At 39.4% G+C, this 72089-nt stretch overlaps 3 protein-coding genes across 4 annotated transcripts in view; all 3 read right to left on the bottom strand.

Annotated features, from left to right (window-relative positions):
• LOC146633961 (dynein axonemal assembly factor 8) overlaps window positions 1-12 on the bottom strand; it is a 7487-nt gene extending 7475 nt beyond the window's left edge. Inside the window, exon 1 of the mRNA XM_085351735.1 lies at window positions 1-12. This exon is cut by the window's left edge and continues 91 nt beyond it. The gene's annotated coding sequence lies outside the window, so the exon portion shown is untranslated.
• Window positions 13-1973: 1961 nt separating this feature from the next.
• Window positions 1974-4402, bottom strand: igfals (insulin-like growth factor binding protein, acid labile subunit). Its single transcript, XM_085351734.1, has 2 exons — window positions 4339-4402; window positions 1974-4201 (listed from the first exon to the last, which is right to left on the bottom strand). Exons 1-2 carry the CDS (start codon window positions 4355-4357, stop codon window positions 2460-2462), a joined length of 1761 nt encoding a protein of 586 aa, XP_085207860.1. The 5' UTR covers window positions 4358-4402; the 3' UTR covers window positions 1974-2459.
• Window positions 4403-33950: 29548 nt separating this feature from the next.
• On the bottom strand, window positions 33951-51323 carry shisa9b (shisa family member 9b). Of its 2 annotated transcripts, none has more exons than XM_085352663.1 (4): window positions 50815-51323; window positions 48530-48636; window positions 35937-36068; window positions 33951-34330 (listed from the first exon to the last, which is right to left on the bottom strand). In XM_085352663.1, exons 1-4 carry the CDS (start codon window positions 51321-51323, stop codon window positions 33951-33953), a joined length of 1128 nt encoding a protein of 375 aa, XP_085208789.1. The 2 variants fall into 2 exon arrangements, with proteins under 2 accessions (XP_085208789.1, XP_085208791.1); XM_085352665.1 differs by having other exon boundaries at window positions 35937-36064; window positions 48526-48636; window positions 50815-51320.
• Between the last annotated feature and the right edge of the window lie 20766 nt (window positions 51324-72089).

The following is a 72089-nucleotide window of genomic DNA, read 5'->3' as shown; positions in this document are numbered from 1 at the left end:
CTGGTCAAGGCTCTGAATGTAAGTTTTTAGAGAATATTTACTTGCATTGTTTATAACTGCTTTCATATGATGTTTTTCTACTCTTCAAACTTACAGCAAGTGAGAGAACAGGGCAACCATCATAGGATTTCACATTTTCCAGGTCTGGTTTTAAAGAGGCCTTCAGCTTGACTCCTTTATTCAACACCTCAGAATTATCCTCACCAGCACCCGCCTTTAATGATAACAAGAAAACAAAGTACATTTAAAATGCTGTGGCTTTATGGTGCTGTGCTCTAACCAGACCAGTATATCCCACCTCAGCATCATCCACACAGGCTAATGTACTGCTTTCTACAGTTTCACTAACATCCATCGTTTTGCAAATCTCTTCAGATAATGGTTTTGGGAGCTCCTGATTGAGGGAAACGAGACAAATAAAAATAATAAAAATAAGAAATAACAATGATCATTCAGAATCAGAATCACAGAAACAGAGGGAAATTGAGTATTTATTATTATCATTCATGTCATCATAATCAGTCATTCGTTTGCTTGGGTTTCATGATTTTTCTATCATTAAGAATAAAAAAAAAAAATTCACTGACCTCAAATTCAGCATCTACTGAAAAACTGTTGAAGTCCTCAGGAAGCTTCAGGGAAAGAGCAGCTGGTCTTTCATATATGGCGATGATTTCGTCTTTCTCTGGCTATACAACGTTAAAACGGCATTAATTGTGTAAATAAATAGTTATTAGCGGACGTTAGCAAGATTTAAGTTTAAAAACACAACTTACAGGTGAAAGGTCAAAGTCCATGGTAGGAATATTTGGTTTAACTTTCTCCAAAATTGAATTCCAACACGAAGAACGGTTAAAATCCATTTATAACAATGTATAAAAAGAAACTAATTTAAAGTAAGAACGTTTTTTGTGTTGTTGGTGTGTCTTTGAGCTGAATGTGTAATTGCTAGTCCCTGGGTACTTCTTGGTTACCATTGGAAACGAGAAGCTTCACAACAGTGTTGCCTTCAAATGCTGCCAGTAATTCCCATACTGAAACGCGAAAGTTTCGCGAAAATGTGAAAGCAAACAAGTACTAAATTGGCATAGTGTTCCAAAGTTGCGTTGTGTGTGTGTTAGGGCAGGTAAGCTCACCAGGATGTAACTTTTCTAAATATAGGGAAATGTTCTTTTTATGCTGGCTAACACTCTTTTATGACCTTTTAAACAGGAATTTTCCTAGTTTGCTAGCTACCGTGCTAAAATTGCTTAAAGTTATAGTTTTCATACAGCTGAATAAACGTCAAACAGAAAACCGATTAAACAGAAGTCTGAGATGATCGAATATTTACGCCAGTGTCCTGTTATATTTTAGACAGAAAGGAGCAGACGGCTGAGTTTATTTAACTCCACCGAGACATCTGATGACGCAAAACTGAAGGCTAGACCGTCCAATTTCACAGCCGCTCACTTCCGGCCTACCGGGACTTCGGAGGACCCGGCCCACGTAGACCGCGAAGGCCGGGTCCTCAGGTGGATGCAGGCTATGAATTTGGAGACCCCTACAGGTGCTCTGCATAGCCATACTATACCTACTATTTCAAGGCCTTCATACGATTTTACAGGATTGCTTGATGTTTTTTCTAATTTTAACTAACCAATACTCAGACATTTTTGATGCATTTGTTCCAAATTACAGATCCTGTTTCATTTTTGTGGTAAGCCAGGCCAGTGAGAATGCCAGGATTTAATCTGTGAAATGTTTTGAGTTATTCATGTTCAAACATTTCTTCAAATTTCAAAGGCCCATGATGATGATGATGATGATAATTATTAATATTATTATTTTACTTTGCTTGAAATGACTGCAATTAAAGTACTGTCGGGCCTTATCATAATCTTAATACGTTCTGTGCTAAAGTTACGTTATCTGTGTTACAGATCATTTTATAACTATTTTAGCAAAAGTCAATGAACCACATTTGCACATTTGAAATGTTTTATTAAATATCTCAGGCAAACTCATATCCATATGAAGCACTTCAGCAAAGGTATTACAAATTGAGCTCTTCACATTCCATCATGCTCTCTAATACTAACATAAATTGATGTGTCACAAAGCATTGTGAAGTTGCTGCATCACATTTTGTTTTTCCTAGTGTTGACAATCTGCCAACTGTCATCACATTCAACCACAACCACATATTTAACATATCTAATGAAGCAAAAGGAATATTGGTTTTCATGGGATTTCCTTTGAAGAGAATCCAGATATGTTTAGAAACAAATAGCATTTTCTGTAAAAGCATGAGATGGCAGGAGCTTATCTGTTAATAGCTATATAAGAACATGAAACACATTTCAGTATTGCAGTTTTGATGTTCAAATCAAACTTAAGTAATTTACAATGTTGAAATGCTAATGCTGATAGCAGAATTTTAACCAACCAGCTCCATAAAACTGTCTTTGTAGTGCAGCTTAGCAGTTTTGGAAGTGTTCACCGTCCACATCCCGTAAGTCCTGACCTGCTAGGCGAGGTGGGCTGGTGCATGTGATGTTGTTGTATATGGTGATTGTCGTATCAGGCTCTTCACCTTCTGCGTGGGTCTCCACTAGCCGAGGAATCACCTGTGACTTCCTCAACGCGTAGTTTCTAAGTGGGAGGTTGCTGCAGTCACATTTCCACCTGTTTCCAGACAGTAATAGTTTTTCTATATTATCAGAGAAGTCTGGGGCCAAGCTTGTTAAGGCATTATCTCTCAAGTCTAGGTAGCGCAGCCTTGGAAGAATCTGCCTTGTGCCATTTTGCAAAAACTGTCTACACTCATTGTTGGACAACAGCAAGTACTCCAAATTCTTGAGGCCAGAGAATGTATGGGTGGTGAGAGCACCCAGCTTGTTGGAACTCAGATCAAGTCCCGATAAGCCTACCATATCCACAAAACTCTGGTGTTCCACAACAGAAATATTGTTGCGTTGCAGAAATAGCCTCCTTAAACCAGACAGTCCTCTGAAAGCTTGAGTTGTTATCTTAGTTAAGCAGCCTCTGTCCAGATGTAGGCTGTGAAGCCTTGGCAGACCTTTGAACATTTGGTCTGGAAGAGTGCGGAAGCAGCTTCCAGAAAGGTTAATGACAGCCACATGAGAGAGGCCTGTGAAAGCCCCCACGTGTGCTTCCTGCACTTGATTGTGTTCTAGTTCTAGGACCTCTAAATGGCCAAGATCTTCGAAGATCCTATCCCCCAGATTTCTAATCCTGTTGTAACTCAGTCTTAGTTCTTCTAGGTACTGCAGATCACGGAAAGTTCTAGGCCTAATTCCAGTGATAGAGTTGTGAGAAAGGCGAAGTACATGGAGATTGTGCAGGCCAAGGAAGGTGTCATCATGTAGAGAAGTCACTTTATTGTTTGTCAGATCCAGCCATCTAAGTGACTTCATGCCTGCAAAAGCTCTGGGGACCACTGTTAAAATCTGATTCTGTCCCAGGTAAAGCTTTTGCAGTTTAGTTAGTTTAAGAAACACGTTGGCTTTGATCACCTTCAGGTAATTTCCTGTCAAATCTAACTCTTTGAGCTCACCAAGGTTTTGAAAGAGCTGTGGCTGCAAGTAAGCAAGTCTGTTTCCTGCGAGTATCAGCTCTCGCAGACCTTGCAGGTCATGGAAAGCTGTCTCAGGTAAGACCGTTAATGAGTTCCAACCTAGGTTAAGAAGCCACATTTGTGAGAGTCCTGCAAACAGTCTTTCCTCAATGCGACTGAGTTGGTTGTTATGCAGACTAAGTGAAGCAAGGTTGGGTGTATTCTGGAAGACTGTACCTGGTAATACCCGGAGGCGATTCCGCTCAAGGTGCATATGTGCTAGTGACCCAAGGCCCTTGAAAGCCTGAGGGTCAATAGTCGTCAGCTGGCCATTCTGAAGATTTAAAAAGTCCAGGTTGGTCAAATCCCGAAAAGCTGCGGCTGGGAGCGTTGTAAACCGGTTGCCATCCAGCCAGAGAGAATAAGTGGATGGTGGCATGTCAGTTGGTACTTGTGTGAAGTTGTGAAAACTGCAGTACATGTTGAGCTCCGAGATGAAATCATCGTATTGACAGGTGCACACCTTAGAGCAGGGAATGGGATCTTCAGCCACCTTCTCTGTAGCTGCTGTGTCTGACTGTGGAAACACCAGTGATGTTCCCAATATCCAGACTACCATCAGAGCAGTGATTTGCATACTAGCTGTGGAGAGAATATTAACATGTAAATATAAAAATGTAATACATAAATTCATTATAGAATGCAAAATATGGTTAAGAAATAAGAAATAAACATTAAATTATAAAATTGTTAATAGTTAAAGGCCAGAAAAGATTTACCTTGAGTTTCAGAGGTCATGATTTAAGGCAGACAACCTGTGTAATAGTGAATGACTGATCCTTGTGCAACTGTATGTTGAATGAAAAGTCCACCAAGCCCCCAAGCTTCTTTTTTTTTTTTTGGTCAGGTCTACTTTTTCTGCACCATTAACCCATTCATTTCCGTCAGAGTTGTTAGTAAGTACATTTATTCATGTACTTTTTCTTAGAATTTTCAGTTGGGCTTTCTAAACCTTTCTTCCCAGCATCAATACTGATCATTTCAGTGTCATAATAATAGCATAATAATAACAAAGTCTGCAAAATGAGAATATTTTAGACTTTCCATTCCTCTCTGCGGTTTTTGCTGTGCTGAAATTTCTCTTTTTATGTATCTCATTTCTTTGTAAGCTTTCTAAAATATTGTCAGCCCAGGTGGCTGGCAGAGTCATGCCACTGAGTGCATTTACTGTAGATTTTAACTGAGATACAGTGTTAAAGAGATAAGATTACACAGTGCACTGAGCCATTGACTGAATTTATGATGTTTTTCAGTTTTTTTTTGTTTTTTTTCCTGCTTATAGGTAACCCATTATCAAAGGAACATTTGTCTAAGGATAAACTGACTGAACATATATTTCACTTCCAAACTTAAACTTGGAAGCATACATCATATGCATATTAAATATGCAATAACATTTTGTCATCTGTTATTGAACAATACTTTTGGAACAAAGCTGTTATATTTGAAAAAAATTAAGATGTATGTGTTTTGACAAAAGCTGCATGTGACATAGAAACTGACAGCAGTGCCAGAAATGCTTCATTCACAAAGTTCATAATGTAGGATGGGGTCAGTTCCAGAGGTCAATTTCCTTATCAATGGCTGTAATGACTAACTTTGTGTTTGCTCTTTTTCCTCATATCTGAGATCTTTAGAGAACCATGCTAAAGCTCTGAAGGCCAAGCAAATCTAGATAGTACTGTGTGCTTACTCATTCATTTGATTTAATTTAATTGGGTGATTTTCCAACACTGAATTTTTAACAATATGAAGACACATTATATTACATATATAGTGACTATTTGCTAAATATTGTCCACTGCTGCATTCCACAAATAGGCAAAATATTATCTGTTAAGAAGTGTACGTGATGTGCAGCACAGCCTTCTTCAGTTGTTGATAATTACATCTGGCAGATTTATATGTTAATATCAGTGATAGTTATGTTTATTCCAGCATTCATCTAAATCAGATGGAGCTTGGTGTGTGTATTGTAGTCTTATTTTATATTTGATCTAAAATACACATTTTTAAATGATCTTTAATAGACATTTGTATTGATTAATACATGTGGCACAAAGTTAGAGTTTACACATCGTTTTTTAGGTATATAATAATACTTTTATGTCCCACGCTGAAAAGAAATGCACTCCATATTTCTCATATGAAAGGATCATGTGTCCTGACTGAAACCTTTGTCATGCCTGCAACTCTGATAAAGGCTGCAGAGTGTACAGAGATAAACAGCATTAAAACGTTCTCTTGCCAGTAGAGAGCACTGCTGGTTTGCTGTTTTAATCTTGGTCAAACAGCACTGTCTTCATCTGTGGAAGCCTTTCCTATACTAACCAAAATGGTTAATGCTTAATAGAGTATGAGCAGCAGCGATAAGCAGATCTATGGATTTTGCTGTGTCTTTCTAGGCTTCACTAGATCAACCGTGGAAAGCAGCTTTCTCGTTCTGAAGTCAATTTCTTTCTTTTTTTTCTTTTAAATGACATGAAAAGAAAAAAAAACTTGGAGAATGGCTGCTGCAGCGAGCTGTTCTTTGATTTTTGCATCGCTGACAAACACCTCTGATTGGCTCCTTCTGTGGCATACACAGAGGTTTCCAGCTTGGTCGGTTGCTATGAGCTCACTTGGTGGAGGAGAGGCATCTTAATAGTGAGCGGGAAAGCCTGTCGCTGTGGTTGTAGTATTTTGACTGGGCTTTGTCTTGTTTAAGGAAGAATAATTTTCTCAAATAACTCTATATACATTTTTTTAATTGTTTAGCAGCAGATAAATTGGCTAGAAAGCAAGAAGTCAATCTAAATTAAGCAGCTGGATGCTGATCCGAGTTAAAACTAATATTAATTCTGCTACTCTGCCAATAATTGAGATTGCCAGTTAGAGAGATAAAGTATTAGAACACATACACTGTAGCTAATGAACACACAGGCTTATCCTGCTGCAGCTATGTTAGGCCTGTTTAACTTAGACTTTTGTCATTATCTGGATACAGAAATCATACAAGTTTAAACTGAACTGGGTTTTCAGGGATTTTTATTAGGTTTAACTGTTTTGGAAATATATACTATTCTACATTGCCTGTCCATCTATCTGTCTATTGTACATCATTAACAGTAAAACACATATATCTAGTCACTCTCATCCCATCCAATGACCTACACTTTTTCAACATCACAGTAAAAAACAATTAAACATGCCTATTTAGCAAGTGAAGATGAAAATTTGTTGCTGTGCTTGTTAAAGTGATTATGACTCAGACTTTAGTACTTTGTTTTTTCTCTGTGTTTTTTTGTTTAATTGGCTGGTATTCAATTCACAGTCCAAGCTGATTCACCTTTGAAACCACACAACTTATCTTGTTGTCTTTTCAAACATAAAACGCTATGTGACAAGCCAACACTAAAAAGACTGTGTGCGGTATTAACTGCTTCATTTTAGAAAAGCAATGACAGACAAAAACCACCAGAATTCTAAAACGAGTCTAAGAGAAGTACATAAAAACCAGCTGAATGTAGTAACTTCGGTGAAGAAATAGCTCTATCAAAAGAAGAAGAAAAAAACAAGCTGTAAAACCAAAGATTACTCCTCCTGTGCTGCTGTAGTGGGCCTCAGGACATGAATAATGTTGGACCCTCCTGCTGCTCTCATCTGTTGCACATAACACAGTGGAAAACAGCCAAAAGGAGCACTTTCATTTCTGTGCTCTGTTGCTATAACAGGGAAATAACTTTTTACTACTAAAGAAAGGTTAAATAACTGATCTCTTTTCTTATTCTTATAATCTGCTATTAGGGAAGTGGAGAGACTTTAGTGACCCAAATTGTTTGATTTGTCTCTGATTAAAGTTGGAGCGACACATAACGATAAACATATATAAGAGCTTCATATGGAGTGACAGTCAACACTGCCATCCTCTGGTCGATTGTTGCACTCCTCCCTTTACATTTTAAAAACAAATTAATAAAAGAGAAACGTGTTTTATCTGAGTTTAAATCATTGTTCAGTTGCCTTTGGTTCAGTACTGCTCTGAAAGCGCTGCCACCTCACCCTTTGACAGTAAAAAGACCCTCAACACCCCTGCAGTGGCTATTAATAACACCCAGGGCTCACAGTCAACTTGCTGCTTTCAAGGAGGAAAGAGAATTCAATGACTCAGTGTCCACATCTGGAATCTGCTGGAACTGGCCATTTTTTGGTAATTGACTGTGATGATGTGACCAAATCATGCAGCTGAGGACCCAGATTAGATTTCTATTGTAACATTGTAACCGTTGGATGTGTGCTGCCATAGCCAATCGAATGCCTATCTATGCTTTTTTACATGCCGCCTGTTACAAAAATATACTTTGTTCCCATATATTTAGTTTAAGATAACACACTCTGACATATATAAAATTGTATTTTTGCACCAACAAGGTGATTTCTAAAGAGCTATTTGCTGAAAAGTATCAGACCTAAATGAATGTGTACAGCAGATGAACAGTATCTGAAGATTATGTCCATAGAAATAGAAATGATCAAGCAAGAAACCAGACACATGACGTGAGAGATGAATCACAGGCTTTAGCTGATCCATCTAATGTCAAGGGTGGCTGCCAAGAAGCCATCCTTAAGGAAGGGAAATGAAACAAAAGTTTATGTATACCAGATTAGACGAGGCTTAGACTGAAAATCAGGGGTAAGAGGTCTGATAGAGTCATGAATCCAAATGAGGTTTTTGGTTAGAACTGTTGTCAATATGTACAAGATGCGACAAGTATATTTTATCTAACATTATAATGAATGCCTTGCAGTAAACCTTGGCTAGCAGACCTCGAGTACTTAAAGATTTATTGCTGCAAAAGCTTTTATTTAAATGCTTTTTATTTTTATTTAAATGCTTTTTTTTGTTGCTTTTTTTTACACCTGATGCCCTTCTATTTCTATTTATTAAAGAAAGAAAATGTTTTGCAGTGATAGACAAGAATCCTGACAAGGTGAAAAAATAGTTTGGCTACTTCAGGGTTAAATTGATTTATAGTAAACTGCTATCACACATGTCAATTTATATATCATCAAAGAAAAAGCTCTGAATTGAAATGAAACTCCATTGAAACGCTCTCATTTTTTTCCCCTCACTGTCATCCTGCCCATTTAGCTATGCTCAGGGGATCCAGGATGAAACTGAAACAGCTAGACAATGTCAGTTGAAGAAGACAGGTGAAAGAGACACAACCAAACACTAATGTCTGTGTGAATTAGGCAACTGGGAAGAGACCTGGATCTCATTGAGAGGAGGGAAGAAAAGCAGCTCCTGAATCCCTGTAGAAATGCAGATAATCTGAAGCTTCATTTAGGTCTCTCATTCATTTTTTTCTTCATTTATACCTTTTTTTTTTATCTTCACATGAGTAAATGCAACTTCATGTGACCAGCGTAACCCAAAAATGGAAATATAAAGGTATATTAGCTATTTTATATATTACTAATAAAGCTACATATCAAACATTATAAGGACTTTGTAATAACCTCCCTTTCAAATGCATTGGTGAATGCTGTTTGAAGGGTATGGATTTGATTTGCAGTGGGTTCACTTGTATTGTGGTCCAATTTTGGAGGCCTGTGGGCCAGACGCAGGTGGAGCAACATTAATAGTGACATATCATTGATCTCCTTTGTCTAATGTTAGTTGTCGGCTTGTCTGCAATTTCGGCATGCTTCCTAAAAGTTGGCTTTGAAAAGTTGCCGCAGACCCGATCTTGATTGTGTTTTTTTTCCTACATGCTATTATTAATGGAGAGTGTCTTCTGGTAGTTCATGTTCATTTTTTTGAGGAGACATTTCCCTAAAAAATGCCAAAACTTTACCTTTACTCAGCAACTTTAGCAGCATGTTTGTGCATGTCACATCAGTTCTCCAATTGACAGTGAAATTGGCGCCTTTCAAAGCTTTCTGCCAGAATCAAACAATTTCCTGTACTGCATCCTTGAAAAGAATTCTACATTCTTATTGATAGGTTTGTAGCTTGAACCCATCCGCTGGAACGTTGAAGGCAATATAATTACACTGCAAAGCAAGACACAAGTAGGCAAGCTTCTTCATGTTTCTCGTGCACGGGAGAGAACCGGACAGGCACCGTTCCTTCGCTTGACCCCAGTTGCTCTCGTCCGTTCTCCCGTACCACTGTTCTTTTATTGAGGTTACATGAATATGCATAGGTTCATTAACATATGACGTCTACATACACACAAAGAGTACCTTGCCTGTGTGTGTGTGTGTGTGTGTGTGTGTGTGTGTGTGTGTGTGTGTGTGTGGACTGCTGATCAAAGGGTCAAACATCCTTGGTCAGGAAGAGGGTAGCCTCCCCCTCACCCTAGATGGTTCATCCTAGATAACACGGTGAGGAAGTCCTGCAGTTCATCTAAACAAAGAGCACTTAGACTAGAACAGACGCAACTACGTTAATCCTACCATAAAACAATAAGACACGGTATGACCTCTCATGCTCCCAAAGTGCTGTCTAATACACACAAAGTTTGCAGACTATCAAGGATCAAAACCTCTACCAATCTACAACTAATTACAAAACTCTAAGCATATATAAGTAAATATTTCTAAGCATAAATGACAATCAACAATACAAATCTAACACTTATCTTCATACTTCTTAACAACAAAAACTCTTTGCACTGTCTCTCTCGTTCAAGTCCTCATCGCTATTGTGACATTTACTATATCTTTGGACCTGTCACACTACAGTAAGAAACCTTCACGCGTGGCAGTTTCCTTCTTTCAGTTGGTCCTGCAAACTTTCCTGACATGCCTTTTATTTAATCTTCAACAACAATGTTGAGATGCTTCAGTGGTCGTCTTACAGTTTATAAACAATATATATTCCTGAAGTGGTAAAACACGTAAGATGCTTTTCTATCTACTCCTGTCTTTGTACGTAGGTCAAGTCAAAAATGTGTGTCAGGGCAAGACAATAGAACTGGTTTTGTGTTAGCAGTCTGTAGCCCGCAGCTCCTGCTCTACATTTAAGGCAGTAGAGTGTATAAATGTGGATAGAAGTGTAGGTCAATAATAAAAAAAATAACACTGTGCCTATGGGACAATGGAAATATTTTAATAGTTCCTTTTCTTAGACAGCTTATAGCACATAGATATCACTTTGGCTTTATCATACAGCCATGAGAGGGCTTTAAAGGGTAAAAGGCAAGATTCTACATTGTTTGCCAATCCATTGCAGAGCTAAAACAAAGAGAGGGGCAACCAGTTCACACTCACAACAGTGGACAACACCAATCACCAGTTAAACTAACCCCATTAACTGCATACTTTGGGACTGCAGGAAGAGTCTGGAGTACCCAGAGAGAAGCCATGCAGGCACAGTGAAGGCTCCAACAATCCAGTGCATTTGAACAGAAGACCTTCTTGTTGTGATACAGCTGTGCAGCATGCTAATCATTTCAGAGTGAATATACTCACTCTTAGTATGCCCTTCATATAAGGAAACGTAGTATGTCTTTATACTATTAACAAGCCCATAGACCATCCTTGAGGTCTTTCTTGAAACAAAGCAACCAAAACGGCCCATTGATTTGAACTTTTTTTCAGGCCCCAAAATAGTGGCACCTCATCAAATAAAGAGGTTAATTCCAAAACAATCCATTACTACTTTATTTAAAACTTTAATAACTGGGCCTCAGCAGTTGAATTGCCTAATGTCTGGATAAAGAGATGTTATTCTGGGATTACTGGGAAAAACTAAGAGCATCTCAAAGCAGTTTAGATTGGTAAAAACTCGCAACATGCGCTTCTTTTTCTTCAGATTTACTTTACAGTCAGAATTCCTTACAGACAGTGGATAAATGAATTATTCACTAGTCCAACAGTAGTTTCACTGCAGAAGAGCTCGTTTTTGCTGACAACATGGGTTCTGTTTCTGCCTTTTGAATTCTGCCAACTGCTATGCTCCTCTGGAGAAATATAAAGCTGCTTTTTCCCGTCTTGTTTTATTGGGGCTGTAATTTTCTAGCTTTGTTTCTCTCCTGAAAGAGAATTGTTACTGTAATGGGCTGCTGTCACTTATTGTTAATGAGCAGTGTAGGGACGCGGTTTTTCTCCTTCTTATTTCATATGCATGCAGTGAAATATCTTTGTTTTGTTTTCTTTAACTCTTAGAGCGAACTGTAGGGAATTAAAATATAAATTATCATCAAAATAAATTCCCTTTCTAAGTGTGTGGATCAATAGAAGTTGGCTGATATGTTATTTTGTTTGTTTGTTTTTTAATTTTGCTCTAAGGATGGCCTGCTACATTTCAAAATAAAGTCAAGAATTTTATAGTGCTGGGTCTATTATGTGACTTTGCTGCTTAACCATCACAGAGGACTTTTGTGAGGCTGCCAAAGCAAAGGTGAGAAACCTTTCATGGAACGGGTGTGAAAGAAAGAAATGAGATAAAGAGGTGAAGCCTGTCTCCGAGCACAAAAGGACCTAAAAATTATATGCCATGTCTGCAACCCGAATGAACTGCCACCAGTAAATGGAAAAAAGATCAGCTGACACAGAAATGAAGGAAATTAAATTAATACATCATATGACATTTTTAAGTCCATACTATTAAGCTGCAGAGGACTTTGCAGAAATGGGGTACATATCATTGCTAGCTTTGTCAGTGTGTTAAAGTGACGGCAGTATATCAGTTTAGACATAAATGACAAGGGTGGCTTTTGCATTACTGTAACTACCTGCTTCATTTAGGCATTCATTTACATTGTCATTAGATTGAACAGTACATGAAATGGCATTTAATTAATGAGGTTAGATATTTGAGAGGTATGATATTTTGTGAGCAACTCATAAAGACACACAAGATGTCTTTGCAGGTGACAGAAAAGCTTTGTAAGTAGATATATGTTAATGGGCCGCGTGCAATTCAGAATTGAGTTGTGTTGAAGGTAGTATGTCAAATTATTGGAAAGTTTGAATTTTAGTACAAGTGGAAAAGTAAACCATGAAATAAAACACAATAGCATGTAGCCTTGGCTGATTTTACAGAATTCGTGATGGCGTGTACTCCACCTCTTGCTCAGTGTTAGCTAAAAAAAAAGGTTCCAACCCCTCTACAACCCTCGTTGGAATAATGGTTAAGAAAATGGATCGATGAATGCCTTGATTGAGCTTGCAGAATAATTTGGGAGCCGGTTTAATTTTCTTGTGAACCAAAGGGTTCCCAAGCATTCATTTTCAAAGTCACTGATATTATTAAGCTGCAGAGGACTTTGAAATTCATCAGCTTGCTCTCAGTTGTCACTCCCCTCTCTGTGCCATTTCTTGATTAACTAAGCACTCCGCAGAGGATCAGACACATTTTCAAGTGCTCTAAGTTTATGTACATTTACATTTACTCTCATTTTACATAATTGCTAGATTCATAATTTGCAATTTATTATTAAGTATGCAATTAGGGTAGATTGCTTCCAAAGGACTTCATTTTGTTTTTTGTTTTTTAAGTGTCATGGGTACATTCAAGGAGAGATTTCAGAAATAAAATGGTTTCTGTAGATGCTTAAAAATTGCTGTGCTTACAGCTGAAGTACAAGAGGGTATTGTTAGACATGGCTGAACAGAAATAGAGGGACTTTTAAAGTCCAAGCTTCTTTTTGTGTCTCTTTTACCTTTACAGCAATGACTTGGCCCATTTAAAGTGCACCCAAACTGAGGAACAACTCAAGCTCAGAAGTAACAAACTATAAAAAAAATTATATTGTGGCATGCAGAGGAATCTTTACAAAGAAGCTCACAGAGAGAGATTGTTATTCAACCCCAAGCTGGTAGGGGGAGCTCTTTATTACAACACACACTGATGCTACACTGTGCTTCGAGGGTCATCAACAGCACAACAGAACTCACCCATGGTTGCATTCATTCTATAAACAACACTGTAAGTGCCTTTGAACCGCAGTACAAACACAACACTCAAGACAACAGCCAAAAGCAGTGTAACCATAAACAACAAAACAAGAACATTCAAACAGCAGTCCCAAGGCATGATGGGAGAGAACTAGCCGCTCCCCCAACACGCCACACAGCCCCCACCTGAGTGGTTAGCTGTCCCCAGCAACCGGCATGTCCATAGCAAAGTCTCTGAGGTGTTGGGGAAGGCGACGGCTTCGTTGAGGACGTTCCGTGGGTCCCCCAGCCGCCTCCGAGGCCAGGTTGGGGGCCTGCAGTTGAAGCTGGGACCCTGACGTCTCCCTGGACGGACTCAAGGGCTGATAGGGTGCCAGGCGATCGCGATGGAGTACGACCACCCTGTTCCGTTTGACCAGCCGCACCCTGTAGACCACGTCAGACAGCCTCTCAAGAACAGTGCAGGGTCCAACCCACTGGCTCATCAGTTTGGGAGAAAGCCCTTTCTTCCTCTCCGGGCTGTAGACCCACACATGCTGACCGGGCGAAAGTCCTTCCCCCTTGCAGCGGGTATCATAAGCTCGCTTTTGCCGGGAGCCTGCATCTCGGAGAGCCTGCCTGGTCAACTGATGCACCTCTCGGAGCCGGGCGAGGAGGTTGTGGAGGTAGTCCAACCCGGGGTCCCCGCACACTTCCTGCCCGGGGGGAGATCCAAACACCAAGTCCACTGGGGTACGAAGCTCGTGACCGAACATCAAGGCCGCTGGAGTGCACTTAGTAGACTCCTGGACTGCAGAACGGTAGGCCATTAGGACCAGGGGAAGGTGTTGGTCCCAGTCACGCTGCTGGTGGGAGGTCAGGATAGCAAGCTGGGTGGCCAGGGTGCGGTTGAAGCGTTCCACCAACCCATCGCTTTGGGGGTGCAGTGGCGTCGTCCGGGTCTTCCTGATACCCAGCCGCTGACAGACCTCCTTGAACACCGCAGCCTCAAAATTCCGGCCCTGGTCGCTGTGCAGTTCCTCTGGTACCCCGAACCGGCAGAACATCTCATTGACCAGACGCTCAGCAGTGGTAACAGCACTCTGGTCAGGGACTGCATAGGCCTCAGGCCACTTAGTGAAGTAGTCCATGGCAACCAGGACGTAGCGGTTCCCCTGGTCAGTGGTGGGGAAGGGTCCCAGGATGTCCACACCAACCCGCTCCATGGGAGCCCCCACCTGATACTGCTGCAAGGGGGCATGAGAGCGTTGGGAAGGCCCTTTCTGAGCCGTGCAGGCATCACACCGATGGACATAGAGCTCTACGTCCTGGCGACACCCGGGCCAGTAGAACCGAGACCGGAGTCGCCGCAGAGTCTTGGTAACTCCAAAGTGTCCTGCCCCCGCTGCACCATGAACCAGCTGGAGCACCCTGGACCGCAACTGTTGAGGTACCACGAGCTGGAAGACCTCACGGTGACCCCCGGGAGCCTGCCAGCGGCGATAGAGGAGGCCGTTTCGGTTTGTGAGGTTGGCCCATTGGGAGTAGAGAGCCTTGGTCTCGAGGTCCAGTGCAGATACCTCTGGCCATGATGGTCTCTGACCGGCTCCAATCCAACACTGAACCTGGGAAAGGGCAGGGTCCTGGTTCTGGTCGTGTTGCAGCTGTTGGGGATCCATGGCTTCAAGACCCTCAGTATCCCCTGCGGCGGACTGGACCTGAAGACTGCTACAATGCCCACCTGGAACAGAGTCATTCTCAGGGCCGCCCTGTGGTGACGCGATCACTGAAGTCATGCCCTCCCGGTCCTCCAAGCGTTGGCAGTACCTGCACTGTTTTTCCTCACAAGGGCGTCGGGAGAGGGCATCTGCATTGGTGTGGAGACGTCCCGCCCGGTGACGGACCTCAAAGTGGTAATCTTGCAACGTCTCCAACCACCGGGCTAGCTGTCCCTCCGGTTCTTTAAAGCTGAGCAGCCAAGTGAGGGACGCATGGTCTGTGCGCAGGAGGAACTTCTTCCCGTAGAGGTAGGGTCTGAAATGGCGGAGACCCAGGATGATGGCCAGCAGCTCTCGACGGGTGACACAATAGTTCCTCTCCGGTCTGCTGAGGGAATGGCTGTAGTAGGAGATGACCCGCTCCCCCTCAGGGCCTTCCTGCGACAGTACAGCCCCCACCCCTGTGTTGCTGGCATCGGTGTCCACGACAAAAGGGAGCTGCAGGTCTGGGTAGGCTAGCACCGGTGCCTCAACCAGTGCAGATCGGAGCCGATCAAATGCCACGGCACTGTCCTCACTCCAATGGAACTCCCGGCCCTTCTGTGTGAGCCAGTGCAGGGGGCTTGCAATGGTAGCAAAGTCCTTGACGAAACGCCGGTAGTATGATGCCAGGCCAAGGAAACTCCGCAACTCAGCAGTGTTGCCCGGAATGGGCCAGTCTTTCACAGCGGCCACCTTCGCGGGGTCAGTGGAAACCCCGGCTCCGCTCACAACGTGACCCAAGAAGGTCGTCTCCTTTTGGAAGAGATGGCACTTTTTGGGGTGGAGGCGAAGGCCAGCCTGGCGGATAGCATGGAAAACAGCAGTCAGGTTAGCCAAGGCTTTCTCGAAGTCTGTCGCGTGGACGAGGAGGTCATCCAGGTAGACCACACAGCGGTCGCGGGGGATGTCAGCCAGAACCCTCTCCATTAGGCGCTCGAATGTGGCTGGGGCATTGCAGAGGCCGAAGGGCATCACCTTAAACTGCCACAGTCCCTGGCCAATGGAGAAAGCAGTCTTTGGGCGGGCCTCTGGCGTCAGCTCCACCTGCCAGTAGCCACTGCGCAAATCGAGGGAACTGAACCAGCAGGACCCAGCAATGTCGTCGAGGGCATCGTCGATCCGGGGCAATGGGTAGGAGTCCTTGCGTGTGATGCTGTTGAGTAGACGATAGTCGACACAAAACCGCCAGGTACCATCCTTTTTCCGAACCAGTACAGCCGGGGCTGCCCAGGGGCTGTTTGAGGGTTCGATGATGCCCGCCTCTGCCATTTCCCTGATCTTCTGCTCTGCTGCGGCACGCTTGGCAAGGGGAAGGCGACGAGGGCGGAGGCGGATGGGCCGTGCATCCCCAGTGTCAATGTCGTGTTGTACCAGGCTGGTTTGCATGCAGTCCTCATCCTTGGCTGCAAAGATGTCGGCAAACAAGTCTAGTATCTCTTGCAGCTGCCGTCGCTGATCAGCCTGGAGACCCTCGCAGCTCCTCTGGTATAGGTCCTCGACAGCTTGCTTGGTCTCTGCAGACAGTTGCGGTACTGCTGGTGAAGGGGAGGCCCCTTCCCCCGCCAGCGGCGACAGGTCCTCAGGCTTCCTGACGCTGGCTGAAAAAGTGGAGGCAGGCAGCGGGACTTCCGTTGTGGTGTGGAGCTTCACAGCCTCCGTGCCCAGGTAAAGGATTGCTCGGGACACGTCCACTGTGGCCTCCCATTTGGCTAGCAGGTCCAGGCCAATGATGCATTGGTCCTGGATGCTGGCTAGCCAGAACTGGTGGTCCACGGTGCAGTTAGCAACAGTCACCGGGAGGGATCTTTCCCCCTTAACTTTGGCACGCTCCCCCGTGACTGTGGTGATGTGGAGCTGAGTAGGCTGCCAACCCTGCGGTATTGGGCCATCAGAACCAGGGAGGACTCCAGCCTGTACCAAGGAGAGCGTGGACCCAGTGTCTATCAGGGCTCTACAGGTGGTGCCGGCAAGGTCACAGTCCAGATACAGTCCCCGTGTCTGGCCAAGCCGGCCAACCCGCAATTGTGATTCGGAGGACAGAGTGGTGGCAGGGGGCAGTTCCTCCGTTGTGCCACCCCGCCTTAGTTTAACGGCAGCTGGGGTGCCAAGCTTTGTGGGCTTGGTGCTGGACAGTAGCGTGCGATGTGGCCTGGTTCTCCGCACCGATGGCAGTTACCCCTGGATTGGCCTCCTGCTCGCCTATTCCCTCGCCGAGATCGCCAGGGTGGTGTGTTGGTGGTTTGGCGGGCCTCCTCCTCCTGGTCGCTCCTTTCGTAGTCTGTTTGGCGCACTTGGTGACTTATGCCAGGGCTGCGTGCACCTGAGCTGAGCACATGTTCCACTCTTTCGGCCTCAGTTAGAGCTGCCGCCAGGGTTTCTGGTGCATGCAGACGGATGTGCTCTTGTAGTCTTTTTGGCTGGAGACCCCGGACAAAAGCCTGGAGAGCAAGCTCTTCTTGTGCTGCAGCATCAAAAGCAGGGTACCCTCTACGTGCATAAAGACGTAGGTCAGCAGCATAGGCACCCAGACTCTCCTCTTGTCTCCGTGGGCGGCTAGCAAGTTTATCTCGGGCATCATCTGCATGTGTACGGAGGCCAAACCTGCTCTGCATTGCTCTGGCAACAGCAGGCCAACTTAAACGCTCTTCTGGCTGAAGATCTGTGAGGATCTGCAGGGCCCTGCCTTCCAAGGCGAGGGCAACTTGGACAGCTGTCTCCTCTGTTGACCAACCGTTTAGCTGAGCAGCCAGCTGTACCTGGATAAGGTAGGTCTCTGGAGGTGCCTCCCCATTATAGCGTGGCAGCTTCATGCTCCCCCGGACAGGAGCCCCTGATGGCAGTGGCGGCTGCACTTGGTCCTGGAGACAGTTGGCGTTGTCCCCCTCGGCTGCCAACAATGAGGGTGTGCTGCTCCCAGGCATCACCATGAGTGGAGGCTGGCCGGTCGCTCGTGGTCTTGGAGCCTGCAGCATGCCTTGGCGGCTCCGACAGCTCCCCAGTGGGCGGGGGTGTGAGGCTCCATCTGGTAAGCCCCACAGATCTTCCCCTGGCTGGCTTGCTGTTGCCCGGGGCTCTCCCCGCTTCTTCGATTGTGCTCCATTCACTGCTTCCAGGTGAGTGATAAGCTCCTCAATCTTCCTCAGCTCCTCTTCCTCCTTCAGAATAGTGGCCATGCTCTTGGAATCCCACTTCTGACACCAATGTGGCATGCAGAGGAATCTTTACAAAGAAGCTCACAGAGAGAGATTGTTATTCAACCCCAAGCTGGTAGGGGGAGCTCTTTATTACAACACACACTGATGCTACACTGTGCTTCGAGGGTCATCAACAGCACAACAGAACTCACCCATGGTTGCATTCATTCTATAAACAACACTGTAAGTGCCTTTGAACCGCAGTACAAACACAACACTCAAGACAACAGCCAAAAGCAGTGTAACCATAAACAACAAAACAAGAACATTCAAACAGCAGTCCCAAGGCATGATGGGAGAGAACTAGCCGCTCCCCCAACACGCCACAATATGTTCTTTATATTGTAAGGTAGACCCTACAATAAAAGGAATCTGTCTGTAAAAGGATTCCAAAAGGACCTGGAGTGGTTTGGCAGTTCCTGGGTCCAAGGATAAGCAAGGTTTGAAGGACAGGTGGGGAAACAAACGATCAAATATAAATCTTAAAGCTGTAATATTTTTAAACTTACTTTCCTTAGAATTTCATATGTGACTTGGGACCAACACGCAAACAACACAGGAGGTCCAGGTGTACTTATCTCACAGTCACACGTATGCTTTTCTTTGGATTGACTGAAATCTCTTAGTAGATGACAAGCAAGAACATTCACTAAAATACTGGAGTAAAGAAAAAGCAATCTGGTCTTTGAGGATTAAAGAGCTAAAATGGTTCATGTAAGTCTTGTAAGTCTCTGTAGGACAAACGAAGAAGGCTGATAGAAAACTGTATTTAAATCTTCATGAAAGCACAACACAAGTATGCATTTATAATACAGTTAATTCCATATTTAGTGAAATCTTAACTTTTAGGTAAATTAATGAATTTACAATTATTACATTCACACTGATATCATTATGTTATCTTACTTTTATGCACAAAAAACATAAACAGCAGCACTCACCGTTATGATTGAATCAAATCTTCAGTGTGCAGGAATACAACACCCAAAATTTGGTAGAGGAGCTGAAATAAAGCAACTTTCATTAGTAAGGTAAAACACTATGAACCCAAGTTATCACAAACTCCAAAGGTTTTGCATTGCTTCTCTGAGGTAATCAGAGTATCTCAACTGTGCCTATCCCCAAAATAACACAATGACCTTTCTTTTGACTTGAGCTAGAGGAAAGACTTCCCTGTGTCTCTGTCTGCTGTCTAGGCATCTCTCAGAGGAGCTCCACATTCCTAATCTCTGTGTACCTCCCTTCAGAAAGTCTCAGATTGTGCTGTTTCATTTGCTCCACAACAATCTAGGCTAAGTTGCTTTGCAATTGGAAATTTCTTCCTCGTTTAACGTCTAGCTTGGCTGCAGCACAGCTGAATGTGTTGTGATCTTTTCTGGCCTTTCTCAATTAACATAGCTGCCTTTTCATTAGAAATGCTGCATGACTTCTTTGCATTAAGGAATTGTCATGAGAACAATACTCCAGTAAACATCTACTGGTATTGTAATGCTCTTTAAACTGAACCTATAAATACTTAACTATAGTGTAGCATATTTCAAAATGCCTCAGCCCTCCAGGTACATCAAACCAAAGAACACCTTCACTGTATTGCTGTTGCTTAAAAAACACCAATTGTATTCATTTAAATGCCACAAGTGCATTTTTCCTGTAAATACAGAAATCGCCCACATTTCCTCACTTTATGACTCATAAAAGGTAGTTATCAGCTGTTTTTTTTAATAAGCATCAGCTCATATTGAATGCATCTGCAGCAGAATATGCAGCCTGTTCACTTTGTCATGTCAGCGACTATGAAATCTCGACAGCTTGTCATCTGAAGCTTCTCACTGGGCTCCTATTTTTATTGCAGTCACAAGGGAAAAAAACTGGCACAGTTCCTCTCTGTTTACTGTGCGCATAAAAGATATGTATGACTGTATGTATGTCCTCATGCATGTAATTGTTATGGGAACCGATTCTGCAGTCAGAAGTCAAATCAACTGAGTAATTGAATAAGACATGTTAAACTTCCCTTTAGTCCAGCAATGCACATTTCATGAACCCCAAGAATTGTATCACTACTGGTGTGGAAGCAGAGAGGGCTTACACAATCCATTCATTGTATAATTGCATTCTTATAATTGCGTCTTTTGTCTGCTGCTGAAGCCACACAGAGCACCTGAGTAAGTCTGTTTCAAACCATCAGTCAACTGTTCTATTAGCCTGTTGTTGGTGAGCTTGATGATAAGGTTGAAAATTATCACATGAGAAGAGGGTCTTAGTCAAGATTCTGCGAATATGCTAGTGTGACCTTAGATACTAACAGTTACTAATCAGATAGTCTAAAAGTACTTATTCTGAACGTTGCCTGCTGATGTCACTATCCTGAACAGTAATATCGGATAAGCTTTTTTGATGCATTCATTGAGTCGCCACTGACTTTTTTTAGGATACTGGTTAGGTTGTTGTCACGTGCTACACAAAGCTGAAGTTGCACGCATGCATTTGGCCTCATAGTTGTTTTGAGTTAACCCTCAGTAGATATGTAAAAAAAAACATGTGGATGTTAATCTAACCCTAAACAGGTTTTCATTATTTTGGTGATGGATGCTATAAAGTCAAAATGCTGCATGGTCAACATATAGTTTGGGCCATGAGTCTGTTCTTTCCTTTCCTATTAAAAGTGGTAAAAATCTATTTTTTATTACATTGCTGGTGATTTTTGATTAGAAAATCAGATAACAAATATGAAGTGAAACTAATTCAAATAAATATCATTTTATTGGGGGAAAAACAAGATTTTTCTAATGTTAATGTGTTAAGGCCCCTCCTCTACAACACACTGGATACTTGTATTGCCAGCATTATGTTAAAGTGGATTTATAAAGGTTTCACTATACTGTGTGTTTAATGCACAGCCAACTTTTTTTATGCAGGATTATTTTCTTTATGAATTTATTTTTAGTCATTTTATATTCCACTAATACTTTTCTAAAATGTTTTGAGGAAGATCTGTTGAAGCTGTTGAAGCAAAGATTTGTTTTTCAGTGAATGTCTTATAGAGTAGTTAGCCTGCACAGCTGTATTTTAAATTACACAATCAAAGCAAAAAAGAAATCGATATGAACACCAGGGCTTTGGTGATGCTGATGACTTCTCTGAGGACATAGCCCAAAAGATGAAGTTCTGATAGCTGAGTAGTTTTTGTAAAGGACTGAAACATTGTTACCACTCATGTTGAAAATATGCACTCTACTCTGTGTGATTATAGCTAGAAGCTGGTGTACTGTTACTGTTATGAGTAATGATTGATAAAAATGATGGGAATTATTGAGTGAATTATTTTGGTTTCTCAGTTAGAGAATGCCAAAAAATGACTTTAAAATTAAGCAGATATTTAAGAAAAGACCTCTAAAATAAATTGAACTTAATGACATTTGAGTTGTATGTGAGATAATAAGCATTTTGTTTTTCACACCCACTTTTTTCGGTGAAGAAAGCTGAACATTTCTTTTATCTGCATACCACAAGAAAGATAAACCATACGCATCTATTTGTATTTCTGCTTGAGGTTTTATTCAACTCTGTCGCTGCCCAATTTTAATTCTTCCCAACATGTTTTTTTTTTAAAGTAGATATTCTTCCCAACATGTGGGTTTGTGTAAGCAGAACTATAAAACTATGTTATAGTGGTTGACTTATAGATGATTCTCTGAGTTAAAACCTTTGGCATACTTAATTTTTTACTCCAATGCATTTGCCTGTTTGCAAGTTCGAACTGAAACGTACTTTTCTCCCCTGTGGATGGACTGTTGTTGCATTATTTCATGTTTGAAAAAGCATGCAGTTTTTTTTCTTTTTATGTCATTGCTGAAGTTTTTTCTCACCATAGCTGTGCCCTTTTATCTGACTGAATTAGGTTATTGTGCTGATTTAATTTCCAGAGGGAATCACATTGGTGGAAGGAAACATGATTTGCTAATTAACAAATGTCTCCTGGCATTTTCAAGTAAATGACAGAGCTCCCAGAGGCTTGTTAACACTCAAGTTTTGATAGAAATGCAAACTGTAAACAGTAACTTGTGCAGGATGGATTGAATTAAGTGAAAAGAAGAGTGAACAGCAAAAGGATTTACTTTGTGGACTAAAATGCTGGGGCACTTATAATCCAGGAGGGGCCACCTTCTCCTCCTTGAGTTGCTCTGCGTTGTAAACCCAGGTTTAGAGCTCTCCTGCTATTGAGTCAGCAGAACGTTGGTGACTTTTACACAATGTATGCCTCCACACTTTACAACCCCAACTCTGGTCAAGCTGCTGTGGTTCCTAAACACTTCCACTTTGCAATAATACCATTTACAGTTGATCATCAAATATATGACAGTGGGACTGGAAGTCAAAGATTAAGAGGTGTAAGTGTGTACAGGGAGTGCAGAATTATTAGGCAAGTTGTATTTTTGAGGAATAATTTTATTATTGAACAACAACCATGTTCTCAATGAACCCAAAAAACTCATTAATATCAAAGCTGAATGTTTTTGGAAGTAGTTTTTAGTTTGTTTTTAGTTTTAGCTATTTTAGGGGGATATCTGTGTGTGCAGGTGACTATTACTGTGCATAATTATTAGGCAACTTAACAAAAAACAAATACATACCCATTTCAATTATTTATTTTTACCAGTGAAACCAATATAACATCTCCACATTCACAAATATACATTTCTGACATTCAAAAACAAAACAAAAACAAATCAGCTACCAATATAGCCACCTGTCTTTGCAAGGACACTCAAAAGCCTGCCATCCATGGATTCTGTCAGTGTTTTGATCTGTTCACCATCAACATTGCGTGCAGCAGCAACCACAGCCTCCCAGACACTGTTCAGAGAGGTGTACTGTTTTCCCTCCTTGTAAATCTCACATTTGATGATGGACCACAGGTTCTCAATGGGGTTCAGATCAGGTGAACAAGGAGGCCATGTCATTAGTTTTTCTCCTTTTATACCCTTTCTTGCCAGCCACGCTGTGGAGTACTTGGACGCGTGTGATGGAGCATTGTCCTGCATGGAAATCGTGTTTTTCTTGAAGGATGCAGACTTCTTCCTGTACCACTGCTTGAAGAAGGTGTCTTCCAGGAACTGGCAGTAGGACTGGGAGTTGAGCTTGACTCCATCCTCAACCCGATAAGGCCCCACAAGCTCATCTTTGATGATACCAGCCCAAACCAGTACTCCACCTCCACTGGCGTCTGAGTCGGACTGGAGCTCTCTGCCCTTTACCAATCCAGCCACGGGCCCATCCATCTGGCCCATCAAGACTCACTCTCATTTCATCAGTCCATAAAACCTTAGAAAAACCAGTCTTGAGATATTTCTTGGCCCAGTCTTGACGTAGCAGCTTGTGTGTCTTGTTCAGTGGTGGTCGTCTTTCAGCCTTTCTTACCTTGGCCATGTCTCTGAGTATTGCACACCTTGTGCTTTTCGGCACTCCAGTGATGTTGCAGCTCTGAAATATGGCCAAACTGGTGGCAAGTGGCATCTTGGCAGCTGCACGCTTGACTTTTCTCAGTTCATGGGCAGTTATTTTGCGCCTTGGTTTTTTCCACACGCTTCTTGCGACCCTGTTGACTATTTTGAATGAAACGCTTGATTGTTCGATGATCACGCTTCAGAAGCTTTGCAATTTTGAGACTGCTGCATCCCTCTGCAAGATATCTCACTATTTTTGACTTTTCTGAGCCTGTCAAGTCCTTCTTTTGACCCATTTTGCCAAAGGAAAGGACGTTGCCTAATAATTATGCACACCTAGTCAGAAGGAAGAGCGCAGGGCAAGCTAGCGAGACAGAAGTTAAGCTCTCCTTGCAACAAGCAAATTGAACCTCATTCAGATCTGGCGTTTGGAATTATTTTGGTTTTCATGTGACGTATGACCCTGAAGGATTCTGGGAAGTAGCTAGCCGGTCGTCACGGCAAAGCTACGAGAGCGTCTCTCAGCATGGGCCCGAAAAAAGTTCTGTCAGCCGAGGAAGGAGACGATATTAAGAAGTCGCTGGAGTTTATGACAGAGGAGATTTCTACTGTCAAACTGCAGCAGAAAGCCATCCTGGACCTGGTCGAGGAAGTTAAGGCTCTCCGCATCCAGAACGCCGAGAAGGATCGGCGGCTGGCGTACCTGGAGAACAGAGTGGCGGATTTGGAGCAGTATACCCGGATGAACGATGTTATCATCACGGGGCTTCGCATCAAACCCCGGTCATACGCCCGGGCGGTCGCCACTGACAATGTAGGAGGGCCAGGAGAGGAAGATGTCAACTCCACGGAGCATCAAGTGGTTACCTTTCTACGGTCCAAAGGTGTGGAAGTGGATTATAACAACATTGAGGCTTGCCACCCTCTACCCCGAAAAAATGACAGTAACAAACCAGCCATCATTGTGAGATTTGCAAACAGAAAACAGAAAACAGCACTGTTAAAACAAGGAAGGAAACTGAAAGGATCCGATGTCTTCATGAACGAACATCTGATAAAAAGAAATGCGGACATTGCCAGGAAAGCACGTTACTTGAAGAAACAGGGAAAAATTCAAAATACATGGACCACCAACTGCAAAGTATTCATTAAACTCAATGGAACACCGGAACAAGCCAAAGTGTTGGTCATCAGAAATATGGAAGAGCTGGACAAATACTGAGGTCAACTTACTCTGGAGGTATGAATACACATGTGACGTGACACACAACACAACACATGGCACAGTCCAAAAGAACTTCATCTGCATCCGGCAACAATATCAACATGACTCATTGGAATTCTCTTTATGATAATCTGGAACTGAGAACATTTCGATACACAGACCATAATGTTCTAGACTTAGAAAAGGATATAGACCCGGAAAATAATTTCTTCTACAACATCAGCTGTAACTGCTGCTACTTCACTGATGAACAGTTTAAGCACACCATCAACACGGAAAATAAATTATCAATAATCCATTTTAATAGCAGAAGTCTGTATGCCAACTTCAACAATATAAAGGAATATCTAAATGAGTTGACAAATCCATTTGGAATTATTGCCATTTCTGAAACATGGATCAATGCGGAGAAAGGAATGGACTTTGGACTGGAGGGATATGAAGTGAATTTTGTAAATAGAAGGAACAAGAGTGGAGGGGGAGTAGCTGTGTATGTGGATAAAAACCTAAACTACAAGGTGGTAGAAAGTATGACAACTGTAATTGATAATTTACTAGAATGTATAACAATTGAAATTTATAAGGAAAAAGAAAAAAATGTAATAATTAGCTGTATATATAGAACACCTGGCTCTAGTATTCAAGTATTTAATGACTTCATAGAGGAAATATTCTCTAAAACAAATCAAAAAGTTATGTTTATCTGTGGTGATTTTAATATTGACCTGTTGAATCCAAAAAAGCATAAAATGACCGACGAATTCCTAAACACTATGTACAGTTTGAGTTTACATCCTAAAATAACCAGGCCTAGCAGAATTACACCACATTGTGCCACCTTACTTGACAATATTTTCACTAACAATATGGAAAACAACATTGTGAGCGGAATATTAATTAATGACATCAGTGATCACCTACCAGTTTTTGCAGTTTATGACACTAATTATAAGAAAAATCAGCATGAAGAACAACTGAGATACAGACGTGTAAGGACAGAAGAAACTATGACTGCATTTAAGAACGATCTATTAAATCAGGACTGGGACAATGTGTACAAAGAAGCTGATATTGATATTGCATATGGCATATTTTTAAGAATATTCATGGAGTTGTACGATAAAAACTGTCCAACAATAAAATACAACAGAAAGCACAAATATTCAGATAGACCATGGCTCACTAAGGGTTTACAAAATGCATGTAAAAAGAAAAATACACTCTATAGGGAATACCTAAAACAAAGAACAAAAGAAGCTGAAAATAAATATAAAAAATACAAAAATAAGTTGACCAATATTATACGTGTATGTAGAAAGGAGTATTATAGTAAAATATTGAACAACAATAAACATAATATGAAAGGAATATGGGATGTTTTAAACGGTATCATTAAAAATAATTCTGGACAACAAAGTTATCCACAATACTTTATCGATAATGGCAATATTATGGAAAACACTGCTGATAAGGTCAACAGCTTTAATCATTATTTTGTAAATATTGGACCAAAACTGGCAGAACAAATTCCTGAGTCACTGCCATCAGTAGAATGTAGTGAAAACCTGATTGATAGGAACCCTAACTCAATGTTCCTCACATCAGTGGAGGAAAAAGAAATAATTGACATTGTACACATGTGTAAATATAAAACATCCACTGATTGTAATGATATTGACATGAAAATCGTCAAGAAGGTCATTGAAGGAATTGTAGGACCTCTAACATATATTTGCAACTTATCATTTCAGACGGGAAAAGTGCCAAACAAAATGAAAATAGCTAAAGTTGTGCCGCTGTATAAAACCGGGGATAGACGCCACTTCACAAATTACAGGCCTGTTTCTTTACTACCACAATTCTCCAAAATCCTAGAAAACCTGTTTAATAAACGATTAGACAAATTCTTAGATAAATATAAATTACTCTCTGACAGTCAATATGGATTCAGATCAAAAAGATCAACATCTCTGGCATTAATCGAATCAATTGAGGAGATTACGAATGCTATAGATCAGAAACAGTATGCAGCTGGAGTATTTCTGGATCTCAAGAAAGCATTCGACACAATCAATCATGACATATTAATTAATAAACTGGAACGGTATGGGATTAGGGGGGTTGTACTGCAATGGGTGAAAAATTATTTAAGTGACCGGAAACAATTTGTGAAGCTGGGTGTCCATTCCTCATCATGCTTGGACATTGCTTGTGGTGTTCCACAAGGCTCTGTACTGGGTCCAAAATTATTTATTATTTATATAAATGATATTTGTAAGGCATCTGATATATTAAAATTAGTATTATTTGCAGATGACACAAATATTTTTTGTTCTGGGGGGAATCTAAAGGAGCTGCTGGATACAATTACTTCAGAAATGTGCAAAATTAAAAAATGGTTTAACAGGAACAAACTATCGCTAAATCTAAGTAAAACTAAAATTATCTTATTTGGGAATTCCCTTAGAAATGCACAAGTGCAGATTCATGTAGATGGTGTGGAAATTGAAAGAGTACTTGAACATAAGTTTCTTGGTGTGATTATAGATGATAAATTAAACTGGAAGTCTCATATAAATCATATACATAACAAAATTTCAAGAAGTGTCTCAATCTTGAGTAAAGTAAAACACATTCTGGACCACAAATCACTCCACATTCTCTATTGTTCCCTGATTGCACCGTATTTGAATTACTGTGCAGAGGTTTGGGGCAATACTTACAAATGTTCGCTATCATCAATCTTTATATTACAAAAAAGGGCCATAAGGATAATCCATAAAACTGGTTACAGAGATCATACAAATCCACTATTCTTAAAATCAAAAATTCTAAAATTCACAGATCTGGTTCATTTTCTCACAGCACAAATTATATATAAAGCAATAAATAACCTGCTTCCTGACAATATTCTAAAAATGTTTTCTAAAAGGGAACGGGGATACAATTTGAGGGGGGAATTAAATTTAAAACATCCTCGTATCCGTACAACATTAAAAAGTTTTTGCGTCTCTGTGTGTGGAGTGAAGCTGTGGAACAGACTAAGTAAAGATATGAAGCAATGTCCAAGCATGGCGCAGTTTAAAAAGCGGTTTAAGGATATGGTTTTTACAGGGTACAGGGAAAAGGTAGAGATTTGATAGGGTGTTCTTGTCTAATATTTTCATGTGTGTGCGCATGCACGGGTTTGTTGGTATGTGTATATGTATGTATGTATGTATATATGTATATATGTATATATATATATATATGTGTGTGTATATATGTGTGTATATATGTGTGTATGTATATATATATGTATGTATATATGTATATATATATGTATATATATATGTATATATATGTAGGTTGTGTATCCTTCAGGTGTTAATGGGGTTATTGAAAATGTGTATATGTGCGTATGTGTGTATATACGTAGGTATGGATAGATAGAAACATATATGTGTATATATTAAAAAAAAAAAAAATTACACATAACATATAATGTAATTACAAGGAGGTATATCTGTAGTCTATTGATACTAGATAGTGGAAAAGGGGTGGGATTAAATAAGCTTATGCTTCTTCCTGCTCCTTTTTGAACATGGACGTTATTTGGAGTTGTGGTTGCTCGTTTTCCTTTTGTTTGCTTTGTTCATTTGTCTCTTTTAATTCTATTTTTTTTTTTTTTATACTTTTTCAACATGTTCAAAATAAAGATTCAATCAATCAATCAATCAATCAATCACCTGATATAGGGTGTTGATGTCATTAGACCACACCCCTTCTCATTACAGAGATGCACATCACCTAATATGCTTAATTGGTAGTAGGCTTTTGAGCCTATACAGCTTGGAGTAAGACAACATGCATCAAGAGGATGATGTGGACAAAATACTCATTTGCCTAATAATTCTGCACTCCCTGTATAAGGATATGTCTCCAATCAGCCCTCTATAGTTTGGGTACTTTGATGTGTTTTGGAGATGTTTTTCCAAAGACGTATGTTTTTTAATTTAAATGCAAAGTTATTACCAAACACATAAGAGAGGAAAAAACAACAAAATATTTTCTCTGTTAAGTTGTTCTGTCCTTTTATGCTATCATAAACATAACGCCCTGGGTCTTAGTTCTTTGCTGAATTGATTCATCTCCTTTACTTATCCAGGTTTTGAAAGATGAGCATGAGTGTGTCACATGAGCGTAGGAAAGGCCACAGTTAAAGAAATTTATTTGCACAGAGTGTAGAAATTGTGTGGCGTAAATGAGTTTACTTGTAGCAGATTGATATTATTGATATTATTTAGTTAATATACACACACACATTTTCATATCTTAGTGAGGACATCTCATTGACATAATGCTTTCCCTAGCAGCTTAACCTAACCATAACCATCAAAAATGAATGCCTAATCCTAAACCTCAGCCTAAATCTAATCATAACCTAATTGTAACCCTGACACTAAAACCACATTTTGAGTCTCAAAAATGCCTTCAAACTCATAGGGATCCAATGTCAGCATTATGTCTTAATGAATTGAGAGATACAGTTTCACTGGGAGCAAAAGTAGCAAATCATCTAGGTTTTAAGAATGTGTAAGCACAAGGCAGAGTTTAAATGAAACATTACTTTAATGTTGACACTATAATCACACTTCACTTCTGTACAGCTGGAGCGCATTTTTAACAGAAGGTCCCAAAAACTGCAATGTGTGTGATATCAAAGTGGTCTTTTGACATAGCTCAAAGGTTCTTCTGTGTTATGATACCATCTGGTGTGGTGTTTGAGAGGGGTGCGTGTGTGTGCGCGTGTGTGTGCGCGTGTGTGTGTGTGTGTGTGTGTGTGTGTGTGTGTGTGTGTGTGTGTGTGTGTGTGTGTGTGTAGAGAGGGGACAAGTATAAATTAGGAACAAAAAGACACAATGTGTGACAGTGTGTGCGTGTTTTTAAAGCACCAAAACTGCTACTGTCAACTGAGCGCTCTAGAAATGTTTCTGTGATTATGTGCTCGTCACTTTTAGTGCTGCCACAGTAGGCCCTACCATATGTCAGGTGACTGTCTTCCTATTGCAAAAGAAAAAGTCAATGAGAAAACAAGTTATAAAATGTTTAATGTGTAAATTTTATTACATTTGTTCCTGGAATGTTAGTGAAGTCTATTAAAGCCCCAGTCGAACAGGCCTAGAGTCCAGTCAATGACCCTCTGGCAACCTTCCATTGATAGGAAGGATAGCGCTCACTGGAGGTCGTTGAGAGTCGCTTTTGGTTGCTAGCAGTTTGCCGCGGTCACTCATAGTGTGGGAGGAAGATGTCAACTTATCTACAAATGTCTGCCAATTGTTCACTTTCAGTGAGTAAAAGTTGTGACTATTGGCTAAAACCGGTACAACTTTTACTTTGAAGGCAAAGTACTCCGTTTCAGTTTTTAATTTGCTGTGCACTTTTTCAAGTTTCATACAGTTTTTTGAGTAGTTGGCAAATATTTGCAGACTAGGCAGTCTTTGTAACCAATTTCACCTAGTGACTGTCAGAAACATCCAACAACCACTCACCAAATGGTCGGGGAATAAATATTTTCCTTCAGTAACAGCAGGTTGTCAGGTGGTCACTGACAGATCTCCAGGCGTGTGTGACTTAGGCTTAACTACAGGTGATTATTGTACATGTGTGCCTGTGCTGTCTTGTAGAAATCTTGTATGAACATTAGAGCAGTTGCACATACAAGGACACTGTCATGAACCTTGAACCACAGTGAAACATTACTGGATTCAAGGTTTTGCAGGGCACCAACAACATGGGAACTGCAGTTCACAACACAAAAATAACATATGGAAAACGTTCAACGAGTTGCTCAGAAACTTCCCAGTACATGTTAACCACTTCAAGAAAAAGTTCATTTTTTAAAAACAAAGTAACCCTGTACTGTACATAACACATGACAGATAAAAGATAAAATAGGTACTCAAATGCATCTTATGATAATGAAAAAACAGCGATCAAACAAATTGCAGTTATCATTGTGAACAACACTGTCATAGGAGCGTTCTTTTAATCTTTACCAATGCTGCAGTCCAGATGTGTACTGGTCACATTATGCTTTAACTGGCAGTATAACAGTAGAGCTTCATGATTAAATGTGATGTGCTGTAGTTAAATATACAGTAAGTGATTTAAACAGTATTGACGAGGTAATAAAACATTCACGAAACAAGAATAGTCAAAGATTGTGACTACTCAGTATTGATTAAAAATCTCAACTGACCTTTGAATACTGTGATTATCAGATCAGGTGATTGCTGACACAGTTGATTAATAAGGTGACATGATAAGCTAGTTCAGCCCACTAGATATGTGTAATGGAAAATAGTGCATAAAGTTTGATTGGAAGTGTGTGACAATACGAACAACTACCAAAACACAACAATATGCATATTTTCTGGCCTTGTTATATTTTTTGTTTGGTAAGATGTGGACTCGAGAAGACATAAATATATCTTTACACTAGCAGTTCCCACTTCCCACTTGTGTGGCAGCTCTGAGAACATCCCTGTCCTCAGCTACCTCAAATAGTCAAATGCATGAGTAAGACTTGCATGGAGGCAGGCGTGAATGTCCTTTTGTATTGCTTGGCTGTGAATTCAGCGTAACAAATGATCAACGGCACCTGAAAACCCTGTTTATTAAAAACCTTTTGCCATGTACGGTAAAGAAAAAAAATTCAGTGTATGGCAAAAATGTTCCTATTGATTCAGACCTGACTTGGAATATTTCATTGTAGTTCAAAAACACCTTTGAATACCCACTTACATTGCTTCACAAGAATTTTACATTCATTCTGATTTATTATTGGCCTCTAACAGTCAACTAATATCACTTGTATTTAGACTATCCATACCACGTACATTCTTTAAATGTCAAAATTGGGATTTAAGTCACAAAAATAACATGTTAAAAAACCCAAAAGGTTCAACTATAATGCAAACATTTAAATTACTTTTGTTGGGAGCATAATACATTACTAAGAATAAAACCAGTTTCCGCTCTAATGCTGGGTTTTCAAGTACAAGATTTTCTAGGATAATCACACATACTGATACCGCATGAGGGTCTATTACACCATGACAACACTGGTTTGATTACGCCACAGCTACTGAATGTTTCTCCAAGTTGTACGTCAGTATTGACATGGTTTTCTTTCAAAGTAAGACAACCACAACTTTAAAAAGGGAAACTACGTCAAATTTAAATGAGTCTTAAGTCATTTAAGTAAACATCAACACTTTTACAAACTGATTCATCTATGCTTTATCAACAAACACAGCTTTTGAAAATAGACGGGATTTTGGAAACAGATTGATTCTCCCCGTGAAGGGATCTAGTATGTAAGGTATGTTTGGCAGTCTGGCATCCACAATTTTCAAGATATCATGTTCAAATGGTGTTTGATAGCAGATACCAATAATAGCTCAAGCTAATTTAATTCTGGTGAAAATCAGATCAAGCTGGAGTTACGCTCTCTGAGTGCTCTTGTTTCTGATTGTTTTTCCTTTTAAATAAGTACAGCTATTATCTTGCCCCAGTCCCAAAGGGCTCCCACTGTTTGCTAGGAAAAAAGTTCTCCAGCTGGTTGGTGAGCGGTTGCTGGCAGTCACTATAAAATCAATTGCTAAAACCTCTTTCATGTAAGCCTTGAGATCAGACAGTGATCACCTGGCTACTAGGGAAAAGTTTGTATTTTGCGATGAGGAAATGAAGCTGCTAGAGGTTGCTAGCTGTTGCGAGTGTAGAATTTGCCACAAAGAAGTTTTTGATTTGGCACTAAAATCCTGTAGTTTGCACGGAAGATGCCGGCTTGTCTGTGAAACTGTGAAAAGAGCAATGCAAATTTTAAATGGAGACCCTTCGCATTTAAAGTAAAAGTTGCGCCTCTTGAAACACCTTTTTTTTTGCAGCAATTAGGTTCAACTTTGAAGGTTATTATCATCCGTTTCCAGTTTCAGACATTTTCAAATTTCACTACAGCTCAAAGTATAGTAATCGTTTCCAGGCAAGTCGGTGTATTTCATGCAAAATACGGGTAACTGCAACAATCGGCTAGAGGTCAAAGCATTTGCAGAGAGGTGTCCAGAGCAGCATCCTTTTTTATGACCAATTTCACCAGTCAACAGCTGGTTGGGGAATACACAGTTTTCTCTGGAAAACTCCAGCTGCCAGGGTTTCTGTGCCTGTGTGAATAAGTCCTTAAGTTGGACTTTAGAGATATTTAGTCTCATGTGAGGTTTTAGATTATCTCATATTCAGAGTATGGTACAGATTTGTATAGACTGAAAATACAAACCCTGGTCCCTGCAATTGGTCCAACTGCCACTGGATATTAATCCGTACTCTTAACACATGAACAGTTCCCAACATTTTTAAACACTATTCATTATCTAGTGAAGCATTTCATAAAGATCCCACCAACCACAGGCTATTCCACTCTGATTAGATAAACATAAACCTCTTTTTTTTTTTTTTTTTTTCTTAATAGAAGTTACATAATACGCTTTTATTTTAAGGTCCTTTCAGTAGATACTGGCGATAGTACTTAATGTGTCACATCTCATCACTGTACTATAAGTTATGTAACTTTAGCAGTTTGATTATGTGAATATTAAACACAAAATATTCATTACAGTGCCCATCTGAGGCACGGTGTTAGATACAGAGTCCTGTCAAAGTACACTTCACCTCGTGACAGTGTCATAAATGTTATCCATTACAAAGACAGAGCCACATACTACAGTTCACACTGCTTTCCTGTAACTACATCTGGAGTCTGCAGACTCATTATAAGCCTGACGATTAGGCAGTCGTTCATACTGTCACTTCTGTCTTGCTGTTAGTGACATAGTATGGTTGTGGAGGCATGTAGCGAATGGTGTCCAGCTCCTTTTCTGTGATGCAGAGTTTCTTTGGGCCATAGCTCTGTCGGAGTCCCAGTGTGTCCTTGCTTTCCCAGGATCTTAGCACGCCTGGACTGGGAGCACTGCTGGCGCTGTAGTACAGTGTCTGGGAGCTGTGGCTCTTGGAGCTTTTATACTTGTGTCCATTCTGCTTTGACAGCTGTCTGGGAGGGCTGTAAGGATTGCTCGGCTCTGGCTCCATATCCACACCTTCCATTGGAAGGCTACCTTTGGCTGTCATCTCAATCACTTGTCGACGGTTGTTGTGAAAGCTGTCATTAGCTTTCTCCGCTAATAAACACAAAAATAAACAAGAGATTTATTGTAGCAAAAAGTGTGTGCGTTTGTGTCATCATCATATATTAGACATTGTTTACTAAAACAATAAATATATACAGAAAGAAATCTTTGATTTGGCAAAAGTGATGCTGTAATTGGCACAGACACACACACAAGCATATCCTTGCACCAGTGAAACACAAATCATTGTTGGTATAGCTCATATATTCGGACCACAGAGCCTCTTGTGTGCACACAAGATGCATCACATCACCATCCCCTCATTCATTTTTGTTTTGATTGCTCTTGATTGTCTCCTGTTCCTGCTCTCATTTGCTAAGATTTGCTCCCTAATGATAAGTTCGTTTGACGGCACTTCAGTGGATTAGCGGCGAAGAAGCATCAGCTGCTTGTGCCATCACAAAGACTGCGAGCAGTGATTGGACCTCGTTTCACGCATGCTGATAGCTGTCATCTCTCCCATGCTCAGGTCCGTCAAACAGAGCCAATTGATTTCAATGGAATCTAAATAAAGCATTGCACTTCTGTGTTAATAGCATTATGCACAGATCTACAAATACCATCACTAGAGACTTGAATGTGATCGGGTCAAATTAGGACTATTTGTTTGGAATTATTTTTTCCTTCAGTAATCAATGTGATAAGTAGTTGGTTAACTATAGTTCATTCAGATTACTGATAAGGTTAATATAATACAGTGGGAACAATACATTTCAAAACTGAGGTTTTGAAGTTGGAGTTTATTGCTCTTGAGGATATATGAACACACCAATCGAACAATAAAAGATACTTGCTAAATACATACCACTACAATATTGTTACTTAAAGTGGAACTGAGAAGTGATTTTCTTTTCTTTACCCTGACATTAAAAGCATGTCAAAAGATATTTAAAAAGATATTTTTAGCCACGTTTCTAAGTAGTACTATTTTGACAGCTTCTATAATTTCTTGTTTAAAGTGCTGCTTGTCCAGGAACTGGCTGTAGACTTTCCAAAATTAGCCCATGAGAAGAACAACAAACTTGCTTCTATAAATAATCTTTCAGTTCCCCTCGCTGTTGGCATTGATGGACGGTGGATTAAATCACAAGGATTTCTGACAGCAAGAGACTTGATAGAGATTCAAACCAACTATTCTCCTTTATAATAACAAAAAAGCACTTGTAAAGTTTTACCACTGTATTATGTAAGTAGTATCCTTGGCATGTAGATAATAATCAAATAAGAAAAGCTAGATGTATTAGATAAATTGTTGATGTTAAACTAAAAAGAGAGAGATGTCATCTTACTCTTTTCTGTCTGTTGATATGAGCAACTTTTAACACCAATTTTATTGAAATGCCAAAGAATATTTAATGAAGATTTTCATCCAAAATCTTTGCCTCATTAACTTCTGAACTTGCCCTCATGGTTACTCATATGACAGATTGTTTCAGCTCACTCACCCTGACACTCATTATAGATCCAGGGAAATCCTCATTAATTATGCAAATTGCATTTATATCTGATGTAAGATCCTACCTAATAAAATCAAACAATGAATTTCAAGTGCTTTTTCACCATATGTTTTTTTGGTTTGTGATAAACAACCTCTTACCCACAGCCTTGAGTGTGGTGTACTTGTTGAGATCCTTTGGGTCCTCATATGGGCTGATTATTGGTCCCACACCTGGATATGGCTGACTTACCAGAGTTGGTACATGAGCTGCATTGTTCATCTGGTTGCTCTCTAAAGAAGGGCAATCAATAGTTATTAATGCAGAAACTGAATTACAGTTTCCTCTTTAAGTGCATTTGTAAGCAAGATGTCAACAAATTTAAAATGAGTCATAATAACACAATAGCTTTATTACTGTAGCAGTTTTCAAAACACACAGTTTCATGGATGAAATAGACATTAAAAAAATGTACATTTCTACAAGCATGCAGTCGATCATGCGGCCTTCCATTTCTTCATTCTTCCATACATGCATTTGCTCTGAGCTATAGGCAAAAATTAATGCAATAATGGAACAGATTAAGGAAATACAAGCCTATCTATGTGAGCGCATTGCAGCCGTTTGAAACGAACTACTGATTCAGGTGAGCTGATTAGCTGAGAGGGGCTGATCTAAAGTTGAGGCGCTACAACCTCAAAAGTATGGTTGACTTTGGATTTAGAACAAGTGTGTGTGAAACAGTCAAAAGACCCTGATCAGGTGTTTACAGAGGACCAACTGCTGGGAAAATAAGATTCCATAATGCCTTGCCATGGATGTAATTTACATGTAAATAATAACATTTCAATATTGCCGTCAAATGAAATTTAGAATCAGTGTCGGGGAACAAAAACAGGAGTGATGTGCAGGTTTTTAAGTTTTTATTAGCAGCTTAGCTTTTGTGTTCTGTGCTAACTGAAGACGGGCTAGTGGCTAGGTTTGATCTTATCACTGATAATAAGTAACTTTGCTTTTGCTACACGCATTAGCTCTTTCGACATATTTTGACATAAATATGAAACAGAAATTACAAATGTTGGGTTTTTTTCAGAGTATGTTTAATTCAAGTGTACTAGTACTAGAAACTGCAATTCCTCTAGTGGCCATGCTATTAAATAAATAGCAAATTAGTCCTTACAGACAGACAGCTCAATCCAAAAGTGTTTTGTTTTGGTCTCTATGGATAGTCGAAGGAGCTTGGAAAGAAAAGTGTCTGGACTTCTTTAAGTTTCCTTGAAGACGTTTCACCTCTCATCCGAGAAGCTTCTTCAGTTCTAAGAGCAACAGGTGGAGAGCCCCAAAAGAGGAGTGAAAGAAGCCATCTATGTCCACTGTGAGCGACCATCTTTGAACAGAGGCGGTGGCTTACAACACCAACTGTCGGCCATCTATAATCCACTTATGAGATCCCTTCCCAGACGCCTTAACGCCCACTCACATCCTGGGCCATTTGACCTCAGTAAATCACATGATAGGGTGGGGCCAGGTTTCACCTGAAAACTTGGCTGATTGTGACCCACACCCGTTTTCGCGCCCTGGCTCGTGTGATTAGGTAGAGAATCAACAGGGGACACTCCCATAGGGTTTAAAATCTGGGACTCTCCACCAGTTGCTCTTAGAACTGAAGAAGCTTCTCAGATGAGAGGTCAAACGTCTTCAAGGAAACTTAAAGAAGTCCAGATGCTTTTCTTTCCAAGCCCCTTAGACTACAATGACCTGGTTGACTGAGAACCTTCACAGACACGTCTCCATGGATAGCTTCTTTCTTCATAACAACACTAGAGGGGGTGATTTTGATACTAGAGTTAGGGGCATGGCTACTTTAAAAGGTACTTGATCATGTTTCCGCAGTGCTTTTTTGAGCTTTATGGTTTGCAGTGTGGTATAGTCTGTGCACAAAGTTTATGCTTCAGGTTTTATGAATGAAATTTTTGTATTTTATTCACTTATTTAGTCGTGTCTCAGTCAGCTAGTGATGTTCAGTGATGTCAAACTTCCAAAAAACAAATCAACTGTCCAGATGTGAACATATAGGCTAAAACATGAAGTGTTTTCTTTGACCTGCTAGTGTCACTTTCCTTTAAGTAGCCTTTTCTTGGGGAGCCAGCTGTAGAGCTGAACTGCTCTTTGTAAAACCATCCTAATCGTATAGTAGACATCTGGTAAATTAAGGGGTGCACAGCAGATAGACTGGCCCCCTGCCTACTGGCATGACAGAGCAAACAAATGTTCAGAGTGTCTACTCCTACTTTAGATTGGAGAACGTACCAATTCACAGCCGGCTGTTTGAGGACTGCGCTGTGTGCTGTGTTGAATCTGAGTAGAGATATCAACATGCTTATGGTTGTACATGTTGTGGACAGTTTTAATTAAATGTTTGTTTATTATATTTATTTAAGTTTACAAAGTTTAAAATGCAATGATTCCTTTAGCCCCATTGGTCTAGAATACATCTCATAAAAACAGATCATTAATACAGAAAATGGGTTAATTAGGCTCCTATTCCCCACTGGTCAGCAAGAAACTTTATTACTGTGCTAATTAATTCAGAAAGTCTCAAATTATCAATGCTGTCTCATGAAATGATGCAGAGGACAGCTGCAACAGATACTTCACCATAGACAAGGGGAGGGTATAATTAGTACGAACAGATTTGGGGATTTTAAATAGCAAAGGATTAGTGGTGCCACAGTGGTCGTTATATTATAAAAATATCTATATATCAAGCTTTCCTTTCCTGGGACTTAACTTATTCAGTTCAATAAAAACTAAAGATCATCTGTGATCAAGGACATTTTACAGTAGTTCACTAAAACAGAACTAAAAAATTAAAACTAGTTGTAAAAAAAGTTTTTAGTTAACTAAAAATATTCAAAAAGGCAAAAGGTAACAAAAAAACAATATTTTGTACTTGCAAAGCTAATTGAAACAGGAAACAGTTATATTTCCGTTTTTGTCTTTGTCAGTGTGGTCAAATTTTTCAACAAAATGAGCATCAGGATGACAGCATGACATAAGAGTCCAATAAAGTCAGTGGAAACAAATCAATACAAATCAATATGTGACCCTCAACCTATGAATTAGAGGTTTAAGGTCATGGTCTGAGCAGGAGACTTCAGTAGAGATGTGAGTTGACAGTCCAGTCCTTGTACCTGCTCATTTTCAAGTCACTGTTTTTACTGTTAGTGAAGCCAGTTAACACTGACTTATGAATCATTCAGGCATAAGAAAGACACCTAAGTCAAGAAATGACATGGTATTGAATGTGTCCATAGCAGATAACTTAGCAAAGAATTTTAAATGGTCTTTTCTTTCAGTCGTTTGGCACTTTTTTATCAGCAGCCTGTTGCAAGGAAGAAACAAGTAATTTCCTGTACAGTATGTCCTCAATATTTTTAAGGAAACTGAAAAAGTGGAGGTCAAAACATTAGTGGTGACAAGTCTAATAGAGTGATGAATCCAAATGTACCAATCTTCTCAAATTTGGGGTCATAGGAGGGCTAGAGCCTATGGATGGATATATGGGTTCCTGTTCCAAGCTGACATGACTTTGTTTTTTTCAAAGTGTACAAAACAAGTCAGGAGAGACGTACAACAGTGAGCGTCTGCAGCTGCGGTGGAGGCTCTGTCAAGGTTTAGCTGTTGGGGGATATGCTGGAATTATGAACGCAGAAAACTATCATCAGATTTTGATCCATCATATATTACCATTTGGAAAAGATCTGATGCAGTTTCTTCACTTTTCACCATGCCAATGACTCCAAACACACTGCTGGTGCAGTAAAACTGTCCCTGAATAGAAATACACAATGGAACATGATCAATCATGGACTGGTCCTGAAGACGTGAAAACGGAAAACATCAGTGTTGGTGGTGAGGGTGAGGATGTAGGTAGGAGGGAGGACTGCGAAGCTGTCGGCAGCCAACATTGTAGATGCCGTTAAAATGATCTTTTCTTGGTAAAAGAAAAAAGAAACCACTGTTCTGTGTGATGACTCAAATGACAGGCTCTCAAACACATCACAAAAGAGCACGAGGTCTCAAATACCATTGTCCAAGTGAAGACAACCATATTGACCATCTGTAAAATAAGGGGAGGAAGAAAAGGTTCTACAAGACAGAAACCTGGTCCTGTTTCAGTTATTCACTATCTCGGGCCAGCTTAACAACTAGCCTATTTTATTTTTACGGGATGTTCCTCTATTAATTCTGCTTATCAAATTCAGGGTCCTGGGGAGGAGCTGGTGGATGGATAGATGGATGCAGGAATGGATGGGTTCCTGTTTCAAGCTGACATGACTTTGTTTTTTGCACCTTAAAATCCTATGAGGCAGATTATTTATGTATGTATGCATTTATGTATTTATTTATATTTGTCTCCCCTACCTTGAAAACTGAAAACACCAGATGGTCCCATTTCAAGTTGTTTTAATAACCGGAATAAATTTTTCCCCCAAGGTGTTCTTTTTAAAAAAATGTTTTTTCATGGGCTTAGCAGGTATTATTACATCATGAGACCCTGGTGTTAAAGTAAAACTACAGTATAATGGCCATCCTGTAGTTTGTGTCTTGTTTTGTCTGTCCATATGCTTCATGTACATGCTTCATAATTCATAGTTGTCCATATATGCAAATAAATATTCTCTCGGTCTCTATGGATCGATGGAGTATAAACGCTTTAAACGGACTGTGCCATGCTTCCTGCTACCTTTAACGTCACCAAGACCTGGTTTGGTCATGAAGAGAAAACAGTGAAACAGTGGAAGAAAGTCCAGCCACATAGTCACTGCTGGTAAAAATAGTCAAAACGTTAATACATTTAATCAAATCCCTACATTAAATCTGTCTGGTTTAAATTGCTGTCATACTTTTTTTCTGAGCTTATTGACCTGTTTCAGTTTCATACAGTTGTTGTAAGTGGGCCAGCCACAGAGGCTCTCATTCAGCCTGATCTTGTTAAATCTCATGGATTAGAACTTTTGCTTTCATACCCAGAAGTTACTTTACTTTTAATAAAAGCAATCGGTTTACTCTTTGACATACATGTTAAATGACATTCCTCAATTAAATATAGTTCCATGTAGTGCAATTTTCTTTTGGATAAGCTATTATCTGTGGAAAACTGTCCATGCCCTCATTTGTTGGGCCACAGTCTCAGGCAAGTTTGTAAGTGATACCATTTGAGCTGTTTCACCTGACTTCTGTTTATCTGATACTCCAGCCAAGGTCAAAGTCTAGGTATCTGCTTAAAGGCAGAGACCACTGAGAGTAAATATTTTAATTCCCATACTCTGAATGCTTTGGTAAAACTGTCATTTCAACATTTGTCATAAACATTTGATCTTTTCTGTGTCTGGAGGTCTCGAGTAAATCAAATTTCCTCTTGAAAAATGGACACTAAAATTGAAACTGGGAGCTGATTTTTTTTTTTAGCATCTGATGTCTTTTTCAGGATTCCAAACTCAGCATCATTAAACTGATGTACTGGTGTGTACTATTGATTATCTTCCTCTTTATTGCATATTTTACTCTGATTGAGTGCCATTTGAGCTTGCACTGTTGTTGTAGTCACGGCTTCTGTGTCAGCTGCTGGTGGAAAGTAGGCCACTTCTGAAGAGTTGTAAGGTTAAAGACTCAATGGTTGATGCGGGAAATAAGTGAGTTAACACTCCAGACACAGACACCTCCCTGGAACTCATAAAAGATTTAAGAGAGTATTTTGGGAGCTGTATGCCCCAGAATAAATGGTACAAGGAGAAGTTTTGCTCTTATTTACAGGCACCCTACTTTCAAGTTGGTAATGAAAATATTAATTTCTTTCTGATTGAATATCTTGACGTTTCTACCAGATTTATGAAAATTTGAATTACCAAACACATTTATATATTTATTTCAGTTTATGTATTTAAACATTTGTGTAAATTACTTGATCAAATTTGAGCAGCAGTTTTCATTTAGGCATGTAGACACTGTGAGTACAACCTGACCTCCAAATAGCAGCTCATATGCCAATCATTACAACCAAGATGCAGAAGAGCACTTCTGACCGCACAACACAAATGTTGAACATTGAAGCGGATAAGCTACAGCAGCAGAGAACCACACTGGAAATGGTCAGTTAAGAACAGGAAACTGAGGCTACAATTCACACAGGATCATCAAAACTGAACAACAGAAGATGGGAAAATGTTGCCTGATATGATGAATCTTGATTGCTATTGTGAGATTTGAATGGCAGGATCAGAATTTAGTGTAACTACCAGTCAAACATTGATTCACCATGCCTCATATCAATAGTTCAGTCTGCTGCTGGTGGAGTAATGGTATAGGACATATTTTCTTGGTGTAGTTTTGGCCCCTTAGTACCAACGGAACAACATGTAAATGCCACAGCCTATTTCAGTATTGCTGCTGACCGTGCCAATCCCTTTATGACCACCGTGTACCCATGTTCCAGCAGGATAATACTTCATATTACAAAGCTCAGATCACCTCAAACTGGTTTATTGAGCATGACAATGAGTTAACTGTACTTAACCAAATCTTTAAAAGAGCACCTTTGGGATATGATGGAGTGGGAGATTTGCATCATAAATATGCAGCTGACAAATTTGCAGCAACTGTGGGATGCCGTCATGTTAATATAGACCAGAATCACTGAGGAATGTTTCCAGCACCTTGTTGAGTATGTGCCAAGAAGAATAAAGCAGTTGTGAAGTCAAAAGGGGGTCCAATACTAAGAAGACTGACCTAATAAATTGGCCAACGAGTATGGTTTAGTCTGATAATTATTAAGTGAGGATTACTTAGTGTACAAAGCTTCATTGTTTTTTTTGTTTTGTTTTTTTAACTAAAGGCATTAAAAAACTTTGTACAAACTCAGATATTGAAAACATGGTGAAGTTAAAAGTTAGTTAACTTTTGTTAGTTTTCTTAACATTTAAGTACATATAGTGCTGTGCAAAAGGTTGAGGAAGTTTAGGTATCATATTATGTAATCAGAGAAACATTTTATTGGTCCCAACTGCATTTTGCATCAAGACAGCACCAACCACAAACCCACAGCCAAAATTATGAAGCTCTATATTCAGTGACGACAAGAACAAGGAGTGCTGCAGCAGATGGTATGGCCCACACAACGCCTGAGCTCAACATCATGGAATCAGTCTGGGATTACATCAAAAGACAAAAGCAATTAAGACAGCCTGGATACACACAGAGACTGATAAGTTCTAGAGTATACTTGGGACATCCTATCCACCAGTGTACCTGTGAAAACTGGTGATGTTTTACAACTGAAGTGTGTTCTAACATTAATTTAATTTAGGAATGGTTTTTGTATCTTAAAGAGATTTTTTATTTACAATAAAAGTTGTAAAACAAACTTTTTACAAAAAAAGTTTGCTTACTGTAAATTATAACCGCTCGTGTTTTTCAATGCTTCCTCGCTTATATTTTTTATTAAATCTCCAACAATCAATTTGAATGTAATAATTTGTTATTTAAAAAAAAACTGAGCTCAGCAACATAAACAAGAGATTCACACAGAGACTGGTACGTAAGTAAGTAAGTAAGTGTGGAATCCTTTCCATTGTAAAGAAAAGACACAGCAAACAAGACTCACTATATTTGACTCTACTATAAAGAGATGACTTTATGAGTGCCAATACAGAGGACTCACCCCAGGTTGCAAGAACATTTCATAATTCTCAAGAAAATCCAGATTAAACTTAGTAAATAAAATGTGCATAAACATCTGCAAAACTCTGAAGCAACATTCTTAGGACAGATGCAGCAAAGATCAACCTGTACAGGAACTAGGGGAAAAATATGGAAAACGGACTACGTGATGCATGGCTATGTATAGTTTCCTATGCCAGTGAGTCACAGGTGTTTACTGATGCGATGGAAGACAGGTGCAGCTCCATGAATTTGGAAATGCTCTGAAAAGCTATTATTTTTGCCGGATGCAGTAAAGTTGACTGGAATGTGTGTCACAGTACGAATGAGGAACCCAAAATATACTGCAGAAGCAACCTGAAAGATTCAAGGCCAGGAAATGTAATATTTGTTAATGGTCTGCAGAGAAATCCAAAGTAAAATCCTTGAAAACAACATCAGATTTTATGCAATCACTGGCTGCAAAGGATTCATGATAAATTATTATATTATATAAAAACAATTATATAAATAAAGAAATAATTCCTCAACAGTTATTACAATATAATGGTTTACCCCATCATGTGTACTTTAGATTCTGCACTTTAAGATCATATTAAGCTCATATTAATCTCATAATGGCAACGCTCCTCAGAGTATTGGCCAGTCAGCTATAAGTGAGAATCCACAACTGAACTTTCTCTCACCATCCAAATAATTTTTCAGGTCACTATGTAGTCACATAGTAATCATCTTCTTTGAGCCTTCTCTACGAGTTTCAGAGTACAGCATGTGGCAGGCGGAAATATAACTATAGGTACACTCTACATTTGGTAGCTGTTTCTCAGCTGCTGTCATAAGTAATGCTGCTGAAATACATTTCTATCTGAAAATGAGGAAATGGGCTGTCATGCACCAGTGGAGTGTTGGCACTGAGTGGAGACTTTGTTCTCACTGGCTGACTGCCTGGAGTAAAAAGAGGCCACTCTTCACAATTACCCCCATGTACTCGGATGTCCAGCAGGACAAAGATATGATAGTCCCGGTAGCCAAAGAAGCCCTTGTCATAAAGACAGTGTTGCTGGTGTCTTAAGGAGAATAAGAGCTCATAGCCCAGTTTAACAGATTTCTATTATCTTTGACAGGCAGCAGATAAAGACGGGTATCCTACGGAGATTTACACCTCTATCTGTAAAATACAGTGGCTTGGGCATGCCACTAGAAACCACAGCTGTACAAGATGGGTACATGTGTCAAAAAATACCACCTCACCTCATGTAACCTTCCAGGGTTTGCTGTCAAGAAAACAATCATGACTCTTCTGTTGCCACCTCAATTACACAGAGTCCTTGTCATAAATTTCTAAGCTGCTGTGCTCTGAAATGGCATGTGCAAGGTCACAAAATAAAAGCTGCAACCGTCTTCTCCTCAATATAGTTAAAAAGTAGAGACTAACTGAATAAACACAAATCGTATTAGCGCTTTTGTTGTTTCTTTGTTTTGCTTTGTTTGGTTGGTTAGTTATTTGTCCTGTGAATGCAGACATCTCACTTCAATTTCAAAAATCCCCTTCTGCCTTGAAATTGTATGAATGCACTGATGTATAAAAATACACTTGTACGTGACACATCACGCACAGCGGTCTTGTGTTAGCAATATTAGCATGATTGGTGTGATTGCATAACATTTCTTCAGCCTTTTAATACACCTGATTGCTGCTATTATACTATATTTTAACTCTGTAATGCCAAGTGTATTATGTTTGATACATTAGTTTTTGTGTAAGTTTTTGCGATGTCTACAATCAACAATGTGATTTTTTTTTCACAAAAAAATGAAATAAATTGCACAACACATTATAAAGCAATAAATTGCACAAAAATGCCATATGTAGCATATTATATTATATATTTTTTCATAAGGTTCAGTAAGCACTCTAGTTTAAAAAGGAGAATTTTCTGGCATTTATTTTGTAGTTGAGGCTTTACAGAGATTTAAAGAGATTTAACTCGTGCTTGTAAAGTCCTCCAGACCCTCTCTCTGTTTGTCATCTAAAAATGAATGAGAACATTTATTACTATTCATCACTCATCTGTGATCATCTTGGATTTATGTCTCAACATCTTAAAGTTGACAAGTATGTGCTAAGACCTAAAAGATTTTCTTTCTAATCACAGAATTCATGTTTTCACTAATTAGAAACCCTTGCAAAATAATAAGGGTGCACTTGCTGCGCCCGTAAATTCTACTGAGAAAGTGCAAGTGTCTGGGCCTCATTAATGATAAATTAACAAACTGGTGATTTTTATTTCCCACCTGAATTTTTTTTTTTTTAATTAAGAGAACCATTTACCATAAAATGGCAGAGCATCCCTCATTCTTTATTTGAATCAGAACCTAGCTTAAATCATGTTATTTCTTTTACCTCTAACTCATACTTCCCAGTATATACTGTATAATATTGGACCTAATCAGTATCATGTCAGTGTTTATCCTAAGTTAAGAGTTTGGAATTTACTTTTTAAAAGTCAGATGTCTGGCTGTAGCAGCTTTTCAAAAATGAGTGCTGTTTGACTGTGTCTGTAAAACCTTTTTTATTACAATGGCATTTGCCATAATTATCCATCTCGTTGGGGCGTGGGGGTGCAAAGAGACCTTTACTGGCTGTAGCTGTTGAGGCAGAAAGTAGGTTGGCAGTAAGCAGGTTAGCATTAATAAGAACTCCTTTCTGTCTGCGTGCATTTGTGGGTGTGTGTAGGCATTGGTGCTGACGAATGAAAGAAGCACGGTGCAATATAATGGCTGTGGCATACAATATGTTTTGGCAACGGAAGAGCTCAAGGTTGTCAGTATGAGGGTATGACTAATATGTTCGCCAGGCTTGAGGATATGGGATTTTTTTTCCCCCTGCTTCCGATACTTCCGGTTCCGCACATTTAGGCCAAAAAGAAAACAAAAAACATACAAAGCTCACAGTTTCATATTTGTATTTGAAACAGTTAAGACCTTCGAGGGTGAGCTTTGTGGTACAAAGCAATTAGTCGCTGAAAGTGGGAATTTACTAGAATTAAAAGCTTATGATGGCAACATGAGTTAACAGATATTACCCATCCATCCTGTGTGCTCAGATACTGACACTGACACAAATTAAATTTTTTTTAACTGTTTACTGAAACATATTTCAATTATAGTATATAATGGACATGTACATAATTTGTAGACTCTTAGCTTTCCTTTGGAGGTATCCGCTTTTGAAATTGGATGAAGGTTTTAGGAGTTTTAGCTCCTTAACTTGTGCCACCCTCTTTTTACAGGGACCAAAGTATTTGGACAGTTGACTCAAAGGCTATTTCATAGGCAGGTGTGGGCAACTCCTTTTTTATGTCATTATCAATTGAGCAGATAAAAAGCCTGGAGTTGATTTGAGGTGTGGTGCTTGCATTTGGAAAATTTTGCTGTGAACAGACAAGATGCAGTCAAAGGAGCTCTCCATGCAAAGTGAGACAAGCCATCCTTGAGCTGCAAAAACAGAAAAAACCCATCTGACAAATTGCTACTGTATTAGGAGTGGACAAATCTAAGGTGCCGCACAGCAAGAAGGTCCTGAGTTCAATTCCACCATCAGGCCGGGGTCTTTCTGTGTGGAGTTTGCATGTTCTCCCCGTGTTTGCGTGGGTTCTCTCCGGGTACTCCGGCTTCCTCCCATCGTCCAAAGACATGCAGCTTGTGGGGATAGGTTAATTGGATAATTCAAATTGTCACTAGGTGTGAATGCGAGTGTGAATGGTTGTCTGTCCCTATGTGTTAGCCCTGCGACAGACTGGCGACCTGTCCAGGTTGTACCCCGCCTTTCGCCCTATGACAGCTGGGATAGGCTCCAGCACCCCCCGCGACCCTGAAAAGGATAAGCGGAAGCGAATGGATGGATGGAAATCTAAGAGAGCACTGGTGAACTCAAAAGACCTGGACGTCCACAGAAGACAACAATGGTAGATTGTTGTGAAGAGAAACTCCTTTACAACAGCCAACCAAGAGAACAACATTCTCCAGAGGATAGGCATATCGATATCCAAGTTTATCATGAACAGAAAATACAGGGGGTTTACTGTCAGGTAGAAGCCACTTATAAACCTCAAGAATAGAAAACCCAGATTGGACTTTCCTAAAAAAAAAATATTAAAAATTAAAATATTAAAAAATATATATATTAAAAATCCAGCACGGCTCTGGAAAAACATTCTTAGAAACCAAGATCAACCTCTACCAGAAGGATGGCAAGAAAAAAGTATGGAGAAGGTGTGGAAGAGTAAAATACTGCAGAGGCAGTGTGATGGTTTGGGCGTGCGTGGCTGCCAGTGGCACTGGGACACTAGTGTTTATTGATGATGTGACACAGGACAGAAGCAGCCAAATGAATTCTGAGGTGCTCAGAAACATACTGTCTGCTCAAATCCAACTAAATGCACTCAAATTGATTGGGTGGCATTTCATAATACAGATGGACTGACCCAAAACATACAGCCAAAGCAACCCGGGAGTTTTTTAAAGCAAAGAAGTGGAATATTCTTGAATATTCAAGTCAGTCACCTGATCTTAACCCAATGGAGCATGTGTTTCACTTGTTGAAGACTAAACTTTGGATAGAAAGCCCACAAACAAAGAGGAACTGAAAGCCACTACAGTAAAGGCCTGGCAGGGCCATGAGATCAAGACTTCAGGCTGTCATTGGCAACAAAGGGTTTTCAACCAAGTATTAGAAATGAACATTTTATTTTCAGTTGTTTAATTTGTCCAATTTCTTTTGAGCCCCTGAAAAGAAGGGATTGTGTTCAAAATCTTTTAGTTCCTCACATTTTTTATTTCATATCATCTTTTTGTTCAATACACTAAATAAAACTGAAAGAATGCCCTTCAACTACATCTGAGTTGTTTCATTTAAAATCCACTGAGGTAATGTGCAGAACCAAAATTAGAAAAACATTGTCTCTGTCCAAATATGTATGGTCCTATGATATGTATGTGCATGTAAGTAGATATGTATGCGGCTACTTACGGAAACTGTTAGTTGTGAGTCTGGTTTGTATGTTCTCATAGTGCTGACCAAGTCCAGCGTCGTCTGTATGTTCTGAGGCAGGATGGCGGATCACATGTGCAAGAGCTCTGAAAAGATGAAGAATGTGAATATGAACACATACATGAAATACGTGCAAAAATAAAATATAAGTAAAGATCTGTTTAACATGTTATATAATCCATAGCCAAATCTACTTGGGGTTAAAGTTGCAAAAATGGTTTTCATCAACTTTTCAGGAGACAATTCACAGTACTAAGGTCGCAGGCTTTGTTTCTGCAGTTTTAAGAAATATTGCAGCCAGTGATTGTTGCTCTTCTAAACATCTGCAACACTACTCTCAAGAGACAGACTGAAAAATAACTGAGGCTAAGTCATTCCAACTTTTAGTTCTTGAAGAGTTAAAACACTGGATCATATCTTGAAAGCAAATCTTTAGACCATGTTTGCCTCCTTAAAGCTTCCACACGTTACATCCCACATGCAGAATTTTTCTCTTTTAAGTCTTAGTCCTTGTTTGGCATAAACCAGATGTCATCAGGGCTTGGAGTTAGGTTGTCAACACTGCTTGTCAGAATGTCAAATATCTTCACACACACACCTTTCCAGCAGTGTATTGGGGAGGGTTGCATCTAACTATTTCTGTAACATTCGCACTCATTTCACAGCGTGACCGCCCTGCTGTGCAGAGGTGAGAAAGGAGATGGGATTTGATCTTCTCTCTCTATCTTGATTTTTTTTTTTTTCATTCTTGAAAATAACAGAACTATTTGTGTCATTTTATTGTAAACAAACACATGCTGCACTGATAGATGTGAGGGAGGTCTTAACAGAAAATATCTGCTGCTCTCCATTAAATTAAACTAAATGCACCTTACTCTCTACAGCTGTTGGCTTGGAGAATCGTTATACACCTAGTTTGATTTTAACTACAAACCTCTAAACCTTGATGATATTTATGGATGTGATGTTTTCACATCAGCAATTCTGTCCTCAAACACATCTCACACTTCTCACAACTCTTGTGGTAGTTCCTGCTGCAGTCTCCAGGACCATGTTTTGCCATGAATACACAAATAGACTCACAAAGTGAAAAGAATACTAGCGCTGCCTCTGTAGCTGTCAAACATACATGCAGAGGACAGGGTCTTTGCAGACAGATACACAAGCACACTTGTAGTGGGAGATAAAGTGAAGATTACGTTGTTGTTAAAAAAAAAATACTCGAGATTTTACGAGCTATACACATGCATGGATTTTGACTAATTGAGGCATTGAGGGTTTTTTTTCCTAATTTCTTTTAAATAGCTATTTGTCTGTGGTACTCATAAATGGAGTAACTATGTTTTTAGGGTGGTCTGCCTCTTGCAATTATGACGCATGAAAAAAATTGTGAATTGCATTAAATCTTACAGTAAAATCCACTTAGACTCATTCTCAATCAGAATTTAGTAAAGGTTACTATGACCTCACCTCTTTCCTATTGTTCTCTTTAAGGAAATTTCTACAAATTGGGTAGAAGGATTGATTCAGTTGAGGCTTACAGATTACCTTGTAAGTCAAGAGTGTACTTCCAATAAAACATAGATTTAATGGGATACATTTGTGTTGAAAAGTCATCAACAAACATAGGTGTAAACAGACACAAGCGGTTCGCTGATGGTGATATCCTGGACTGCTCCTTAAGTCTCTCAGAAGGTCGTTCTTCCTTTAGTGCAAAATCACTGTGAGTATAGAGCATCAGCCCTGCATGTGTTTGTGTTTGATTGAAAAGCTGTAAATACTGCAAGCAAATAATGATGCAAGGCATAAGTCCCATTATAGGTCACCGGCTTGGTTTCAGTTGTAATGTACTGAAAATAGGCAGAGACCTAGTTTTCCAAACCCAATATAGATTATATCCATTTTTTTGTATTTACCATCTTCAATCTCGCTATAGATAAAGACCAAAAAGCTAACATTCAGCTTTATATTCTGCTTTATAACATTAACAGACTTAAGAATGAGGAAGATGTTTCTAAAGTCCGTGCGCTACCTCGGGTTGATAAGACTCATTTAGCGTGTATTTAAACAGAATCAATGTCCATATAAAAATAAAACAACCTGTTGCTTTGACTCGTTCTTGATATAAAGTTGGAACATTCTTTCCATACTGACGGAATTTGTCTAACTTGGGGGCTTTTAAATATTTAGACAGATTAAAAACAAAACAAAAAGTCAGAAACTGTAATCCAGCAGAACCAAAAGTTATTACATTTGTAGCTCACCTTGACATGTTTTCTCTGTGTGGACGCTGCGTCTTTTCCAAACCAAGCTTGGTGAAAATCCCTATCAGTGCCATAATGGCCACGACCCCGCATATGACATAAACAATGAGGTTGGTTTTATCCTTCGCGGACTCGAGCGCTACGTCCACTTTTGGCGGAGGTCGCCCTGTCATCATCCACGGTGGGGTGTCGTAGTTCTTACAGGTGGTCTGGTCCAGTCGGGAGCTTTTAAACGCGCAGCAGAACCTGAAGCCACAGGTGCCGCAGCAGTACAGGTAGCTGCCCGTCCTGCACACGAACGGCGGATCCCACTGGCCCATCACGTCGTAGTAGCCACGGCACTTGTCCTCCACGTGTGGGGTCTCCGTGACTCCAATCTCAGCCTCCATTGAGTCGTTAAATCCGGGTATAATATAGTCATCGATAGTTTGACCGGGTTCGCCCTCCGCATCGCACACCATAACTTTCACCAGAAAGTAACCGAGCAGCAGCTCAGTGCCCCGCATCATTGCTCACTTATTCCGCCCTGCTTGACGCCCTGGCGCGCTCTCACAAACTCGCAAGCATCTTCCAAGGAGATGAGATACAGCCATGCGTAATCGGGAAAAGGCTGATTCCAACCTCCATGCGTAAAAACAATATGCCACTCTGTACTTTTTTCTTTCCTTTAACAACAACAGCAAAACGATTGTTGTGGAAAAAGCAGTTCAGACACCCAAAGGGTCGCTTATAGTAGTAAATAGTTGGAGAGCATCACCGAAGCTGTGCCCCTGGCTGCGCTGGAGGGTGTCACACACCTCTGAGGCTGCTCCACTCCACAAAGCCGTCAGAGACAGAGAGAGTGGGAGAAAGACAACGCAAAGGACCCTATGAGCATGTGAATTGGGGGAGAGAGCGAGAGAAGGGAGAGAGCCAATGGGAGAAAGAGAGAGCGATGTGCAATAGCGCTAATTACAAGCCGTGACAGCACATTATTATCGGGTTGTGTCGTAAAATCGTCTGTAGGCTACAATTCGTGATCCACATCAACCAAAAAAACAGTCATTCCAAGCAGTCATTTCCAAGTTTAGTTGGCAGGGCTTTGATGTGTAGAAGCAAACGGTGTTATTATTGAGCAACTTAGTGATGTCTGCACAGCAGTGCAATGATTGATGGTTAATGAGAAATCATAAAGTAAATACGTTTTCAGGGAAGCTCAGCCAGTGTAAAAAATCTACACAATATTCTGTATATGAAAGAATTAAAACAAGTAGCTTTTCACAGTCAATTTTATTTTGTCCATAAAGATAAATGATACACAGAGTGTGTTACATTGTTTAGTCGACAGTTCTGATTAAAAAAGTGATGGCATCCATTCAAACCTCTTTCTTGTTTAGGCGTAAGGTCATGTTGAAACAGCCGTGACCTTTCAAGTTGCACCACGAAAAAAATGTCATTTGATCAATGACAAAAGAGTCCCAGAAATCATGCATGAGAAATTAGATTTAAATCATTTTCATCAACACACAAATGAGGTTCTAATAAATCTCAGAAGTTTTCATTTCCTCGAAGTCTATCCAAGGAGAAAACGTTTAATTTTAGCAGTTTTAATTAGAGCGGTAACCCTCCTGCCCTCTGTTATTGTCGCTTCTCCCACACGATTGTAACACAAGTGAAAACTATCATTCAGGGTGTGTGTTTTTTCCTGCTCCACAGAAAACAAGCGCTGTGGAGAATTTATCTTCTATCTGATAGGTGTAAAACTCCATCCAGCTTTTGGACTTGAATTTAAGATTAAAGCACTTTTAATAAACATTTTATTTTAATAAACATTATAACCTGTTTTATCATAAAAAAAAAAAAAATTACCATTTGTTGACCTCAGCTATTGATTACTAATCAAAAGGACGATGAATGAGTCTCGACAAGTATGGAGCTGCAAAAAAAAGAATGTGGCAAATTATTTTTAGACAAATCGTTTCATCTAAACTTATGATTAGTGAAAGGAGGCATACCATCTGCCACTTGAGAATTCTCACTCCTCTTGTTTGATGTTGAATCATCTTAGGTATGGAAGGCTACTTGTATTTACAGTTGGCTGTCAGAAGAGTTTTTGCTTGTCTTTGTGAATCTTTAAAGTTTACTATAAATAGTTATACACAGTCCCCAGGGATGAATCTTCAGAGTTCCAACAAAGTGCAGGCAATGAAGTTTTATAAGGACCAGATCAACTCCAGATAATAAATTCCTATCTATGTATTCCTGTGAAGTTTAAAATGCTACATTAATGCTCAGTGAAAAAAGCACATTCTAGTTTTATTGCTCTTTATTCCCCCCCCCCCCCCCCCCCCCCCCCATCAGTTTGTATTTTTTTTTTGATGATGGTGACACTTTTTTTGTTGTTTTAGTTTTTTCTTTACACCTTCTTTAAGTAGATGGCTCACTAAAGAATTTAACAACCAAGTGATTTAAAAAAAAATCTGCTTATAAATTCAGTCTAGAAAATTATTGTTTGTTTGGGTCTAAAGTGTTTTGATATATGTCCTAATAAAGAGTACCACAAAGTAAATGCTAAAGCTTTAGTGTTTATTAGTCTGTTCAATTAATTTTTGACATCCGCTGTGTTATCGCTGTTTTGTTTTGTTTGTTTGTTTGTTTTTAGCAAGTGGCACATAGTTTAAAATTTCAACTCTCAGACTAAGCTCGAGTAGATAATGAATGAATAGAGGAAATGACACGATGTACCATTACAAAATAACACAATCTTTAATGAAGGGGCTTTAGCAGTAAAGGTTTTTATTTTAAAGCATTAACAACTAATGGATTTCTACAGGATTGCTCTACAGAAATCAAACATGCTCTTCATAAATTCTAGCAATTTGCACCATGAAGCTGCCATATGAAAACTGCATGACTCTGGCAGGTAAATCTTTGCCAGAGAGTTAGTCACCCTGTGCTGTGTTTTGGGTGGGAACAGGTGGGCAAACGCGGCGGTTATAATTCCACTCTGACGGGAGCGTGCTTAATGAAATGCTCGCACGGTGGGGGATTTCAGTGTAATCCTGTTTTGTTCCAACTGAGTAATGCGACTGTCGCTGACTGCTGTTACAGTCTGCTGGTGGGGATTGCCCTAAAGGAAACTATGAACCACCTGTATGCATACTGTGATTTCTACAGTACAGTTGGGACAATACAATATTCTCACCATATGTTGCTCATAACAATAGTAGTGCTGTGATACAATAGTTAAACTAAATATTTATATATGCCACACCATGACATCTGTGTAAATCAAGAGGAAATAAAAGGCACAAAAAGGGCTTATGCATTTATTCACTGCAATTATGGTGTTTATTGTTATTAGCAGTAGTACTAGTATTAATTTTGTCTCCTTGTAGAACCACTTATTAAGGAGTTACTATAAGTCAGATTGTTGGAGGAATTAATTTGCAGTGATTGCATGTTTTCATAAAATTATCAATATTTGGTAACTTGGATGGACTCCAGCCACCCTGCAACTCTGGTAAGGATAAGTGGCAAAGAATGGAATGGATCAATATTTAGTGCTAGTCTGTTATTTGTCATACGAAGAAAAGGAACTATACTGTGCTATATGTTGTCATATCCATATGTTGTACCATCTTTAATGAAACCTGTGTCTCAGGAAAACCTTTAACACTTCAGTATTGTAAAAAAAAAATGGCCAATTAGATGACAAATTACAATTGAGAACCTTAACAAAGTTGTCAAGAAACACACGAATTGGAGACGGTTCCACTAAGATGCACTGCATGGCGTAGCACGCTGTAACATGTATAAAATTGGCTAACGAGATCTATTTGATTCTGATTTTGCATTGAGATGGCAGGAGTCACGAAGACTGGACAACTTGGTAATTTTTTTAATAGGAACAGTGACGTCTCCGTGAAGGCAGAAATGACTGTGGTGCTCGTGCCTTGGTGATAAGTGAGGTAGAAGAGAAGAGCAACTAGTCCTTAGGCGTCAGTGCATTTAGAGTTGGATTGCAACTCTACTATTGCAACTGATAATGAATCCCTCATTATGAAGATGAATGCACTTGTGAGAGGCACAGGTCTACAGAGAGGTGTGAACAGAGATATGTGGTCAGATGAATCATCCTCCACCATATTCTTGACAAGTGGGTGTGTTTGTGTGGGGAACACTAAGGGGTGTACTCACACTTGGCATGGGTTCCTTGTACCATGTGCCGTGCCCAAACACAATTGTTCCTACTCCCCCGCTGACCTGAACTCACACTGCGCTTAACAATCCAGGCCCAAATAGGCTTCACTTTCTCTCAGCATCTTGGTTCCTCTCCTATCTTTCATGCATACGCACTTTTTTAAAGCAAAAGCTAACGCTTTTCTGCATTTTAAGGCTTAACTGGGGCGTTCTTGGAACTACTTAAATTTGTTAGAGCTCTTTTTGCAGCTGCAGGTGTAATTGAGGAAACTCCGGAGTTCCGTGTTTGAATTTGGTTAGCTCCCTAAATGCATATCATGTAAGAGTCCATAAGCACAGGCAGTGATCACAACTGTCATCCAATTTGGAATAAGTAAATGGTATAGCCCCAGATGACTGACCCCTACAGTGAGGCCTGTAGGTCATTCGGAGAAAAGTCTCTGCTGTTCACTACATTGACCATCTCTTTTTGTAGGGTTCACTGAATGATTACACTGTTGATTAGTATGAAAATGATGTGAATTATATGCTAACCAGATTTCAAGCCAACTGAACACACATGTTAGACTGCATTCTTCAAAGCCATCATCAAAACACTGAATCATTCTTTTGGAAGACTGGAAGCCTTAATGCAAAGGTAGATTGTAAGGTGTTGAGACATCTTACAATCCTTACAATAGGCTTTCACACTGTAGTTTGGTTTCTCCTTTAGTTTGTCACCTGTTTGCATGTTATAATTACCAAAGAATATAGATACTGTACGCATACACTTTAGCTTGACTAAGGCAAGGCTTTATGTCTCTGTTGTATTCTTTCAGCACGTAGCCAAGTCTCTCGATTAGAGGGAAAGATCAGGTGAGGTAGCGCGTGGTTGTGTCAGATCTGTAAAAGAAACACGTGGAGAATAACATTAGCACTTACATTCAGTGTCAGCAGCAGTGTGACAGCATGTTTAATTGGTTTTGATTTTATTTCAGTTATCTGCATATTCATACTTCATACCTTTCTGTGACATTTGAGTTGTTTCCCTTACAGCTTCTTGTTTTGTCACTTCAGGTTAGTTCTATTCTCTTCTTCAGGCATCTATATTTATCTCTTCTTTTACATGTCATTTTAACATCAGTCCTTTGATCAGGTTAAACAGGTTGAGATTTCCAAAGTGTACTATCCAGAGTGAAGTGGATCCACATTTGGTCCTTTGCACTTGTAACTTGGTTTTTACCCCTACGCCATAAAAGGCTGACTGGGTATTGCTGACACCCTGCTGGGCATGTGGGCAATGTGGGCAGAACATAGTAAGAGTTTCAAATTGATGCCATAGGTGCATCTACAAAAAATCTCAGGTGAGTTTGGATTTCAGTGACTTTGACCTGAAGGTCAGGGGTCAAGTTTTCTGAAAATCTTGTAAAAGTTTCATTTTAACATATATGCCTTTTATTGGCAATCAGTAACTATTAATTATTTAATTTACTGTATTATTGTATGAAGTGAAATGTGCTAATTAAAAAAGGTAAACCATACAACAAAACATCAACATTAACAGTTTAGTTCAATTCAATTCATTTATATAGTGCCACAGCATTCACCTCAAGGTGCTTTAGAAATATTAGAACTTGGGTAACAAGGGTAAGGAAAGGCCTATTGCAGCATAACTAAGGGAGGATTCAGGGTCACCTAATCCAGGCCTAACTATATGCTTTATCAAAAGGGAAGATTTTAAGCCTACTTAACTTCAAAGTGGAGAGGATGTCTGACTCCCAAATCCAAACTGGGAGCTGGTTCACCAAAAGAGGGGCCTAAAAGCTTAAGACTCTGCCTCCCATTCTAGGAACAACAAATAAACCAGCAGTCTTATAGCAAAGTGCTCTGTTGAGGTGATATGGTACTACGAAGTCTTTAAGAGAAAATGGGGCCTGATTACTCAAAACCTTGTATGTGAGGAGAACAATTTTAAATGTGATTCTGGATTCAACAGGGAGCCGGTGAATAGAAACCAGGATACGCTCTGTTTTTCTAATCCCTGTCAATAATCTCACTGCTGCACTTTTGATCAGCTGAAGGCTTTTCAGGGAGTTTTTAGGACAACCTGGTAATATAGTCCTTTAAAGTCATTTATGTAAAATGCAGTTACCACCAAATTTCCTCAGCCATTAGGCAGCTACGGTATTTAGGCAGTTATTTTGAGACACCTAGCTAATGAACAGGGAGAGCGCCTCATCGTTTATTTCTGTACAACTGGGAATTCAACTCATTCACCAGTCAAAAAAAACAGAAAAAAAAATTTTATTTGTTTTTTTAATGTTTTCTTTAACTCTATGTTGCTTTTGCTATACGGTTTCACAATCCTATACTTCATTATTGACTCAAGAGTGCCAGACGATCAGCACATCTGCTCATCCAAAGAAAACACAGGACAAATGCAATGCTTATTCATGTTACAGGTTCAGTAAGACAACAAAAGCACACTTACCTACATCACTTACCTACACCTACATGTCTCCAATTTTGGTTATTGATCTGCTCTTTTGGGGACAGATAATCACCATCTTTGTTGTTGTAGAATTCTCCCATAAAGATTTCAATTAAGATTACTTTGGGTGCCATTTGTGCACCTTTTATATAAAAGTGTACACCATCGTGCAAACGGCGATTGCTCTTGTGATCCTGGCGTTATGGTCTCGAGTTCCAGCTGCATGAGTTGTTGATGTGGGTGTGGCGTGAAGCTTACTACCTCAAAGCGAGACACACAAACAAGTACATGACCTTATGATTTGACTTTTTCAAATCTGTGGTTTCTTTTCATCTCCAGAGTCTTTTGACAGTGAAGGACACAAAATGCGGAGGAGCTACACTGTTTTCAAGCCAGAAAGAAAAAGCCGTGCTTTTGTGCTAAACCATGTGACGATTTGGGAGTGAAAATGTATTCTGCTTCCACTGAGTAGCATTAAACACATTCCCGCCATCAGTTTTATTTTACTTCACTGACAAATGGCAGAGCAATGACAAACAAATTTTCAAATCCTTTAAAAATGCTTTTGCAAATTTCTTCGGAGAGAGGAAATCCATTTGATATATTGGACAGGGATCAGAGTTTTGAAATGGCGTTAATCGAGAGCAAAACAACTTAATGCCTGACTCAGTCATCCACATGGACTCAAGTGATTACAGACATTAAGTTGCCATTCAAAAGGCTATATTTATTTCATGACACACAAAAAACAATACTGCAAGTCACTGCCAAGGATCATTAACTGCTATTTACAGCACTTGGGAAACATGCGCTCAAATTATGGCACTGAAGTGAGTTGTTTTTAAGTCCTAGTTCCATTTTTAGTACGTTTACAGGAAGTTCTTTGAAAATACAGTGCCCGGCTATCATACTGAAGTTTTCCTCCTAAGGCTACTGCATTCACAGGACTTTTCACTGAGTGTTACTGGGTCAAAAAGCTGTACGCTTTTACTTCAGGCTTTTGGTCCCATAGTGTGTCTTGGTGAACATCCAATGTGCTTGTTTTCTCCTTTGTCCTAGTTATGAGAAGTACTGGAGGACAGTGAAAACACTGGAGCTTCAAATCTGAAGGTCACATCAGCGGTACGCCACTGAATGGAGAATTTTTTAAAACAATTTTTTTTGGCGCCTCCCATTCAATCTGATCAGTCTGATTCACTCTGATCAGTTACACCCCATGACTGGTTTCACTAAATGTGCAATGGCAGCGAAGGATTGGCCTGTAAGATCGAGCGACACACTTTTCCGCAGCTATAGATAGACAGCGACACTGCAACTAAAGTTGGTGAGATATTCAACATCTCAAACACATCAAGCTGAGCCTTTTAAGTAATTTGTAGACAAAGTAGGCCAGTCAGTGCTGACTGTTCGCCTGTGTCGGTCTCTGCTGCTCGGCGCCTGACATTTTTCCCTTTGTCTTCTCGTTCATTTTCCACACAATCAAGAGGCAGAGGAGTGCAGAGGGATGTTGTCATGGTAACAGAAAAAAATAGCCCCAATGACCACGAGTGAGACAGACCTGATTGAACGCTGTACTCTGCAAAGGGGTTTCATGACCTGACGCTAAAGCTGCAGGATATTACTGTGAGATAAAAAAAAACGAGTGTGAGCCTTAAGGTTCATACTAGTGTGTAGCTAGCGTTTTTGTGAAGGTTATCACTGCCCTGAGATGGTGTTAATAAATTTCATTGTAGCTTAAGCTGTTAAATATGCATTTGGAACAGCGGCATATTTCTGAGGTTGTTTCATTCGCTGAAGTCTCTGCTGTCACTGTGGCCAATTTTCCAAATTGCTTATTTCTTTTTGTGTTCCCAGTATGTCTTCTGGAAATCAACTTCAAAGTACGTAGCGGGGGGAAAGAAAAATAATAATTTGGTTTTTGTGTAGTCCGTACCAATCTCTACATAGACTGACAGCTATTATTGATTCAAAGCATTTTTTAGATTTATCACTGATAGTTTTGTGTGGTTGGGGAAAAACTGGTGAAATTGTGTTCTCAAGTTTTTTCTGTTTTTTTTTAAAGCAGAAAGAAGCTGAACAAGGCTGAAAGGGTTTGAGATCAGCTCTCTGTTTTTGTTCTGATGATGTATGTTCTTGTCATTAGACGGGGAAACTTAAACTTAATCCTTGGTGTCGTAAGAAGAGTACGCAGCCTCTTATGTTTTTTTTTTACTCTTTCTACACTTCAGCACTTTCTGCCTAAGAGCCAGAATCCATCGGTCACTCTCAGTGGTCGCTGTCCCATAAAGAAGCTGCTCTGTGACACAGGAGAAGATTCTCTGCTGAGACAGAGTTGAACCACTGACATACCTGCAGCTGTTTCTGCGTACTACTCTGACAAAGAGTTGTAAGAAATGTTTCATCATCTTTGACTCTGTAGCTGCAAATAGCAACTGGAAAGATTTCAAACTCTCTCATCTTTAAAGAAGATGTTTAAAAGGATGTCAGGAGAAGTTTTTGGACATTTTTATTTTTATAGAAATGTCTATTTTAGCAGTTCCCCTTCTTTTATCTGCTTCAGCAGGGAAAAAATGGGCCGAATCACAATAAAAATAACACACTGATCGAAAACGGAGTTGTCTTTTTAATCTAAAAGCTTCAACATGTGTGAATATTTTACTTTTGTTTGATCATACAATGTATGTATGTATTCTGCAGTGGTATAATTAATGCACCAGCTCCTAAAGTAGGTACACTTGTACTGTTCTTCTTGAGTGAGAAAAGTAAAATAGAAAAGAACATCCTGTTCTTCCTCCAAAACACAAGAAAAAAAGCAAAAATATGTACAAAAATCATGGCTAATAATTTATATACCTCAGCGGAGTGACTCAAGATATTTAAGTGTCTTTTTTTTGCTCTTGTAAGATGCCGATATGAACAGTTGCGACTTAGTCAGAGAAAACTATAAGAAAAGTCCCGAATGCCTTTTTAATAGTTGGCTCAGAGTGCTCACAGGAAGTGGTGGAAGCAGCGTTGCCTGGCAGTGGGTACCTAACGGCCCATTCAGGACATCATCATAGGGTCCAATCATTTTCCTCAGTCATCTGTGAAGCAACAGGGTGGCTGATTTGTTCTGAGTTGGCCGGCTTCATGCAAGTCTCCATCGGGATGCCAAGCTCATTATACCAGAATGAGAGTTCACCTCTCTTCTAACTATATGAGCTTCACAGGGGATAATGAGCCTCCTGACCACTGGGAGTAATACTCGTCTGGCTGCTACAGTCTGTCTGTGTCAAGCAGACAAAGTTGAAGAAGCTTTCTCCCTGACTTGCAATGTTTTCTAATAGGTCAGCTAGGCTTATAGCTATGTATATTACATATTACTATAACATTTTAATAAGCTGTGATATGCAATAATATACCTTAATTTAATGTTACTGAAACTTGTCTTATTGCAAAATGTGGATATTTTGGAAAAGTACCATCCATCTATGGTATCATGCATGTTTATCTAATAGGTTTAAGGACACATGCAGCTGCTGGTTAGTTTGGTGTGATTTAAAATAAGAAGCATCTACCTATTAGCACTATTTCTCTGACTACATGAGATTACTTTACACTTAATGTTTGTTTGCTTTTGTTGTTGTGTAACTTGGTGACCTTAAAGAAAGCTGGCATTTAGCAGAGCTGTCTTGGTCATAATCAATTTAGAAGCATTAAGCTCACTAAAAGGTCTCAAAAATGATAGAAATACATTAGTTTTGGCAGGATTAAAAAGTATTTCGATACTCTCTGGTACTCAACAGATCTGCAGTGAGAAACAATCAGATGTACAAATGCAACCTTCCAAAATTCCTTTAACCAACAGATCATCTGGGAAGTGACACTAGATTTATACTGTTCCAAAAAATAGTAATGTCAAAGTATCTTACTGTATATTTTACAGTTTTGTACTGTCTTTCTAGAATATCATTAAATTTACATAAGTAGACTGTGATTTTACATGTCAAAGGTAAAATAACATAACATCACTGTAAATATAGTAAAACACAATTTACTTGTTTTTTAAATATATTTTTTTGTACATATGCATATTTAGATTGTAAAAATACATTCAGAAATGTATCATAATTTCACAAATATTTAGCTGTTATGTGAGAGAATGATCTGTTAAAGTCAAATGTAATACTATGGAAAAATATATAAAATGATCGAAAATTAATGAGAATAATCAATAATTAAAGGAGTATTTGAATTATAATTGTGCTGAAAATTTCATGTCATCTAGGTCTGATTCAATAATTCAGAGGTAACAAGTGAAAATATAATTAATAGGAATAAAAACTAAAAAAAACATATAAAACATTGCACGGCCACGCTGTGCTAATTATATATTTTTAAAAATAAATGTAGAGGTAGGAATTGCAATTAATATAAATCTCAAAGTATTCACAACATTCCTGAACAGAAATAGGCCTCTGCACCTGGGGTGAGGGTGTGGCCATGAAAACAATGTGACATGCCATTGGATGTTGGGACACATAATAACATGACGCTAAGCATCGGCCAATGAATGTGAACTAACAACCACAAGGTCGTGGGTATGGCTGCACTGTAGGAAAAAATCCTAATATAAAAGTATTTTACTGTGCATTTTACAGTTTTGCTCTGTTCTTCTAGAATATCATTAAAGTTACGTAAATAGACTGTGAGTTCACATTTCAAATGTAAATTAACGTTAAATCACTGTAATGTAATAAAAAATAATTTTCATGATTATTAAATGTATCTGTCTGTACATATGCATTTAGATTGTTAAAATACATTCACAAATGTATCATGATTTCACAAATATCTGTCCGTTATTTAAAAGATTGAACTGTTGAATTCAAATGTAATGCTATGGAAAAGTATATAACATGATTCCTATAAGCTTGTGTTACATCACATAAGTATTATTATTATTATTACAATTTAGGGCGATCGTGGCTCAAGACTTGGCAATTCGCCTTGTGATCAGAAGGTTGCCGGTTCGAGCCCCGGCTTAGACACTCTCGGTATTGTGTTTGTGGTCAAGACTCTTCACCTACTGGTGATGGCCAGAAGGGCTGATGGTGTGATATGGCAGCCTCGCCTCTGTCAGTCTGTCCCAGGGCATGCAATCCATTATTATTTAAGCCATCTGTTAACTGTATATTTCTGTACATTTACGTATTATGATTCATATTGCCACATTCATTGACCTTGTTTATAGGTAATTTCATTGTTTGATCACGTTAAAATGTTCTTAATTTGATGTCTAAAATCACTTGAAAAGGCAAGATCCCATGTAAAATTAGGGCAACAAACTGTATTGTCATTACTGGAAAAAAACATATTTTTATGAGGAAGCTGCCGGAATATTACTGTTTTTTTAAGATGTTTTTTTTAACAGTGTAGGATAGTGTTCCAGTTACTGTGAACCTCTTGCACCTCGGTTACCTCAATAAAATTATGCTGCAAAACGCCAGCTCAGCTAAGAGATCACTTCAGTTTTCAATTTAATTCAATTTCAATTCAGTTTTATTTTTATACTGCCAAATCACAACAACAGTCACCTCAAGGCACTTCATAATGGATGTGCATAAACAAATGTTTGCACCCTTACCTTTATGCACAGCTCACACCTTTTTCCCCACAGCGATTCTGATGTAGTTTTGCTAGGGTGTTTGGGATCATTTGAGCAAAATACTTTTGTGGAAAGTGTGTCGGATGGCTTCAAAGTCCAAGAAGCAACTCTTTCCATTCAACAGCAATTTTGCAATGTATTTGGGTACTTGTCTGGTCAGTTATTTATATAGCTATAAAAGCTGTATGTATAGAATGTGATCAACTAATTCTTTTTTTTTAATTAACCGTCTTTTTTAATCTTAAGTTAATGTTTGATCTAAGTGCTCCATCTCCTCCTCATAACATGCACTTTTAATAATCACTAACCCAGAACACTCAACTTCCACTTGTCTGAAAGTTCAATAGAACTGAAAAAATGTACAATCATAGCTCTACTGTAGAAAATTGTTCTTCTTTTCCAAGAATCACTGCTGTAGGTGGTTATTTTCAGATGTCATTGAGTATTCACCTTGCCATTCAAAAACACTCTTGCTGCAGGCGATGCATTATGTGTGAGAGACCCAGATATGTAGGTCTGTGGAGGGGGGGGACATATTGCTTTTTGGTGCTGGAACATTAGATGCTTGGAGGGAAAAGACTGTGGACCTGCGACAGCAGAGATATCCAGAAATGGGTTGCCAGCCTTGGCATATATCCCAGAGAATTGTGACTCAACTATAGCACTAATGTCTGGATGTCTATCCAGTCTGCTCCCGGGTGAGCAGCCCCATAAAATGCCCTTTACTATGTGCAATGTGCTTGTGGCTTCTTTGATTATTTTTAGAGTCTTTCAAAGCACAAGTGTAAGAAGCAAAGTCACGCATTGTAATAAGAATAGAAAACAATGGTGCCAAAAGACAGCACTGTGGACCTGCATGTTTATGACCTACTTTAAAATGATGTCGAATAATTAATTCCTGTTTGAGGTCACGAGCCAAAACAAACAAGTTAAAGCACCTTTCAAGTAATCTATAGGTCAAGGGTTCTTTTGACAGATCATTTAGTATCTGTGCAGCTCCCTGTCCTTGGCTTCTTTTACTTCCCTGTGGTGATAATGTGACCTTGCCTGGTGTCCTGTTAGAGTCCACAGTGTGCTGTTCATGAGAAGTGGAGACCTCAGTCCAGAAAAGTGAAGAGGACATCAGCAAGAGCTTTAGCTGCATGGGTCTCCTGTGCACTGTAATATGAAACACTATTCTTCGATCAGGCCTATTTTCAGCTCACACATTTTACTGGAGCAAAGCTGATCTCCCTGACATGCTCTCTGGGAGAATTTGGCAGCAGTGCACGCACACACACACACAAACACACACACACTTGCACACACTGAGCAGACACTTGGCTGGGTTACTCAAATCAAATTGAGGCTAAATTTGACCTTTGAGGGAAAGACTCAGGTCTGCCCAGCCCATCATAATCTGCAAATAGTATCTGAAAACACCCAGATCTGCAGACAGCCTCGTTAACAGTGCTTCACCAACAGCCTTTAATGCCTCTCACTTATGTCTAGACGTATTTGCTGTGTCTTTATTGCTCTGTTTATATTTTCTGTTTGCATGTGGACAGAGCAGATGCCTTTCATAGATCAGGAAAGCTTTAACAAGCTGGTGAGTGTTGCTTGTCACACTTCTTTACAATGTGATCAAGCTGTTCAACTGTTGTCAGGGCTAGACAACTTTTACATTTACGACAAATTGTGCTTTTATTTCACCAAGCCCGTGTCGGGATGGTATTTCAAGGCGGCAAAGATTGACATTTATTTATTTATTTATTTATTTATTTATTTACTTTTTTGTTGCAAATTTTCTTTTCCGTGTCATATATTCAGCCCTGCCTTTACCTCTGCCCAATGTTTTTAAAGCTTTATTGCTAAAGGTGCTCGTTGGTGTTGTATTGAAACTGACAACTGTTGGCATCACAGCTATTTTTATGATGTTTTCTCAGACAGTCTAAACAGATCTAATTTTTGTGGTCTGGTATGATGAAATTGCTCATTATTACAGGGTCTTTATTAAACCCGTTAGAGATTAAGAAAATGAAATCGATATTAGGCTTGTTCGTGTACTTATTAAGAGAAAATAATATCCGTTAGTGGCATAAAGATGGAAATCTGGAAAATTAGCAGCGATTCTGATTGTGAACTAAATCATGAATGGACATCTTAGTTTATTTATGAATCAGGTTTCTGGACTCTTGCCGGTCGTCTTCAGGCTGAAACATGTTGCAGAATCATCTCTAAAGAGTTTAGACTCCATCCACACTCAAACAGACTGTGTTACCCTCCTCAGGAGGGGTCTACAAAGATCACTGAACCACAGAGTTCATTGGAGTCAGTTGTTGGTGTGCTTAAATTATAGATAAATTATCTACTCACAGTCATGTCTTGGAGCAGATTTTCAAGACTTATGTCAACAATACGGTGATATGTATCAGACAGAAATGGATTGACTGTTGCATGATTTATGGTTCATATCAGCATGGTTTGAAAGCATATCTCACACACAGCATTAAGAAAACAGTGTCATTTTGCTTTTTTTCCAGGACTGGGTCCTTAAAAGAAGCCAATACATTAAATGTAAATATTTATGTGCAATTCGTAGAGGAGGTTTAAGATATAAAGTATGATATTTGGGCCTTATTTTACATTCACATCTGAAAATTGAGAAACAAATATATTAAATATATTAAAAAAGGTAACCAAGGTTGCTTTAGCAACATGCATGCATTTAAATTTATTAGAGACTGACTGCCATACAAATGCTTACATAATCGGGCTTCCCATGCTCAGTGATCTCCAAAAGCTTTGGTTTCAGTAACATGTGGAGCATCTATTTGAAACTGCAAAAGCCAAATGCTCATTTGGACAAACAGGGTTTCGGTTCAGAAGTCAAACTGGATCCTGATTGGGATCATTTTAAAATGAAACAGTTTTTAAAGTGGAATCGCTCATGCAGCGTTTCAGTAAACTGAAGTTTGTGCCCTGTACTGTCTGTCTATATTTTGTCACTTGAGTTTTGTCTTTCTTAATGTGTGTAGTCATTATATAGATTGTGCATGTTTTTGATTTTAAAGGAATACTGCCATTTGTATTCACAAGTTCACAATCAGGAAAGTGCTGAAAGATGTGGCTTGCAGGGGTGCAAGGACAAAGCCATGCCATGTACTCCTCTCCAAAAAATAAAAAGACTGTTACCAAAGTGCAGTTTGCAAAAAATCACATGGACAGACCAGAAAGTAGTTTGATTAGCCTTTTATAAATGAAAAGAATAAATGATCGAATGAATAACACCAAAATAAAACCTTGTCTGGTGCTCAGATGCGTTCTAGCTATGAAAAAGGGTGATGTTAGCATCATTGTTTAGACCTGTTTTGATGCACCGGGCATGGACGGCTTGCCACCACTGATGGAGAATTGAATTTTGAATTATACAAGAAAATTCAAAAAGAAAATGCCACGACTGAATCTCAAGCGAAAGAGGCTCATGCAGCAAGACAACAAACATGTCTTTTATACCAGAGAATGGTCACAGAAGAATGCAGTTAATGTTTAAGACTGATCTCAGTCGGCAAAAATTACGTTTGCAGTGCATGTGAGAAAACCAGCCAGCACCCCAGATGAAGTTGTTCTGTTTTGGGGGTAAAATTACTCCAAGCTGTTGCGCACTGATCAGTAGTTATCAGAACCATTTAGTTCATATTATTTCTGTACAAGGGGTTCAGACGAGATGCTGAAAGTACCACTGTGGCCACTTGGTGATATTTTGAGACTTATTAAAGATTTCTGTTTTCCTAAATCACCTATAACCCTCTGAATATAACTGACTCAGTACCACTTTGGATATAGGCTGAACTCTACAAAGGGTCTCCGTAGTTCCATATCTTAATTACTGGCTCACATGGACAAACTAAATGCCCAGAACAAACATTGCATAAAGGTTTGCACTCTTTCAAAAGCTCACATCAGACATAGTCCTGTTAAAGCTGAAATGACTGACTAGAAAAAAATAGAAAAAAACAAAGCTGATTCACTGAAGCCATTTTTAATTAAAGTTGCTTGTGTTAGGTTTTTAATATACTTATATAAGTGGGGCTCTTTGGAAGGTAGTATTTATACTGATTGTACTGATTATTCAGTTGAATTAAATTGAATACAGACTTCCAGGGTGCAAAAACAAATGACACAGAAAATCACAATCTGCAAAACACCCCTTAAAAAACCTGATTACAGTGCGAATGTGCTGTTTCAATTATAGCGTTGGCTTATTGTGGGAATTCGATGAACAACTAAAAACTAAATGCCATAAATGGAAACAAGAACAGGGCTAATAAGCTGTACCCAGAGGGATTTTATATCAACCTGTCAACGCTTATCTATTTAAAACAAACGCTGTGCTTCTCGAGATGATAGACGCTCGGAAACCTCAGTGACTCTGGTGGCGCTTTTGCCAAATGGCAGTGTCCTACCTCTCAAATAGTTTTGACATTTACAATCAGAGGGAATCAGGCTGAGTCCGGCTTATTTGTATATGCCTTAATCACCACTGCAACCCTGCAAACACAACTGTATCCATGGAGAGAGAGCAACGGACTGTTTAAAACTGAAAGGACTCTATTCAATTTAGCATGGACACGGCTTTTAAAAGCCACCAGTGGCTTTAAAAAACTACACCGAATCCTGTGGTTACTGAGATTGATTTTAGTCATGGAGCAGGATATTGCTGCTAATATGAAACCACATTTTTTATGTTTTTTGGACATGTTTCTTTACACATTGTTTGCTTGCTTTGCGAAATGTGACATTAAGAGAAACGGTTTGCAATTTCATTTTGTCAGAGTTTTACCAGTATATGTGTGATTTTGAAATAAAGGTGTTATTGTACATACTGAACATTATTTGAAGCAAAACCTTCGCATTTTGATTCTTCACTCCAGAAGTGCTGTTGTCATCAATTTTTACTCTAGTTGTTGTGTAATTTGTTATACTTAAGGCTTTGCTCTCCATTTCCCTTCCTTCAAAATGGCTGGTTAATAGCCACCTTTTCACCAAGAACATTTCTGAGGCTTCAACAAATAGTAGATGGTCGTGATTCATTAGGTCCCGTGTCAGGGCTTTACTGGATTTGTTTTTTCCTGTTTTTTAAGGACATTACTTTCAGATATATTGGAGAGTTTTTTAGGCCTTCCGCTTCTTCTTGTGTCCTATAATTGTTTCGTCGAACTGACATGCTGGTTCCACAGAAGAGGGGCCTGAAAACTAAAGGCTCTCTCTCCCATTCTACTTTTAAATACTCTAGGAACAACAAGTAAGCCTGCAGTGTGAGAGCCAAGTGCTCTAATGGGGGGATATGGTACTATAAGGTCATTAAGATAAGATGGGGCCCGCTTATTTAAGACCTTATATGTGAGGAGCAGGATTTTGAATTCAAATCTAAACAGCTATTAATAACTGGTTATTTTGTCTGTTATTTGTAGACAGAACTCTACTTCATCTCTTGAGTTAGGCGCCTTTTTATGCTTTAAAGCTTTATAGGTCATTTTAAAGCACTTTGAAAAAACATCCCTGACAATTGTCAGGTATAAGAACTGGACTGAAAATGAGTGTAATAGCAGCCAATGTCCAAAGGAAAACATTAAAAGACCTGGAGATTTATTGCTCAAGAAGAAATCTGGCTCCTTAGAAGCAAAATGTAAAGAAATGACAGCTGGATCAAGACTTTTGCACAGCACTCACTATTCCTCTTAGCTGTATTTGAAGTGAAGTCATTTAGTGTGCTGAAAGGAGCTGACATCCATCGCCCTATATATGAGATTCTTACAAAAAATGTAAGCCATCCTGACATACATAATGAAACTTTTAATCATTCTTTTTCAAACTTCATAAAAATAACACATCAAAATGACTGAAATAGATGTGAGTGCAAATTTGAGAAGAATTATCCCAAGCAGGCGTACCTCGTGGTAATTTTAATATAGTTATAGAACAGATAACATCCCGCAGAATCTTGATGGAGTCACTCCCACAATTTGCCTCCGAGGGAGAAAATCACTGACTAATATTATCATCACACTCTTGTAGCTTCATACTTGGATCCATATTTAGGGCAGAGCTGATGGAGGGCATATGTACTGAAAAAGATTTTAAAATTATCGCTCTGTGGCACCGAGCAACACTTCAGATATAATTTTAACCTCCTCTATTCAAAGCCAGATGACAAGCTGCTGCTCTTAAAGACTTCACTGCCCCCTTGTGTCTGTGATTAAATCCAAGCATGAGAGGAAAAGCAAGAGATACATGATGTTAGTCCTCAATCTAATCACTGCATTCATTTTTACATGTAAATAAGCTCTGAAGGCTGACATAAAGATTGTCTTTTTTGGATAATTAATAAAGCAAAGAACATCTCACAAAAAGCAGCTACACGATCATACTACTGATCATTATCCACTCAATTTCCAGCTTGCTCATTCCCGTAGAACTAATTCACATTCGTGCAGCGTGTGCTCACTTAAGAAATTAATTTGGTTTTAAAATTGCACCCCCACTTGGCTGAACGTGCCCATTTCCACATTAGATGTGAAAAATTCTGAAGTACATGTGGCCAATATTCAACACAGCTTTGTAATTTATGCTTTCATCTTTGGAGTGAGAGTCCATGGTGTATCTGGTGTATCTTCTACCACTTATTGCTTTTCATGCTAATTTGAAAGGTAAAATGAAAAACATGTTTGGCCGCTTGTGTCGTGTCTCAGATGAATAGAAGCATGATGCTGCAGCTGCTTTTGGTTTCAAGTTTCAATTCTGCATAAATCACATCATTGTTTGCTGTGGGGCACATATGGCTCCCGAGTAACAGGACATTGATAATGGCTTTCTTCTTGCTCATCCTCTCTCTGATTATTCCACTAGATGGCAGTGTCATTCAGCTGACTTCTATTTGTGATGTTTGAACCTTTCTAGAGCTCCACGCTCCACACGGTGGAGTTTTAAATATGCGATCTTTGCTTCATGTTGCATCCTTTCATCACCTCAGTGAAAAAGATTCTTTAAGAGACCAGAAGGCCAACTGATGCATTATTCAAAACTTTAAGAGTCTTAAATATGATCATCGCTAGATCGAGCCTTCTCAGCAAATTCTGTGCATGGAAACGTTTTGTGTTTGCATTCATATAAATGTGTTGGTGTATTAAAACTGCACAAATCCTATCTCATCCAAAAGAACAAGAATGTCCTGGTGTGCCAGTACATAATAAAACCATCACAATGCTGCACTGCGGGAGCTCCACCCCTCACTTCCCTTGCCCCATTGTGGTTCCTCAAAGATTATGAAACAGTACGTAGTGTGGTATAATATAATAGGTGCTGGCCTCTCCCTCACAGAGAGTAAAAGTGCAGTTCTGTTTTCATATTCAAATATACTGAAGTCATTTTATCTGCGTTACAAGCCTGGCACAGGATTGGTCAACATTAGGAGAGAAGTGAAGAAGAACCCGATGAGTATTTCACCCGACATTTTTACAGTCAATCAAACTTTTTTCCCTTTTTTTTAACAGATATTTGTGATACTTATACTGTAGGTGTTTGTGAATGTTTTGTTTTTCACTCACTAGGGATTTCACAGCATCAGTGGGCCTGAGGCCAAAGTGCTTACTCACAGAGTAACAATCATTCTGGAGACATTTGTGTACAAAACCCAGTCTCGGGTCAGGTCACAAGTCCCACACCAGCACCATGGATTCAGTCAAAATAAAACCAGTCAAAATCCTTTGAAATGCCAACCAAACTAGTCAGGTTATCTAACTGCATTGCATAGCTTGTGAACGATTATTTTTATTTCTGTCTGGATGGGGAAGAACCACTCTCCAAGGAAGCCTTGGCTTTTGTAACCCATGATGCATATGCCATGTGGGTGTGGGATCTGCAGTTTACTGCTTCGGGCCTGAGTAAATAGTGCAGCCATTCCAGGCATTGCTGTGAAGACGGGAGGAAGGAAATGTCTGTAATCAGGGTAACTTTCCCATAGCTGAGTCAGGAAGTAAATCAGTTGCAGGGAGATGACAGTAGATGAATAGAGGTAGCATATCCTGATAGACACAAAACAAGGAGAGGTTTTTCATAAACGTTGGGTTTTGAGATGTGATTTATATGTTTTATTTCTGATGTGCATATTTCCACAGAAATGAGATGGATTTATCTCACGTTTTACTGCTTTCGGTGTATAAGCTGTATTATACATTGTTCATCTGAAAACACTGCACACTTTATATTCCTGGCATTTATAGGGTAGTTAATGCTTCCCTTGTGGTCTGGATTGTGTTCTTCCAGTCTGTCTGTCTCCCTGGAGGCTGAGGCCACAGTTACACTGTTGTTCTTACCTGTTATTCCAATGGACAAATATTATTCCTGATCTATTCCTGGGGACGCAGAATTGTAGTCATACCACTTGGTTGTGTTGATGGACAGAACATTTGTGTCGAAGGAAGAAAATGTTCAGAACGCATCTGTAAAATGGATTATTCCCCCTTTATCGGGGGAACTGCAACAAATGTATACAGTTATATGCTTCTTCAAGATATTTTTTGCATCTGTGTCTATGTGTAAAGAGAGAAACATTATTAAACTTAACAGCTGTAGCTTGGGTCTACATGACAAAATAAATCCTAGTGTTCAGACCCAGCAAGTGTCAATTTAGGCCAAGCAGGCTGCTGGGATTGTAATACAAGCCTGTTTACTGCCTACATCCCAGAGTACTACTGCATGCATTCATGCATCCAATATAAGCCTTTGTTGTTCTTGAAGCTGATAAAGCTTCTCAAATTATATCATATTGAAATGATTGATTTATTACTGCATCAGAACAGAGTTTAGGGGATCTATGAATTGAGCTCATTACTCCCTGCAAATGTAATACCCATAAAAACTGGAAAGTGATTAATAAACATCCCCCCAGAGTCTACAGGTGGATTCTGGAGCAGTGAAACACAAGGCAGTAGGAAA

The sequence above is a fragment of the Diplotaxodon limnothrissa genome, linkage group LG4 (genome assembly GCF_057381915.1).
Source record: "Diplotaxodon limnothrissa isolate DT_005_m linkage group LG4, D_limnothrissa_male_GT1.1, whole genome shotgun sequence".
Lineage (NCBI taxonomy): Eukaryota > Metazoa > Chordata > Actinopteri > Cichliformes > Cichlidae > Diplotaxodon > Diplotaxodon limnothrissa.
This window is presented reverse-complemented; position numbering and strand designations above follow the sequence as displayed.

Coding starts and splice junctions, on each gene's coding strand:
- shisa9b (XM_085352663.1), bottom strand. CDS start 51,323: ATGATGCGGGGCACTGAGCTGCTGCTCGGTTACTTTCTGGTGAAAGTT. Junction 48,637..50,814: donor CACAGAGAAAACATGTCAAG/GTGAGCTACAAA, acceptor TCATCTTTTCAG/AGCTCTTGCACATGTGATCC. Junction 36,069..48,529: donor ACTCACAACTAACAGTTTCC/GTAAGTAGCCGC, acceptor GCCCTTCTTTAG/AGAGCAACCAGATGAACAAT.